This window comes from Trichosurus vulpecula, chromosome 1 (genome assembly GCF_011100635.1).
Source record: "Trichosurus vulpecula isolate mTriVul1 chromosome 1, mTriVul1.pri, whole genome shotgun sequence".
Classification (NCBI taxonomy): Eukaryota; Metazoa; Chordata; class Mammalia; order Diprotodontia; family Phalangeridae; genus Trichosurus; species Trichosurus vulpecula.
Genome location: NC_050573.1, coordinates 335,782,985 through 335,855,073, shown reverse-complemented (window position 1 = coordinate 335,855,073; position 72,089 = coordinate 335,782,985). Strand labels below are relative to the sequence as shown.

The window sequence follows — 72,089 nt, the reverse complement described above, 5'->3', positions numbered from 1 at the left end:
CAGCAGGATGAGAAGGTGTGGAGGGACTGCTGTCTTCACTGATGGAGGAAGTGCCCACATCCAGGAGAGCTAAATGATACTTATTCAGTTTCACCATGAAATCCTATTACTTTATTTGTGAAACAATAGCAGTTGTATGTTCTTTTTCATATTTTTCAACTTTTCATTTTGTCAACTTTTTTATTTTTCACCTAAAAACCTTCTAAGATGATGCGATATTTTTTGTACTCCGTACCCCTCTATCGATGATATAACAAAAGCACATTCTGCCGAGCCATCTTCCTGAAGGGTGTCTGAGTGCTTTGGGAGCAAAACCCACAGTGCTCTGGAATGATTCCTTGTTAGATGAATTCTTGTTGCTGTTCAACAGAAATAATTGTGAGTTCCTAGTTTTCTTTTAGTTTTTGTACAAGTCAATTGACAGGAACAAAAAAAATACTTTTCTAAGTGAAACAGGATAAAGTTGGTCAAGAAATAAAATTGCTTCCAGGTTTCTAAGACATTCTGGAGTGTAAAATAAATAGTTACATAAAAGACTTAATGTCGGATTTCCCTCACAAATCAATCTATGTCATGATGTTCCTATACTTTGGCTTTTAAAAAATGTTAAACTTGTATTTTGTAACCACTTTAAAGGTTGTTTGGGTTTTTTTTAAATGGAAATAAAATGCTCCATTTCGATACCTTAGAATGGCCAAAGAAGAAAACGTTGAAGGAGCAACATCTGCCCTTTCTCTGTGACTTGAAAAGATCATAATTTCTTTCCTGGTTATCTAGTAGCCAATTAGATAATTGCAAATCATCACAAATACATGTTCCTGAGAGGAAAACTGACCAGTTTCCCACTCACACTTTTATTCCTAGAATATCATATGATACAGTGGCTGGTATAATTATTAATATAAAGTCAGAGAAACGAGTGTCAAATCCCTACTCTGCTGCTTACTAGACGTTGGATCTTTTTTTACGTATTATATTTTTTTTGGAAGGGGGGAAAGCAGGGCAATTGGGGTTAAGTGACTTGCCCAAGGTCACACAGCTAGTAAGTGTGTCAAGTGTCTGAGGCCGGATTTGAACTCAGGTCCTCCTGATCTTAGACAACACCTCTTCTCTTTGGACCTCAGTTTTCCCATCTATAAAATGAGAGGGTTGTATTAAATGACCTCTAAGATCCCTTCCAGGCAGCTAGGTGGCAAAGTAGATTAAGTACCATTCCTGGAGTCAGGAAGATTTATTTTCCTAAGTTCAAAGCAGGCCTCAGACACTTACTAGTTGTGTGACCCTGGGCAAATCACTTAACCCTGTTTGCCTCGGTTTCTTCACCTGTAAAATAAGCTGGAGAAAGAAATAGCAAACCCCTCCAGTATCTTTGCCAAAAAAATTCCCAATGGGGTCACAAAGAGTTTGGACACGGCTGGAAATGACTCAACAACAACAAAGATCCATTCCGGCTTCAAATCTAGGATTCCATGATAATATCCCAAGAGCAGATGATTATTTAAGCTTGTAATCACGGACTGAGAGCTGTTCTAGTGCCTGACATATAATTTAGTCCAGAGTCTCAGAGAAGTCAATTGGTTTGGCTTAGGTTTGACAGCTAGTAAGTGGCAGAGTCAGCCAGCCTATTCATAAACCAATGGATTTCTTAGAAGTTAAAAATCAAATCTGTGATTGATCTTGTAGTTAAAAATATGGAATCTTTTTTAAATAGCTAATATTGAAAGTGCCTTTTTTAGTTATTCAGTCATCTCAGTCTGTCAGAATTCTTGGCAGAGATACTAGTGTAGTTTGCCGTTTCCTTCCCCAGCTCTTTTTACAGATGAGGAACTGAGGCAAACAGGGTTAAGTGACTTGCCCCAGGTCACACAGCTTGGAAGTGTCTGAGGCAAAATTTGAACTCAGTAAAATGAGTCTTCCTTACTTCAGGCCCAGCACTCTACCCACTTCACCACCTAGTTACCCACCGAAAGTGCCTAGATGACATCTAATCAGAAAATGCCCACTTCATCATCATCCTTCTATCCTTAATTTTGAAATACTTTCTGCTTCCTTGATGACCTTTTTTGGCCATACTAATTGAAATGAAGATTTGAAAAAAATTAAGAAAGAATCTAGTAGGAGAATCAAAATCTAAACTAGACTAGAAGGTCCAGTAATTTTGCAGGAAGCCAAGGTAAGATAATTTAAAAGAGGAGCCCAGGTGTTTATCCATACTAACAATGACAGCCAACTGCCATTAAATAGGGCCCTGCTATTCTATAACATTGAATAGATCACTAAATGGTTTCCCTTGTTTTATTTTTATCTTTTAAGCTGTTGAAAATAAAAATAGGAAACAACTTTTGAATTTATGTTTACAAGTTTGTCCCAAAGGCAATTAAGAGATAGAGGGTAAGTAGGTATGTGGGTAGATAGATGGATAGATAGATGGATGGATGGATAGATAGATGATAGATAGATAGATAGATTGACAGACAGACAGATAGATAGAGAGAGAGATAGATAATCACAAATAAATTTTCTCAGAGGGAAACAAAGCTGGAAATTGCATACTGTGGAGGGCATGATTTTTGTTTGATGATGATTGAAAGTGATAGGGATGGTGAAGGAAACCTCTAAATTATTTGATATCATGCTACATAAATTATTAAGTTTTAAGTGTTCAAGTATTGAACTTATAGTCAGGGAAATAAATTCAAACACCACCTCTGACATCAGTTCTATGACCATGGGCAAGTCACATCACTTCTCTGAGACTCATTTTCTGCCTTTGTAAAATGAGGTTAATAATACTTATAGTATCTAGCTTCACAAATATTTTGTATGATTTAAACAAGATAGTGTATTCAACTAGTTTTATAAATTTTAAATTACTATACAAATGAGTAATAGTTGTAATAATTTCTTTCAATGCTCCCCTACAATGGCATGTTCCACAAAATCATTATTATTTGGCCTTGAACTTCTTCCCTAGAAGAAGCATGAACTAAGTTATAAGAACATAAAGCAAGAATACTTTACAAGAAGTACAGTCCAGGATTAGAGGTATGGCTTTGTATCCTCTGCTATTTTGGTAACCACCAGTCACCCACCCAAGGAGACCATTAGAAGGCATGTTCATGTTAATTGATGTTGGCAGACAATGGCTCTTCTCAGCCAGAATCCTAACATTGCCCTATGCTCTCCCTAGAGGTAAGGATGGACTAGAGTATTCTCAGGGTACTCCCTATAAAGATAGCCACCATGAAGCACCAATCAGGACCTCAGCCAGTTTCAAGAAATTGAAGCAATCTGAGGAAACAAATAGACAATATTTACAATAGCCTCATTCCCTTTTAGCTTTTCTTGTCTCTCTTTGATGAAACCATCTTCTCTATACAATTTGCTCATTTGTTTTCCTAAGTAGTTTTATTTGACAAAAGAATAATACAAAAGGGGAAATTAGCAGTAGAGAATTTAAAAGTCAATGGACAAATAACTCAAAGAATGATAGTGGTCTTATTTATTTACTCTGAAGAAAGTCTAATTACTTGTTGACCTTTTAAACACTCTAAGTTTAATGAAGATTTTGTTATTTGAATATTAAATTAATGAAATGCAGTACTTTTTACTATAAACTGAAAACAGATAAAGTATCTATTTGCTAGAATGTAAATTCAATATTCTACCATATACTGCATTTGAAAAGATTCAAACGTTGGATTTTTTAAGAAATCTACTAGGGAGGAAATGAGCACTTAAGCATTACTTGACAATTTAAAATGGAAAATAATTAGGGATCCATTTAAGTATGCTGAAAAGAGGCTGAAAATTGCAGATTGTAGTCCTGTATGTAAAAATATATTTGCTGCTTCTTTTGTAGAGATCCTTTATTGCTGGTTCATTTCCTTAGCTTTGAAAAGCTATCAGTGAGCTCTCAAGAATATGGTATGTAAAGAGCTATCTGTCTTCTTTGCACAACTGTCAAGACAAGGCAAGTTCTGCTGATCACAAGTGATGGATGAATCAGTGCAGAACAAATAAAAGTGTCGACTTCTTTTTAGGTAACTGGACTTGAAGTGATCTTAATGGATCTGTAAAATATGTTTCAATATATTTATAGTCACTTTTCACTTATCTGTGCTACAGCAGGTAAGCGCTAGTATGGACAATATGGATAACTCCAAACAGCATATACACCCCAAACAAACACACACACATACATACACATATCCTATACCTACACATATACATATGACTCTGTATGTGTATGTGTGTGTGTTTATGCATGTAGATAGATATAATTTGAAATGTATTATGTCAGTTAGTTTGCTGAAGATTTTCTTTTGTGTTTATCTTTTGTTTAGGGCAATATTAAATCTACTTCACAGTACCTAATTAGTTGTGGATAATTCAGAGAGCCAATAATAAAGTTGAATAGAAAAGTTCATCTTTTCATCAACCCGATTCATCTGTTTCCTCCAAGAATTTCCTATAGCATTTCTAGCTTGGAGCAAAAGTAGAAGAAATATAAGGAATACCAGTAAAATATTTCTTCTGAAGATTCAAGGACAAACAATATCATACGCTGACGTTTCAATGAGTCAAACTTCCCCTTATAAAAGGATTTACCGTTGGCAATAGGTAAAGGACCTCATTAGGACACTATTTTAACTGTAACATGGTCCATAGCTTGAACAAGGCTTTAGTTGCATACTATGTATTTTGCCCAACCCCCGGAACTATCTCAATAAAACCAAAATTGTAAGTTATCTGCCCCTCTTCCCCTGACATTTTGCTGTTAGAGAAACCAAAATATTGTTAGGTCCCTTTTTGTTGTTGTTCACTCATTTCAGTCATGTCTGACCTTCGTGACCCCATTTGGGGTTTTTTGACAAAAATATTGGAGTGGTTTGCCATTTTTTTTCTCCAGCTCATTTTACAGACAAAGGACTGAGGTAAACAGGGTTAAGCAATTTATCCAGGGTCATACAGCTAGTAAGTGTCTGAGGCCAGATTTGAATTCAGGAAAATGATTCTTCCTGACCTCAGGCCCAGCACTCAATCTGTTTTTTCCATAAAACAAACTAGTAAGAGAGAACTTTTATTTTTCCTCATTTTCCTCATTTCCTTACACACTGATTTTTTGGATATTTCTGCTTAAGCACAGATTCTAAGACACTCAAGAACATGGGAAATTAAATTAGCATGAAAGGAACACCAGACTTTTGTAGATAGCTATGTCCCAAGGTATGTACAGGGTACTCTGACAAGGTGCAGAATGACTTCCTAGAGAAGTCAAAAGACACACCTGTTCAGATACCAAGGACCTATTTAGGAACTAGGTTGTAGACATAAGTCACATGGAGCTGATGTTGACATTTCTGGGTTCTTTGCATCTTTCTCAAACTTATTTTGACCAAATGCCCAATTTCAGTAGTATGATCCAGATAAGAACTCACTCTAACTACAGTTAATCCAGAGTCACTGCTGAGGGGACAATTTCAGCACTTCATCTGGATAAGGAGATTAAGGACAGGAATCTAGGTCAAAGATAAGGCAAACCCTTGCAGTGAAATCAACAAAATCCATTAGTACCTACTATGACATTATTTTGGAGGCCATGTCACGGCACTGTCTAATAGGTAATATCAACTTATCACATTAAGTTTCTTTCAGTCCTTCAATAGCTAAACCCTTCCTGATAGAGTCCAATCTGGACCTGCCTTATATCAATTTCTGCTTCAAAGCAGACAGTGTTACAAGAAGGTTTTAGTGTACTTACATTATCTGAAACCAGTTTCAGAAAAAATACTTGAAATAAAACAGGAGCCAAAAAGATTCCTGAAAATGTATTTTCCTCTACAAATAAGCCTTTATAGTTGTGTTTAAAAAAAATAAAAGCTCATATTTTAGCTAAGAAAAGAAACTTTACTTTTTATGGCAACAGTTCTCTGCCTAGAGGAGCTATAATGGAAAGCATCTTGTACAAAAGCTTTAGTAATCAGAGAGCAAAAATGCAGAGTTGCTTTGTAAATTCTGACTTGGGAAGGTCACTCTAATGTAAATATGCCTTCCCAGACTGTAAACAGCAGTGGTTTGAAAACAAGAGCTTGTATAAAATAGCCAGTTATCTTGTTGGGGAAAAAATGTGTTTAAATGAGCATGTGTGCACGAAACTTCCAGTTTGGAATAGAAAATATTGAGTCCATACTGTAATTACTAGAGATTTAGAATTTCCAGAAAAGTTGAAGCCTGAGAAAAGTTCTGTTTCTTACCTCAACTCAACCCTTCTACACCCAAAGGAGGCAGGGGGAAAATTTTGGAAAAATTGAAGTGTTTGTAATAGTATTTTGACCTCCATGCATATAAATAAAATCACTTTGTTAGTTTTAGGGACATTAAAAATGTTTTACGTATCTTAACTTGATTTGTTAATGAGATCTCTGCATCAACTTAATATTTGAAAATGGTTTATAACTCCCTAAGTACTTTCACATATGTTGCATTTCATTCTCATAGATTTATCAATAAGGTAAGTGGGGCAGGAGTTATTATTCCTGTTTATAACTGAGGAAACTAATATTCAGCCAGGTTATGAATTACGAAAGATCACATGTCTCATAAGTGACAGAACTTGTGAATAAATAAATGCTAGGTCTGACATCTAGGTCATGGGGTTCCGTGCCAGAGTCTCAGAGTTTCAAAGTAGAAAGGGACCAATTTTGATTATGTTTTATGTTATAAATTTGAAAGTATAGTTTATTCATATAAACAATTTACTAATAAAAATCTTTTTTCAAATCCAGCCTCAGATACTTACTAGCTGTGTGACTGTGAGCAAGTCACTTAACCCTCATTGCCTCCAAAAAAAATCTACTTTTAATTTTTGTTTAAAACTGAGTTAGAAATTCCTGAATGCTAAGAAATCTCAGTCTCCCTTGGGTTCAACTAGCTAGGATAAGTAGGCAAACACATGGAAACAGAAGTTATCCAAAGACTAAAATTATAGTGAAAGAAAAAAAATTATTGCACTTTTTAGACTTAACCCCCTCCAGAGTGTCAAGGAGATACAATTATCAGTTCTTCAAGGAGTTGAGGGAAAAGTTCCTAAAACTAGTAAAATAGAACTTCTTTTGCCAGTAGGAACTCCATCTGATTAGTCACTTTCTGAGTAGTCACTATTTGCAGGATGCCTATACTTAGTAAAATTCCAAACTACATTTCTGGGCCAAACATGTGAAGATGTTCCGTCCTTCACAACATTTCAAAGAACTATTCCAGTGTTAAATCCTAGGTATGCTGCTTCTTTGTAGTCCAATCATTTCAGATTCGAGAGATTTTCTACAGAGTGGACTGACTGGCAAGAAATTCTTCCCATTTTTTGAATGAAGTTTCCCTTCATTTCCTTCTTTACTTGTAAGCAAAAATGCATTTAGATTCTCAAAAAGTATCCATTTTTATCTGTGCCATTTGATTAAAAAATTTAGGTAGAAAACATACTATACATATTCCAATGTAATAATAATTATTATTGAAGAAATTGACTATAAAATTTTCAGAGAATTCTTTAGCTAACCCCAGAATAACACTCATCAAGTAGAAGATTCTTATATTTCTGTTTACTGTAAAATTCTCAGTTATCATTATGTCTTGAAGGACTTTGCTTTGCTTTTTGGGATTCACACAGAGATCATTCCTCCTATATTCCCCTTGAATTTCACTACAGTTTGTGTTACTGGTTTTTTTTTTCATTCTTTTCTTCTTGCTGCTTCTTGAAGACAGCAGCTGTAATATGAGAAACTTTTCCATGTTTTATAACTTTCATTCTCCTCTAGATGTTTTGGAGAGGGTCCAACTTCGTGATATCACTAAGAAGCAACTTTAGGCCTCCAACAGTGACATATGGATATTTATCCATTCCGATGTCCCATGCTGCTTTCGTATTACTTGCACTGTCAGCCAGCAAAGCAAATAATTTATCATTCCCTCTCTTTCACATATTTTACAGCTGTAATACCTTGCCATGTGGCTGTTCTCTCCTGTTTTAATTCTATGAAAACTGGTTTAAATGTTTTTATGAAATTCATAAAAAAACATACATTTGAATTAGCTATCACCTGGCCCAGGAGTTCTTAGCCTTTTTATGCATTACGGACCCCTCTGGCATTTCAGTGAAACTTACGGACTCCTCAGGATAATGTTTTAAAATTCCTAAAACAAAAAAATATATAATTTCAAAGGACACCCAACTATATTAAAATTAAAATTTGTTGTTGTTCAGTTGTTTTCAGTCTTGTCCAACCCTTCATGACCCTATTTGGGGTTTTCTTGGCAGAAATACTGGAATGGTTTGCCATTTCCTTCTCCAGCTCATTTTACAGATAAGGAGACTGAGGTAAACAGGGTTAAGTGACTTGACCAGGGTCACACAGCTTTAATATCTGAGGTCAAATTTGAACTGAGGAAGATGAGTCTTCCTGACCTCAGAGCCGGCACTCTAACCACTGTGTCACCTAGCTGCCCCTTTCTATTAAAATGTAGTTATATAAATATGAAAAAGATAAGTTCACAACCCCAGATTACGAATTACTGGTCTAACCCAAATCAAGGATTTCATCAACAAAGAAACTTGAGAATCACAAGGGCTAAAAGACTCGCCAGGGGTCACACTGGCAGGGCTAGCATTTTAATCCAGAGCCTCTGGCACCAAATCCAATTCTCTTTTCACTGGACCATCCTCCCTTGCCTTCTTGCCTACACATTGGTTCATACCAAAAGCATTCTAAGACATACTACTTCACCTCTTCTTCCTTGAACAGACTATCTAACACTAGAAAAGCCATATTCTAATGAACATTTGGCAAAATGTTATTATATCAAAAGATCCATGATGTCCTCATAGTGTATACTGCCTCCACCAAAACAGATCACAATCCATCACTGCTTCAGTAGATGATCTTCATGAGTTGTTGTGGCCAACAATAACATCATCGCCACCACCTTCATCACTGCCATCATCATCATCATCATCATCATTAACAACAACAGACAACAACAAATAAGTATCTACTATGTGCCAGTCACTGTGCTAAACACCAGATAGAAAACAAAAGGCAAAAACATGTTCTATGTTGTCGAGGAGTTCACAGTCTAATGGAAGAAACAACATGGAAGATATGTAAAGTGTAAATGGCAGCTAATCTCAGAGATAAAACACTGAAAATGTAGAAGGGGATCTTGAAAATAGAAGGGAGGATTTGAACTACAAATTGAAAGAATCCAGAGGAGCCAGGGACTGAAAGCAAGAAGGTAGAACATTCTAGGAACGGCGGAGAGTCAATAAAAAAGCCCAGGGTCAGAAGATGGAGTATCTTCTAAGGAATGGCAAAAAGGACAGCATGGTTAAACCATAGAGCAAGGGCAAGTCACTTAATGGCTGTCTGCCTCAGTTTCCTCAAAAGTAAAAGATGTAATAATAGCACCTACTTCACCAAGTTGTCATGGGGATAAAATGAGATACCATTTGTAAAACACTTATCAGTGCCTGGCACACAGTAGGCACTTAAATGCTTCCTCCCTTCTTCTTGCCCTCCCCTATTAGGACGATTCCAATAAGGCAAAAGCAGTAATAGAAGGATGATGCCTTTTGGACAGAAAATACTGAAAAGAATTACTTTACACCTTCATCATGGGCCTTACTAAAGGACTTTTTTTCATTTCTGCACAACCCTTTATACATGCCAGTATTTTCTTTATCATCCTAAAAATATTTGTAGATACATATTCCATTTGATGTAAGGATACAATGACTTTTTTTCAAAATAATTTTCAGAGTGAAAATTTTTCATATATGAAAATTGGTCTCATTTCTCTAAAGGAGGAAAATAAAACTGCAGTGTAAAAGCTACCTTAAAGAAACACACATATAGTAATAGTTTGTGTAAATTTAGTAATAATGTTCCTTCAGAGTGAATGGTCAACAATTTTTCTAGCCCTCTACTCACGGATTAGGTTGTGTAGCAGATTTTGCCACAAAACATCGTTAGAAAGAATTTAATTGTGTTTTGCATGTTATAAAAATATATAAATATCAACAAAATATATATTTTGTATTCTAAATTATATTCTCTACTAAGGTGGGAGACTATTGGAGTTATATAAATGGAAAGAGATGAAATTATTTTAGCTCTTTTGAAACATTCTAAATTCAGATAAATTTATATTTTTACCCCTTAATAATGAAATATACTACACTTGACTCCTTTGTAGATCTCAAGGTCATCTTTCTAATTTAAAAAGCTTTTACACTTGCTCTTGGTGATTTTTGCTCTGAGCCTTTCACATGAGCAGTCCACCGGATCAGCTACTGGTTTTTAAGCTCCAGAGCAAAGTTTCTTCACCTCGTTTATGTCATAGACCCTCTCTGGCAGTCTGATGAAGCCTATGGACCCCTTCTCAACATAATAGGAATTGCTAAATATTAATTAGAAGTTAATGAAAATTGAAATCCTAATTTTTCCCCATCCAAGGTCGCAGACCTCCAAAAATTTCTCCAGGGGCCAGGGGATTCCAGATTAAGAACCTTTGTTCTACAAGATGAAATTGATAGTACCCGCCACTTCTTGCATTCTTATGTCCATCTTACATTCAATATTTTCAGTTCAGGAATGTACCCCAATAGAAGTCATGAAGTAGAAATTTTCATTCCTTGTCTATACACTTGTATGAGGGCAGTACCCACTAGAGGCAGACATATAAAATTGGGGCAACATGGTATAAATGACAGAGTTTGACTGAACATCTTGCCTTCGCCAGGATAAGCTGATCACCTGAAACCTCGTTACCATACAGACTGATTCTGATTTTGATACTCAACGCTTCCTCAGTTCCCTCAGTTTCCTCTCCCCTCTGATGGAAGGGCTGGAGGACGGGGCAACAGATATGCCCCTCCCAAAACCTTCCTTAATAGAGGGACCAGCACTTTTGAGGTAACTCTTCATTGTCCGGAAGTGGCTGCTTGCTTTGAACTCTATGAAGATCATGCCCACCCCAATCCCCTCCTTCCCCCCTACACAAGCACACACATTTTAGCTTCCTTTACTATATTTTCTTCCCATTATTTTCTTAGCTGCTTGAGGGCAAGGATCATCATTCTTTTTCTTGTGTATCCCCAGCACTTGGAACAGTGGCTGTCCCATAGTAGGTGCTTAATAACTTAATAAATAAACATTTATTAAGTTCTTACGATGTGCCTAGAACTATGCTGAGAGGTTGCAATACAAATACAAAATACAAAAAGGTTTTTTGTTTGTTTTTTGGAGGGGGGAAGGCAGGGCAATTGGAGTTAAGTGACTTGCCCAAGGTCACACAGCTAGTAAGTGTGTCAAGTGTCTGAGGCCAGATTTGAACTCAGGTCCTCCTGACTCCAGGGCACATGTTCTACTCACTGTGCCACTTAGCTGCCCTGGTGCTTAATAAATGGTGATTGAATTGAATTGAAAAAGAGAGAGCCGGACTTGGACTCAAGAGGCCTTAGATTCGGCTCCAACCTCAGAAACTAGCTAGTTGTGTGACCCTGGGAGAGTCATTTTACCTTTCTGAGCCTCAGTTTACTCATCCTCAAAATGAGGACATTGTACTTATCTCTAAGGTCTCTTTCTGCACTAAACATATGAAGCTTGAGAGTTGCCCTCAGTGGACAGGAATCATAAGAATCAGATGCATAGATGGTTTTGGATCATTATTTTTAAACTTAATGGAGTTTTTAGAAAACAAATGGACAGCAAGGCAATATAGGAATGCTTTATTATTCTAAAAATCATATTCTAAGATGTTTCAATTTTCCCAATTAAGTAAAAAAAAATCATCAGAAAAACTAGAAGAAAACAATAATTTCTGGGCATTTTCTAAGCTAGTGACTTCTAGTAATATTCTTTAGTATCTGTGTAGCCTGGAGCAAATCACTTAACTTCTCAGACCTTTACTTTCTCATCTCAAAAATGGGCAAAGCTATGCTTGCCCTGCCTATTTCACTCCACTGTTGTGAGGAGAAAATGTATGTGAAAGTCAATTGCCCCTCAGGACCCTTCTAGCTCTGAATCTATGAACCTATGAAAATACTTGGAAAACTATGAAGCGTTATAGTCATGCTACTTCTTTTTAAACATCTGTCCTATGTATTACTTTTGTCTTTGCTTACAATCATTTCTGAAGGTAAAAAACAAACCATAATATGACCCTTCTATATGATTGAACCCTGTTTGTAAACCAAGAAATACAATTAACCAAAAATACCCAATTAAGTGACCCTAGTAATCACCCACTAGTCTGCCATGAGAGGTATGTTTTGTTGTCAGTTTTCCAGGGCCTTCATGGTTTTTAATCATTCAGAGATTGAATTCTTTGAGAGATCTTTTCATTTACATTGTTTTAGTCACTGTATGTATTGTTCTTTTGTTTCTGTTTATTTCACTCTGCTTTATTTAGCTCATTAAAAAAAAAACTATCCTAACGTATTTCTGAATTCTTCATTTTGTCATTTCTTGCTCCATAATGCTATTCCATTACATCTAATTGCCCTGAGGTTTTCCCCCCAGCTATTTCTAAATTGAAGGACAACCAATGGATAAACATTTATTAATTTCTTACAATGTGCCTAGAACTGTGCTGAGAGGTTGCAATACAAATACAAAAGTACCTGCCCTCAAGGAGCTTACTTAAACCTGCTTGATTTCCATTATTTTGCTACCACTAAGAGTTTGTTACTTCTGCACTATTTCAAATGAGCCAGGATGTCCTCAATACAGGAATGTTCTCCATCAACTCAGGATCTTCATAAGGTGCTGTGACCAAAAAAAATGATTGCCTGGTGGCTAATCTTCAGGCAGTGAGCCTCTCAGAATAGCTAGGCAGATTATCCAACAGCTGAAACAGATGTGTCTTCAGAACTCTACTCAAAGCCTTGACGAGATTTGCTAGAAGGCACACTTCACCGGCTCTTTCCACATCACTATATGGAATGTCAATAGGCATTTAGTGGTTGGTAAGCTATTATGGTCATAATTCTTTCTGTCACTATTATTATTAATTACATGATAACATTGAGTTCTTTCAAACAAGTACCGATCTCTTCAAAATGCCATACCCCGAAACCATTCTTCTACGCACCAAAGACTGTAGAATGAGAAACCAGAGACTTGAGATTTTTGCTATAGCTGGTGAAGCACTTCAGATTTACTGGCCCAAGTCCCTAGGTCTCACCTGCTTTCTCTCCACTCCTGTGTGTATTGAGAAGTGATATTGAAAGACTGCTGTGAATTCTGCCGCAGAGCCCCTGCCAGAAGAATTCCAAACCCCAGGCACGAAAGCCAAGAGGGCTGTTACGGAGCTACCGAATTTGTAACAGAACGTTCCCCACAATCATACAATAGCATGATCTCATTCAGAATACGAATCCCGTTGCTGTGTATGTTATAAAAACCGGGGGAAAGGAAACCCATCTGAAGATGGAGCTGCACTGCGTTCTCTGGATGTACTTATGTTCTCCCCATCACTGCTCCAAGAAAGAACGTAGGAAGGAGAATCATTCCCTTGACACGAGGCTTAGAAATCTAAATCCCACACACAGTAAATATATTTCTTTCCTCAGTGGCCCTGTTCAACGTGTGCAGGTCCCTAAAGGGCATTGTTAAGTGTTCTCTTTTTCAAGATGAATTGAGCACAAGCAGGCAAGCGAGGGGTTTCAGAAACTTAACAGCTGTTAAAATGTCAAACCTAAGAGTCTAGGCTTGCTGGGCTCTCCCGAGATTGCCATGAGTTGTCTCACCTGCCTAAGAAAAACATGACTTCAAATGCAATTCTCTTCAGCAAACACAAGTGGGAATTAGGGTACTCGAGGTCTTACAACAGTAGTGTCTGAATATGGGGTTGGTTAAAGATTTAGTTTTCATTTTGCCCAAGTACAAGGAGAGAGTAAACAACTTTCTTTTTATATAGTAATTAAAAATGTATTGTGTATACCCAGAGAGATAAGAGAAGTATATGCCAGACCATGGATCATGAATGACTAAATATTCTGCACAAAAGAATGTTTACTCTGTTTATTAAATTTGAGAGTTATGCTGGAAAATAGGGAAATTTTATAGGAAATAGTATAACTAAAATGAAGAATCACCATTTTAGAAGTAGGTCAAGAATATTACACAGTAAGGCTTTAGCAGATACAGGCAACTTTATTTGAAACCTAGAGAATAAACTGACTGCAGAGATCATTAAAAGAAAAACACATCAGAAACAAGGCAGGTCATTAAGAGCCAATTTATATCCTGAGAAAGATCTATGAGTAAGAGCTAGTCTATTTATCTCATTTCCCCTCCAATAGAATTGAAGTTCCTTGAGAGTAGGAGTAATTTCATTTGTTCCTCTTTATCCTCGATGCCTTGAACATAGTAGAGCTTAATCAATTGTTTTTAATTTGTGGAATTGTAACAGGATCACAATTAGACAAATGTATTGAGACTTTTCCTAAGTGACTTCGTGTCTGCTGTGTTAATTGGATGGATCGGTTTTTGTTGTTGTTGCAGGACTGCCTTACAAGTCTCTCTTTTGTTGATTAGGCTCCATTTTAAATAAGTTGTTTTGGACTGCAACAGGAGTTCTTTTGCTGTTTTGAAAATAGTATCGTGTTATTCCTCCTGATTTCACATAGCTAGAAAGTAATCATGGGTTAGTTAAGATGCTGTTCCTTCATGAGAGAAGTCCTTTCTCCTGGCTGCTCGTAAAATTTGTTGTTTGGCATTGAAATTCTGAAATTTAAGCACTATATAACTAGGAGTTTTAAAATGGGTCTTTTTTTCTGATAGGAATCTATAGATTTAATCAGTCAGTACTTTATAATCTCTGTTCAAAAGTTCTGGGCAATTTCCTTGTGTCATTCTCTGTAGTATGTTAACCAAATGTTTTGTTTCTTTTTAATTTATACTATTTTTTCTATGATACTTAATTTATCTCTGTGTTTGCTGATTTTAAGATCAATCATTTTGACTTACATAGCTGTAATGGTAAGAAGGGTGTGACTTTTTTTTACTGTTTACTCTTTTGGAATGCTAAGGTATTCAAGTACCTTTGAGTCTTGCCTTTCAAATATAATGGCAAACAAAGTGGGACTTTTGCTGTTTTTTGTTTGAGTGCTTCTCAGTACTGAGATGCCTTTGATGAGTCTTGCCTTTGTTTCTTAGATTGAATCAAGTCTTTGTTGACCTGCTTAAGAAACAAGAAAGCCTAGTTCACATGGATTTGAGTCTCATGTTTGTGACCCCAAGAAGGGTATATAAGATCTGAGGCTGGTGTTTTGTTTTGAGGCTATCACTCACTGGAAGAGTGTTGTGTGATTTGACCAGACGAGACTCTGGGTAGCTGTCATGGAGCACCCCCACCCCCACCAGCTTTGAAAACCCAGATGTTGGTGCTTCTCTCTCTGTTAACTGTTTATGTATTGCTTGGACAGACAGCTAGAAGCCTATCTGTTGATTTGTGTTATTTCGCTCTGTTTATGTAATTTCTGTTTGTATTTGCTCTGAAGTTCAGGATGCTGACTTTTCCCCCTGAACTAAGTGAAAGGTATATGTATTTTAATTAAAGTGAGATTGTTAACCCCTTGAAGTTGCTTTCCTTAGAAAAGCAGATCAAAGAACCTGTGCTAGCAGCCCTCCTGTGTGCTCTTGTGTTGGTCTTTTACGTCCCAGTAGCTGCTAGCAACATTGTTGTTATAATAGCACATGCATATTGTTTCAAAACTATCTATTGTTTTCATTCTTTCAACTTTTTTCCATTTCTTTTTTTTTGAATACCAACTCTGTCAGCCGCTTTAGTGTCTCTGCTACTTTGGGGAAATTTTCCTTTTAGTGTTCTAGGTTGTCTACACTGTTATTGTTCACCATTGTTTCTGCTTTGTGAACTGATTTCTGTCTGAATATCCATCCTAATATCTTTTAAAAGTATTATTTCCCTTTTGAACCATTCTGATGCTTCCTACTGTCTTTTCCTTACTTCTAAGGAATCTACAGAGTTCTCTTTTTCACTGGAGGTTGAAGTTCATTCTTCTTCATCGTATAATTAACTTGCTCAGTGTTATGCTCTTTTGTAAACTCATTTTTCTGTTTTGTGAACTTCACTGTGATTTTATCTGCTTGGGTGCTAGGCTTATACTAAGTTGTTCTCTTGGATTTATTTTTGCCTTTGATCTTTTTTTTTCTTGGATTCATATTAACTTATCCCTGGCTCCTGTCCAAATTCTCCCCTCCCCAACCCTCTTCCTTCCCTACTGTGGCATGTTCTTTTTTCTCCTAAACAAAGACTTGAAGCTGAGCATCCTCAGGATCCTTGATGTGAGGTAGTGTGGCTCATTAATATCCCAGGATAAATCCCATGGAGTAGGTTCCCTTTTCCCTTAGGCTCAGAAGTTACTTCCTCTCTGGAAAGCCATACACAACTGCCTTTTCCAGCACTACAGACTACAAAGTTGCACTCCCTTTCCATCATGTGACTAGGAAGAATCAATGTTGCCTTTCCCACCCTTGAGGATGGGGCTCAGTCTAAGTTTCAGCTGTGGGAGAATCATACAGGAGGCACTTCAGTTAGACCCTGAGACAATGCCTGTGAGGGTGAAATGAGGGTGGGAAAGATAAGTGGGAACTCTTAGGTTCATAAAATCGTAAATCTGTAGCTGGAATGGACCCTGGGGCCTCATTTTGTTGATAATAAAACTGAAGCTCATGAAAGTCAAGGTAAAGGGTAGGCTTGTGGTCTATCCACCTATACAGGTGACTTAAATTGAGTTAAAGGCCAAATCCCAATAAATGCCAATGTCCTGGGAGGTTGTTTTAAGAGATTTAGATTAGGTATACATAACTTGAGAAATATTAGACATGATTGAAAGGTTACATTTGGGAAGCAAAAGCATTTTCCCCACATCATAGACCGATTAATTTCAAGAAGAAAAGGACTTGGAAGTTACCTAGTCCATTCTCCTCATTTTATATGAGAAAACTAAGATCCAAAGGCTAGAGAAGGAAATGGCAAACCACTCCATTCTCTCTGCCAAGAAAACCCTCAAAGGGGTCACAAAGAGTCAGACATGACTGAAATAACTGAACAACAAGAAGATCCAAAGGCTTCCCCCCTAAAGAGGTAGAAGTGACAAGATTTGAACCTGACACAAAACCCATTGCTCTTTATATTACAGACTTCCTCTAAAACTATCAGACTTCTACTTGGGTGCCTCATCATGGAGTGAAGGCAACCCTTCCCAACAGAATTCAAGTTCTAGCAGGTCTCATCAAGACAGAAAGGTTTCAGAGATGGGCCTGGCAATGTTAATGATATTTGGCTGTAAAGTGTATGCCTGTAGTCCAAAAAAAAAAGCGCAGATTAGCTCAGTTCAAAATTTCATCACCAGAAGGAGTTTTAAGTCTATGATGTTATTTCATGATGATTTTACCTTATTCGTTGCTTTTGTCTTCTAATATAATGGATCCAGCATAGTCATTATAGATTTGGTCATATTTCCTTCTTTCGAGATTTTTAGATGGACAGATCAAGCAGAAAATAACTATTCTGCTATTTATTGATCTCTCTCCCCCCTCCCCACCACCCCACATTGGTTGGAGAGACAACAATGTTCTTTTACTTTTGGCAATTTGGCCTTATATCCTGAATTGTCAAGTTTTGGGTGGTAGCCTATGTCAATGTTGGAAATGGGAAGAAGAACAGATTGGCCAAAAAACATAATTTGGACCAACTAGGGTTTATGGAGCTTTCCAGCAGAAGGGTCTCATCCAAAAAGGCAAAAACTCCTGGAATGAACACTACACACAGTTTATATAAGTTTTAGGAAATGAGGAACAGGGTAAAGGATGGAGCAAAAATTGATTGGTCAAGGTCCCAGTTGAACAGGTTGCACAACAAGACACTTCGGCATGTCCTCATTTGGGTTACTTCCATTGTAAACACTAAAGGGAAAGTACAGACATCTATGTGTGAACAAAATGAAGAGATTCTCAAAATGGAGTAGCTCTGGATCAACATCTGCTCTTATTATGCTGATTTAAAATGAAGAACATCCAGTCACCTAATTAACCAGTATTAGGTGGATCAGAGGCCAACTCTTCCCTCTTTGTTACAAGGAGAAGAATTTTCTTTTCAAGCTAATAAAATAAATTAAGGGTTTTTATTTGTCATTTAGTGAAAGGATGTCAGTGGTAGTGATCTCTTTAAAAAATCATTTTAAGGTTCTTCTTTCAAATACCTAAAATAGATATGCATGTGAAAGTTCCTACAAAACGAGATGATGCTATAAAAATGTTAACTATTGTTGAATATCTACAATGCATCCTTGTTAGGGATTTAAAGTGAAGAGACTTCTAGGTTTTCCTGGCCCCACCAGTATAGAAATTATTGACCAATCCACAAGTGATTTGGCTGTAATGTACTTAAATCTGGGTTCAAGGAAGGCATAGATTCCTGATCTGCCACTGGTTCTGCAGCTGGGTTTATAGCAGCATAATTGAAGTGCTGGTTTGTTTATTTTTAAACCAAAGACTAAGTGCATATGTTTCATGGAACAAAATCACTATAGGATTTAATACAATTTCCACTTTGAAAGGGGTCTTAAGATTTTTATTTTCTTTAAGGTAACAGAGTCCTATTATTTGCCTTCATTCATGAGGAAATTGCATAGATATAGAATGGTTATGATAATACCGTGGTTGGCTTCCTAAGCGCTTCCTTTAGAAACAGGAGAATTAATAGTTACAGAGCACACTTCCAAGATTACAGCCAATCCATATTCCTGCTCAGAAGTCTAAACCTTTTGAATATCCATCAATTCTGCATTCTTAGTAATATTTCCTCATACATGTATTATTTTTCAAAAACTCAGGTTGACCTTCTTTACAGAATCAAAAAATATTTTTTCTTTCTTTGATTATCTAGGAAAGCAGATTGTCATAATACTCAAGAATTATCTCTCTGACTACCTTGCAATTTGCAAGTATATCTCATTTAATTCAATAGAAACATTCTTGAATGATGCATGTGATTTTATTTTAATCAAATGAATGAAGATTCTTATTTAAAAGAACCCCATGGTTATTTTGTTGTTAATAAATATTTTAAAAATTAGTATTTTCATTGAATTTAAATATTTATATTTTTAAACTAAGAAATACTTTAGTAAATCTGTCAATATCCTCATTATTCTTCCTTCATATGCCTCACAGAATTGATTGTTTAGCAAACCATCACTGGAGAACTTGCCCTCTGAGTTACTTGTTCCATTTTCTTGACAGAACTGAGGAAAGAAGGAAATAAGAAATACCTTATTCTCTAATCCTTGTCCTCCATTGCCTATTATTTAAACCACAATCCTATTATGTTTGTCCCTCTAGTATGGCACATTGCTCACTTGCAGTTCCTGCTAATTCATAACTATATAAATACATGTATATATCAACAATACCCTATGTCACATTACCATGACCAGCATCATTTCACAATGTCATTAGTACCTTATAACTAAACCCCATTACAACATCACAAAACCCTTCTGTGTATCATTCAGCAAATTTTACCATTTTAACATCATTCTTATGTGACTAAAGACCCCCTCATAACATTGTTTTACCTCACATTATGTTTTTAAGGAACTATATAATAACATAATTTCTTTGGTAGCATTTCCTTATCCAGAAATTACCTATGTTAATGAAATCACAAGTCAAATCCCTATCCCTTAATACCAATGTTGTTGTTCAGTTGTTTCAGTCACGTCTGACTCTTTGTGACTCCATTTGGTGTTTTCTTGACAAAGATACTGGAGTGGTTTGCCGTTTTCTTCTCCAGCTCGTTTTACAGATGAAGAACTGAGACAAACAGGGTTAAGTGACTTGCCCAGGGTCACATAGCTAGTAAGTGTCTGGGGCCAGATTTGAACTTGTTAAGACAAGTCTTCCTGACTCCAGACCTGGCTCTCTATCCATTGTGCCACCTAATTGCCTAGTAACAATATAAGTTGGGGAATATTTAGAATGGATATATGTTTTCAAATTATAATTAATTCAAAATCTGGAATTTCATTATCCTAAATATTCCCTTCACTAATACAGATTTCAGTCCCTCCCTGACTTAGTAGATGTCTTCCTAAGCATCAGTGCCTTTCAAAAAAAATTACCTAATGGCCAGGCTTCTGGTGATGGGCCTTTCTGAACTAGACTGATCCTCAGATAACAGGTATAGTCCATTACCAGGGTCTAGCTTGCAACAGTGAAAAGAACTCTGGTTATTTGTTTCTGGAGGCAATCAGGGTTAAGTGACTTACCCAGGGTCACACAACTAGTAAGTATCTGTGGCCAAATTTGAACTCAAGTCCTCCTGACTCCAGGGCCAGAGCTCTATCCACTGTACCACCTAGCTGTCCCTTAGCATTGGCTATTTGAAAGAGTCAGATCACCTGGGTTCAACTTTTGCCTCTGTCACCTACTACCTGTGTGACTTTAAACAAGTCACAACTTCTCTTAGTCTCGGGTTCCTCATCTATAGAATGACAGGGTGGGACTCGGTGTCCTCTAAGGCTTACTCCCTCTGTAAATCTAGAAACCACAATCCTATGCAGCTGATACTCAAAGCCTTTCCAGTTTGGTAGGACTAGCTAGAGCTTCAGACCTACGAGCATAGCTTTTGAGAAACCCTGGTCTCTTCCACAATACAATGAGGCATTAACGTTGGACTTTTCACAGAGGTCCTGAAATATCCTACCTTGACTGACAGGCTGCGGGTTCTTAAATGAGTGAAATTGGGCGATTATCTCCCTATATTTCAGCCTCACAATGATATAGCAGTAAATTAAATGCAAGATGCATCAGCTGGAAAGAAAAATTACAAGTTGAAAAAGTAGATCTGTCACTAACTAATAAGCAAACATTCAACTGAGATGATGAAGCTGGGAGAATGGCTTGGTTCTCAGTGTTACCTCAGCTGCCTCGTTCTTTTAAAGGTAAACTCAATGGTAATTGTTAGCCTACTAGGGGAAGAGGCAGACTCATGATAGGGGATCCTTGCTGTTGCTATTGTTCAATTGTGTCTGTGTCTTTGGGACTGTGGACCATACTATACTATCCTTTGGATTTTCTTGGCAAAGATACTGGAGTGGTTTGCCATTTTCTTCTCCAGCTCATTTTACAGATGAGGAAACTGAGGCAAAGAGGGTTAAGTGACTTGCCCAGGATCATACAGCTAGTAAGTGTCTAAGGCCAGAACTGAACTCAAAAAGAGGAGTCTTTCTGACTCCAGGCCCAATCCAACAAGACACTTAGCTGCCTCCAAGAGAATCATTGGTTACTTTTTGTTTTGTTTCCTTTTAATTTGTTACCTTTTAATTTTTATTGTTACTTTTTATTGTTTTCACCTGAAGCATTTCCCTTTCACCTCCTTAATGACAAAGAAAAACATTTAAGCAAAACAGCATCTGACGGAATGGATTGTATTCCCTATCTACAGTACCCCATCTCTACAGAAGGGTGAGAGATATAACCAGTTCTCTGGGACTAAGTCTGAGCATTACAATGTTTCAAATTCAACTAACTTCTAGCATTACATTAATTTTGTACCTTATCCTCTAGCTCTACTTTCTCAGTCTTCATCCTTACTGACTTCCCTAGATCATTTAACACTTCTGACCACCACCTCTTCTGGATTCTCTCTCCTCCTTGAGTTGTCTCTTCGTTGGTCCTTACTGATTCTCTTCCCACTGTTTGGCCCCTCCTGCTTAGGCTCCTTTATCAGATCATCATCCCCGTCTTGCATTCTCTGCCTGGGCCACTCTAGGGCTCTGGCCTGAGTTCCTTCCTCTTTTCTCTTCAACACTCTGGAGGACTTCATTAGCATTTCTGTGCAGATGACTCTTAGATTTACATTTGCAGCTCAAGTCCCTTTCCTTAGCTCCAGCTCCAAATAACCAACCTCTTATTGGACATTTCCAACTAAATGTCCTACAAGCATTTCATATTTAGCATGTCTAAAACTGAATTCACTTTCTTTTTCAGAAAAATCTTTTCCTCTTAACTAAGGCTTTTTTTAAACAATCTTCAACTGTTCCGTGTTTATTGTCTATTTTCCTGTTACCTACAAATATGACCATGTCTCCGCCAATCCTATATCTCTCCTTTTTATGGCTAAACCCTCTGAGAGGGCTGTTGCCAATAAGTACCTACATTTCCTTTCCTCTCATTCTCTTCTTAACTCTTTGCAATCTGTGTTTGAATATCATCATTCGACTAGAAGCATTCTCCCCAAAGTTAGTAATGATCTCTTAATTGCCAAATGTAATGGTTGTTTCTTATTCTTCATCCTTCTTAACCTGTCTTTCCTTGACAATCTTTTTTCTCTAGGTTTTCATCACTGCTCTCTCCTGGTTCCCCTCCTACCTGTCTACCACACTTTATTTGAATCCCTTGCTGTGTCTTCATCTAAGTGATGCCTACTAACGGTGGTGAATTCCCAAGACTTTCTCCTGGGCCCTTGTCTCTTCTCCCTGTACTCTGTTTCACTTGGTGATCTCATTAGCTCCCATGGTTTCAAGTATCAGCTCTATGCAAAGAACTCTTAGATCTGCTTGTCCAGTTCAAACTTCTCTCCTAACCTGCAGTCCCACATCTCCAACTGTCTATTGGACACCGTGAACTGGATGTCTCAGACGTTGTAAACTCAACATGTTGAAAACCAAACTCGTTATCTCCCTCCCACTAATACTCTCCTCTCTTAACTTCACCATTATTGCCATGGATACCACCATCCTCCCAGTCGCCCAGGTTTGCAACCCCAATGTCATTCTTGATTCCTTACTTTCTCTCAATCCCAACATCTAATCTGTTGTTAAGTCCTGCCATTTTTATCTTGGTAACATTTTCTTGATTATACCCTCTTCTCTTCTCTGACACTAAAATTTCTCTGGTGCAAGCCCTCATCACCTCACACCTGGACTATTGCAGTAGCTTTCTGATTGGTCTCCTTGCCTCAAGTCTCTCCCCACTTAAGCTGTCAAACTGACCTTCCTAAATCAAAGGTATGACATCACCCCCATTCCACAAACCCCAGTAGCTCCCTATTACCTATAGAATCAAATATAATATCCTCTGGCTTTTTAAAACCCAACCTTTCCCTTCTTTTCCAGTCTTCCTAAACCTTATTACCCTCCATGCACTCTGTGATTCAGTGACTCTGACCTTTTTTTCTGTTCTTCACACATGACATTCCATCTATGTGCATTTTCACTAGCTATTTCTTAGGCTTGGGATGTTCTCCCTACTCCTCTCTACTTCCTTCGTAGCTTCTCTGGCTTCCTCAAGTCTCAGATAAAGTTCTACCTTCTGCAAGAAGCTTTTCTCATACCTCCTTAATCTTAGTGCCTTCCTACTGATACTACCCCCCAATTTATCCTGAATAGATATATTACATATATATGTGTTATATGTGCACACATGTTTATATGTATATGTACATATAGATAAATATATGGAGAGAAATGAAAGAGAGCGATAGCATGCAAAATAACTGTGTACATAGTTGTTTGCATGCTATCTCTCCCATTAGACTATGCATGCCTTAAGAACAGGCACTGGTTTTGTTGTTGTTGTTGTTGGGTTGGTTTTTTTGCCTTTCTTTTTATCCCAACACTTAGCATAAATCTTGGCACATAGTAGTCACTTAATAAATGCCAGTTGACCATTGACTATTCTGTTGAGGATCCCACCATTCTCCCTGTCACCCAGGTTCACGGTCTTAGAGTCATTCTTGATGTTTCTCTTTCTTTTACTCTTCATTTCTAAGGAGGTGCTAGGTCTGATCAACACTAGCTCCAAAACATCTTCTCTCCACTCCCACAGCCACCATCCGCACTCAGATCACTTCCCCCACCTCCAATCTTTGGCCTCTCTCCAATCCATACTCCACTTAAATGTCTTCCCAAATTGTTGAATCCATTCACAGCTCTCTCAATGGGGTAATACTGTACCAGTTTCCCCCACAGTGCTTTCAACATTGATTTTTTTCTGTATTTACCATTTTGCCACTTTGAGACATAGGAGGTAATAAGTACCAAATACTGAATCTGGAGTCTGGCCTTGAGTTTGAATGCCAGCTCTGTTTCTTACTATCTGTGTTACCCTTGACAAGCAATGAATCAACATGCATTAAGCACCTATGTGGTAAGCACAGTGCTCTGTGATGAGTTTATTAAGTTGTTAACCTTTTGGGGTTTCATCTTCTCATCTACAAAATGGGGAAGTTGGACTAGACCCAGAGGTGTAAAACTCCAGCAGTCCACATGGGTTCCACTGGGGCCTAAACCAGATTAAAATGTAATTGGGAAATGTGTAATAAAATAAATAAAAATACAATACAACATAGATAATATTAATTTGTAGTTTTCTAAATCAGTATGTGACTGTAGGGATCAATTTCTATTTGAGTTTGATATCACTGGATTAGATTACCATCACTAATTTCCTTTCTGGCTACAAATATGTAGTCTATGTGTTTTGATTAGATGGTGGTCTTTAAAGTAAAAATATGTAAATGGCAGATGGAGCCTTAAAGAATAAGTATCACATTGTGTTGTAGATAAACTAAAGCTTTATCCACTATCACTCTCCATTACTCACTATCACTTTTCCCTAATCATATTACCTTTTTAAGAACAGCCACACTTTTTCACAGCTACCATGTAATCTTCAGCCATTCTGAATCTCTAGTGAAAAAAGGTCAGTTTCACTTTATGATGGCATCTCAGTCATGTCCTATGCTCCCGTCTCCATGGAAGATTAAACTTGTATGAAATCACAAAATTTCACTGCATACCAATTCCCTTATAAGAAACGATTCATTTTAAATTATTATCCTTTACTACGCTTAAGACTTTGACTTTATAGCAGATATCAAATGATTTTCATGTATTACACATATTCACTCTAATACAGTTCTCTTCAATGCAATTCCTTTTTAACAGCATGCAAATTATATAATCTGCGTATCACCCGCTCAAAGGCGCAATTAAACTGATTTTACCTGGTTGCAGCTAACTTTTGAGCTATCTCCCTGTTCCATTGTACATGAATTTTTAACATCAGCTTACCCAAAATATAAATAAACCTACTGCAAAAAAGCAGGATGTTTTACCAAAATAATGACGGTAGCTGACATTTATATGGCACTGTAGTCTACAGACTGTTTTTGTAATCTAGTGCAAGTAATACTCCTGACAACCTTTGAGGAAGCAGGCAGGCACTATTTCTACTTCACAGATGAGTCAGGCTTACAGAGAGCTAGTATCTTACCCAATAGCCATAGGTGAAGGAGTTTCAACTCCAGAGCTTCTGACTTCAGTCTAGTGTTCTGTTCCTGATAGCACAACTGTATTCTTAAATACATTCACTAATCTATAGCACTCCTTTCATTATCCATTAGTATCATTCAAAAGAATAGTTATTTTGTGGAATAGTCATTCAACAAATATTTATTAAACATTTACTATATGTTCAGTGCCATCATACGTGGTGGGAAGACAAAGAAAGACAAAATAAATGAGCTTATGTTTTATTTCTCATTATCATGATACATTGAATATGCATCAACCTAAGAGCGAACAATGACATATGTTGATCCATTCTTTGTGACTCTATGTATTGAATCCTTTAGGTGCCTAACATTTGGACCAATGGCTTAATACTTAAAGAAACATGTGTCCTCCTCACAACTCTCAGCTACCCCTCTCGTCTGATGGCTGTTTCATGTTCTTTTTCAGATTCCGACCTGAGCATGCGCACGCTCAGCACCCCCAGTCCAGCCCTAATCTGTCCACAGAACTTGCAAGGCTTTCAGAATGGAAGAGGTTCATCCACCTCCTCTTCTTCCATCACGGGGGAGACAGTGGCCATGGTCCACTCTCCCCCTCCAACCCGCCTCACCCATCCTCTCATCCGGCTAGCTTCCAAACAGCAAAAAGAACAGGCCCACATCGACCGCCTCCCAGACCACTCGATGATCCAGATATTTTCCTTCCTGCCCACCAACCAGCTGTGCCGCTGTGCTCGTGTATGCCGTAGGTGGTACAACCTTGCTTGGGACCCCCGGCTCTGGAGGACTATTCGTTTGACTGGTGAGACCATCAATGTGGACCGGGCCCTCAAAGTATTAACCCGAAGGCTTTGTCAAGACACTCCTAATGTATGTCTCATGTTGGAGACGGTAACTGTTAGTGGCTGCAGGCGGCTCACAGACAGAGGACTTTATACCATTGCCCAGTGCTGCCCAGAACTGAGGCGACTAGAAGTTTCAGGCTGTTACAACATCTCCAACGAAGCTGTTTTTGATGTGGTGTCCCTCTGTCCCAACCTGGAGCACCTGGATGTGTCAGGTAACTGAAAATAACACTAACACTTCATTGGTGACATAGAAGGTGCTCAGAAAGACCTTCCTAAATATACCTATATGCTCCAGATACTACAACCACCCTGGGGCTGCTTGGAAGGGAAAGGTGGGTGGAGAATGAGGCTTACTTTCTTAGACAGTCAGCCTAAGATAGCAGTGGAATGCAGAATGGAACATCTCTGACAACTGAGACTGCTCACTTTTTTTAAAAATTTTGTATCTCCATTCCACACCCCTGTCACAGACCTGGCATATAGTGGGACTTTTAAAATGGTTGTTGGTTGATTGATAGACATCTACAGAAGCATTCCCTTTTTCACTAACTTCTTAAGGAAGAGATTATAATTCACTTTTATTATTTATTTCCCCTCAATAAATTTCCCTCTCCCCAATTCTTTCCAAATTGTTATAGGTACAGCTGATAGAAACCCACTGATAACTACCAAGGACCATTATTTTCAATAAGAAAACTTTCCCTTTATTCCCTGATGCCTAAACCATACTACCTGACCACAGACCCTCAGAGAACATATTTCCTATAAAATGTTATTTTCTACTAAAGTGTGAAAAGTGATATCATTAAAATGTGCATATTCAGCTGGTCCTTGAACAGAGCATTAAAGGTGATTAAAAATTTAGCCTATTTAAAACAGGTCTGAATATTTCTTTATTTGAGTTTTATATGCAAAAAGGTATTCAGTAATAAAGATGTCTAAATCAGTGAACTTGTGGCTAGATCCCAGAGCAAGTATTCCAATTAGAGACACTGTCCAGACAAACAATTTCTTTAAGACTCTGGCGTTCTAGTGGGGCTTTGAAAGACTGTGAAGATGCTACATATTAAGGTAGGTGGGAGAATTGGAAGGAAGTTTGGCAAGCAGGGCGTGAACGCTCAGAAGCAAGGCAAATGAAGAAGACACAGCTTTTAGCAGAGACGTCCAGCACCAAGTGAGGATTTAGCTAAATCACGAAGAATATGTCCTTGAAAACAGCCTTGGCATTGCTACCATGGGAGCAGAACTCGAAACAACAGTCATAGGTTATGAAGAGGGATCCATTTTTGTTCAACAATTAGAGCGAGCCTAAAATGAGCTGCCTTCCAAAAAGGAAAACAGCGAGCACTCCATCACTGAGGTTTTTAAGTACACAGTTTCTTAGAGATGACATTTATAGATCAGAAGATCATAGGATCGTAGACTCAAAGTTGGAAAGGACCTTAGAAGCCTTCTAGTCCAGATCCTCTAATTTGCAAATGACAAACTGTGGTTTAGAGAAGTCAGATGGCTTGCCCAGGTTCACACAGCCAGCATATATCAAAGGTACAGCTTGAACCTAGATCTTTATACCAACAAGGCCAGCTCTCTATCCCGTGTGCCATGCTTATTGGGGTTCATTATTTTTGAGTAAGGGTTAGACTAAGACAGACCCTTCTAATTCTAATATGCTATGTGCAGAAACCAATAGGCAGCTAGGTTGAATGGTGGATAGAGCCTTGGACCTGGAGTCAAGAAGATCTGAGTTCAAATTCAGCCTCAGACTCTTACTTGCTATGTGGCTCTGGGCAAATAATTCCCTTAATCTCTGTTCACCTTTGCTCATCTGTAAAATGGGATTAATGATTGCACTGATCTCCCGGGGTTGCTATGAGGATCAAATAAGATAACGTCTTTAAAGATCTTTGCAAACCTCAAAGTCATGTCTGAGGCCACATTTGAACTCAAGTCTTTCTGACTCCAGGCCGTAGGGCTCTATCCATTGTACCACCTAGCTGCTGTAGTAGTTGTAGTCTTGGTCCTTGTCATTGTCGTCATCATCGTCATCATACCAAGAGTGTTATGAGGCTCTTACTCCTGGTATGTAATAAGCATTGTATAAGTGGTAGTTAATATACGACTACTACTACGTTATTACTACCAAACTATCACTACTACGCTATTACTACTGCTGTTGCTACACAGTTCCACCGTTGTTTAAATGGACACATAAACTCGCATAGGGCTTAAGCTGAGGGTGCTGGCAAGCCTGAGACTCTTTGCCCTTGCCCCTTCCTTTGAGAGAAAAGAAGTAGTAAACTGTACTTACTACTAAGGGAAAGGGGAAGGGCCAATGGTGATCTGAGGCACGGGGTGCAGCCCATAGTCTTGGCATTACTGTACATTCGCTATTTCTCTTCCATTCACACTTGTCCCACTATTAGCAGTGAAACACTCCATCATATCACCTTCTCTAAGATCACTTCCGATCTAAAATATTATGAACTGATACCTCTAAGATGTTGCTGTACATTTTGAGTGTCTGGGGGATACCCACAAAACCACGAGGACAGACTTAAACCTCACCAGCCATGTAAATTTTACATGTATTGCTGATTCATTTCAAAGTCTCTCTGGAGATGAAGTTTAAAGCCCAGAGGACCTCCTGGGCAGCAGAGGCTAATCCTTCAGGACTGACTCAGGCTTTTCTTCATCTCATTCCCATCCTAGGCTAAGGATGAATGCTTAAGAGGCTGATATCAGCAAGATATGTTAAGGATTTTATTGTAATTGAAAAGTATAGGTACTACCTTGGAGGGACTTAAGAGGCAGAGAGAATAAAGACAAAAACCATTTTGATTGGTAAATAAACATAGCTGGGGGCTTGCTAGTGTGTTATGTGACTGATACCACTGACAAAATCTGAGACAGTATCTGACTTCCTCAGTTTGCTCTTTCCTTAGATGTAATGCATCTGCACCTTTTTTTAACCCATAATAACGACAGGCCATTCTTTTACTCAGATTCTTTCCCTGTCTCCTGAGCACTAGTCACTCTCCTGGCTCATCTGGCTTCATGGCAGGGCCACATCAGCTGCGTTTTTGTCTGAGTACTGAATGTTCAGTTAGTCATGATTGGGAAGAAGCCATTGGCATTGACCAGAGTAGCAACATAAATACCTGTGAGGGTTTCTCTGAGAAGCTCTGGAAGAAGAAAAGCTCTGGAAATAGAGGCAAGATGATTCGGTGGGATGGATATTATGCTGTTGAGGACCTGGGTTTTAGTACCATTTCTACTGCTACAAATGCTAATTTTGAACAAGTCATTTAACTTCTCTGAGCCTTTTGCTTCATTTGTTGGAGGGCTGGATGGATGGTCTCTGGGTCCCTTTCAGTTTGAAAGTTCCCTGATTCTCCATGTTGTTGTCTCTACAGTTTTTATATGCATGTCTGTATGTGTGTATATGCATGCGTGTATATACACACATACTCAAATATGTATATAAACGTATGTGTTTGTGTGTATATATGTATGTATATGTGTGTATACATATGATATACATGTATATGTGTGTATGTATGTATGTGTGTATATATGTATATATATATATATATATATATATATATATATATATATATATATATATATATATATATATATATGTACATATAATAGACATTCATCCCGAGAGTCCTGCCTCTACTTAAAGATGCTCCTAAACCCAGCAAAATTGAAGATGCATAAGGGGAGGGGGGAGGCTTTAAAATTCTGGCACAGAGTACCGACGCTGGATGTGCTGGGGAAAGCACATTCCTGGCTCTTCTGGGTTGCTGGCTAATTATTTCTTGGCAACTCTGCCACCAGACGCTTAAACCATTACCTGGCAGCCTCCTCAAGGCCTCTAAAGGCTGCTAGTGGTGGCTCCACTTCATATATTGTCCATTCTGGAGGGATCTGGAAACTCAATAAAAGTATACCAGAGAGGAAGAGAAAAATCAGAGAGGCTTCTCTAGCCTGCTGGTGCCCATAAAGTTTGGAGTCAGTGCTCTGCAGAGGTGGCCCTTCCAAACTCAGCTTATGATGAGACATCTGATTTGGGTTCACTCAGTCTTCTTCCCCATCATCAGCATTATCCTCATTGAGGTGTAAAAATGCTTATTAACTTGATGAATAAACACACATTAAATACTTACTATGTGTCAGGTACTGTGCTAAATGCTGGGGATACAAAAAGAGGCAAAAGATAGTCCCTGCCCTCATGGAACTTACAGTCTAATGGAGGAGACAACACACAAATACATACAAAGCAAACTCTATACTAGATATAAAGGAAATAATTAATAGAAAGAACTCACTAGATAACGACTAGATTGTACTTTGACCTATTTTAAAGACAGATCATGAAAATACCAGCTAAAACTTCCACAGCTAAAGATTGGAATAGTAGAGAGAATACAGGATGTGTTCAAATCTTGCATCAGATGCTTACTAGCTGTATGACCCTGAGCAAGTCACTTAACTGCTCACAGCCTCAATTTCCCCATCTGTAAAATGAGGATGATAATAGTAACCGTTTCACAGGGTGATTATGAGAATCAAATAAAATAATATATGTGGAATGCTTTGCAAATCTTGAAATGCTATAAAAATGCTGGCTATCATTCTATCTGAAGATGCAAATTCTCATTGGTGTGGGTACTCCTTCCTCTTAGACAGACTATAATTCCTCTTTGCCTTTTTATTTTTATTTTTCTAAGGGGGGAAGGCAGGGCAGTTGGGGTTAAGTGACTTGCCCAAGGTCACGCAGCTAGTAAGTGTGTCAAGTGTCAGAGACAGGATTTGAACTCAGGTCCTCCTGACTCCAGGGCTGGTGCTCTACTCACTGGGCCACCTAGCTGCCCCGCTCTTTGCCTTTTTAAATTGTAGGCCTGGGGGTAGGGGGCAAGTCACCTGATGGTTGACCCTTTCATGCTGAGCCTCCTTAAACTCATCTGGACTTTGCCAAGAAGACACGCAGTCTGGTACTGACCACATTGAGATCTTTCCCACTTGGTAGAATCGCCAGAGCTTTCATTTTGTCCACATAACTTTAGTAAACAAAGGTATAGCCCTACGGCTAGATTAATAATGATAACAATAAATGTAGCATTTATCTAGCACCTACAATTGCTAGATATGCTAAGAGCTTCACAAGTATTATCTCATTTGATCCTTACAACAACCCTGGGAGGAAGGTGCTAGTATTTTCCCCACTTTACAGCTTAGGAAAATGAGGCAGACAGAAGAAGTTCAGTGGCTTGCCCAGAGTCACATAGCTAGCAAGTGTTTGAGGCCAGATTTTAATTCCAGTCTTCCTGATTCCCTGTCCAGCGCCCTATCTACCTCACCCCCCCCCCCCAGATACCTCTAAATAAGATAAAGCAGGACCTTAGTGGAGGGTTTTACTGTTTGATACACACTATCAATACTTCTGAGAGGAAGTCTGGTCTCAAAATCAGGGGGAACTGAGTTCAAGTCTCACTGGTGATACATAATGGCTGTCGGATCCTGTAGCCACAACCCCCGGCATGGCGCTTGGCACATAATCAGTGCATAGTAAACATTTGTTGGTGGATTGATTGATTGGACGAGTCACTTAAATATGAGACAAAGCAGGTGCTGCCCTGCATTGACAAAGGTAGTTTCCTCACTGGGAGTTCCCCTAGGCTAATGAAAGCACAACCGTGGTTAAAAAAAAAAAGTTTTAGTAATGATTATTCTGTGTTGGTGATATGCATCTAATTCCTCCAATGAGATGATCTTTATACGCATAAAAAATTAAGTGCTATCTTAGAATTAATAAAGGCTCAACTCTGAGTCCTGCCTCAGATGTTTACTGCCTGGGAAGACAAAGAGCAAGCTGTTCAGTCCCTCTGAGCTTTAGCTTCCTCATCTGTAAAATGGTAGTAGTACAGCCTTCATCAGATTGTTGTGACATTCAAGTAAAATAATACATGTAAAATGCTTTGCAAATCTTAAGGCCATGTAGAAATAGCAGCTGACTGTTAATTGTTTTGTCTAGATCTGTGATTTCTTTGGTGTGGAGAACTCCTGGTATGGAAATGCCCTGCGCTGATCCAAATGGAAAAATTATCTGTGGCTCAGAGAGAGTCTCCTACAACACTGGGAAGTTCAAACATATCATGGTCATACTACCAATACAGAGGCAGAATCTGAACCCTTGACATCCTGACTCCACTAATAATAGCTAGCATTTATATGGTGCTTTAAGGTTGGTTCTTATTATCTCCATTTTATAGTTGGAGAAATCAAGGCAGATGGAGTCAGTGACTTGCCTAGAGTCATAGACCTAGTAAGTGTCTGAGGCCAGATTTGACCTAAGGGCTTCCTAACTCTAGGTCCAGGGCTCTATCATATAAACTGCCCTCCATTGTACAAGCTCTCACCTTATTATCATTATTATTTTTTTTTGTCAATTCAAGCCAATTTAAAATAAGCACTTGTTTTACTTAGATTTGACATCCACTTTGATAGTCTCAAACCACAGTGTTATGGTCCTATTCAGGAAACGGGATCTCTAAAACAGAAACTGGAATGCAGCCCCATTGGTGAAAGATACAGGCACACACTCCATGATGGAGGTAGCCAGGTGGTACTGTAGAGAGAGTGCCAGGCCCAGATTTAGGATGACTTGACTTCAAATCTGACCTCACACGCTTGTAAGCTGGAGCAAGTCACTTAACTTCTGTCTGCCTCAGTTTCTTCATCTGTAAAATAAGGATGATAATAGCACCTACTCTGCAGGGTTATGGTGAGTATCAAATGAGAAAATAATTATAAAGCACTTAGCACAGTGCCTGGCATATAGTAAATATATAAAAGTGAGGAGGAGGAGGAGGAGGATGATGATGATACCCTTAAAGCCATTAGCCAGACTTTGCGGAGAGATCCTTTTTGCATTCTTAAGAAGCAGGAAATGGGTTCCCGCTAATGAGGGGAAGCTGAATTTAATAGTATTTTAGCAGCAACTTTAACAGAAATAAACCATGAATCAATAATGAGCATAAACCTCACTAATTTGTGCAACCTAAATATAAGTATTACTTTCCCTCCTTCCTCTCCAGCAGCCGTGAATCTAAGCTGATTTGTTCTGTTTTGTTTCTAAATGGATACCTACTGAGTCCGTTTGAGCCAGAACTGAACCCTATCTCTTTTTCTCAAGCTATCACACAGGAATAAATCCAGAATATCGTTGTGTTCACTGAACTCAGTGAATATCTCATTCACTTTGAGCTCTTCTTTTTCCCATCGAGTGTAGGTTTCCCCCCACCAAACGCTGCGGCCTTCCTGAAGTGTAGCAGATTGATATTTGCCGCAGATAGGACTAGTAGAACCCAAAATAAAGAAAGTCAAAGCTCATATTGAAAGCTGAGGGGCCAAAACCCTTGGATAATACAGAGAGATGGGCAGTCCTTGCCTCATTTCTAGCATAGACTGGAAGCCTCTATTTCAATAGATTGTATGCTCCATACCCATTCCAACCTTCCAGGCCCCACCCCAAGCTTCCAGTAGGTGTTGTACAAAGCCTAAAGGAGAAACGAAAGACAAGATTTCAAGGTGTGCTCCTCCCTCTCCAAACACAGAAATGATACTGGATCATTAGAACACTCCTAGGAGCCTTTAATGTGTTAAATATCTCTATTCTCCCAGGCTGGGTGGTTTGTTCCCTCCCTGTAACCTCCTGACATGGATGACTAGTTTTTTGACCTCCTTACTCCTAGGTAGGAGAAAGTCCTGTGATAACCTTCTGAGCAGTCAGTCCCCCAGGAAGTGGGAGGAAACCCATTCAGAGTGTTCACACTGCTCAGAAACTCTGGAGGCTATGCTGTGTTGCGTGGCCCTGACCTTGGGGGCCTGCACAGAGGCAGAAGAGATGAGCGTATCCAAGAGAACTGCATGGTAACAGAGAGGAATAAATGTAGCAACCAATGCTTGCAACCAGAGAGACTATCAAACTGAAGAGGCAAGGAAGAAATAAAGATTTTTGAAGGGTTTGGGTTTTGTTTTTTTTTTGTTGTTGTTTGGATTTTTTTTTTTTTTGGTTTAGATTTTTTTTGGGGGGGAAGGAGAAATGAGCTGGAAATGAAAGATACTGGTTGCTAAGAAAAATGTTTAACGTTTTAGGTACATACTAATTTTAAACTGTTCACTGTTTGGGTTCTCAAAATATTACAGCATAAAATAGAGGAGGATAAAAACAAGACTTCTTTTTACTTGCTCGAAGCAAGATTCTATCCTTATTTATCCCCTCTGTAATATTAGTATGGGATGGAGCTGTGATTTCGTCAGCGCAGAGAACTCCTGCTGTGGAAATTCTCTCTACCAATGCTGATCCCAACCACATACATAACAACACCTTCCATCCATAGTGCCTTAAGGTTTGCAATTGATGTGCATCATCTCCTTTGATTCTTACAACAACACTGCGAGGAAGGGATATCATACCCATTTTTTTTTATCTGAAGAAACTGAGGCTCAGAAATGTTAAAGGACTTGTCCTAATAAGTGTCAGAAGCCGTGTTTGAATTCAGGTCTTCACTCAGAGCAGAGCGCAGTACTCGTACCAGCCTCTGATAGTCCCATGTAATACTCTGCTCCCTACATAGCCCAGATGTTTGTTTTTTCCTTAACAGAGGGAGTCAGATAGAGAACTACTCCTATTCTCCTTATCTGTGCACTAGATTGGTATTTTGTTTTCACCCTTCTCTGAGGTGCAGTGACCAAGGAAATTGGACTTGGATTTAGAAAGACCTAGGTTCAAGTCTTGCCTTAGATATTTACTAGCTGTGTAAGTGTGACCCTGAGTATATCACTTAACCTTTCTGCGCCTCATTTTCCTCATCCGTAAAACAAGTGTATTGGACTTGAGTCCCTTTAAGATTCCTTCCAGCTCTAAGTCTATGAGTCTCTGATCTGAGGTACCCATAAATGTATGCCAACTATGATGTATCTACTATTGTATGAAATGTACTAATCATAATTACATAGGACATGGGTCTCTTATAATCAATCAGGTGGGTCAAGGTGACTATGAATATAGTAAATGCTTCTTCTGCCTCCATCCCCTGAATTAAAAATTAGGACCATAAAGAAGACTATAATTGGCATTTGTAGGAGTCTTGGTGGTCAAAGGGAAGAGGTGGACATCCCCTCATTCCCCCCAAGGCACCCCACCACCACCACTAGACTACCAATGATAGAACTGGGAGAAATATCATGTCAGTTTGATGTTATAGAATTTTTTTTCTCTCTGAATAGGATGCTCTAAAGTCACTTGCATCAGTCTGACACGGGAAGCCTCTATCAAGCTGTCCCCTCTACATGGCAAACAGATTTCCATCCGCTACTTGGATATGACAGACTGCTTTGTCCTGGAGGATGAAGGTCTGCACACAATCGCCGCCCATTGCACCCAACTGACCCATCTGTACCTGCGACGCTGTGTCCGCATCACTGACGAGGGCCTCCGCTACCTGATGATCTACTGTGGCTCCATCAAGGAGCTGAGTGTAAGTGACTGCCGTTTTGTCAGTGACTTTGGCCTGAGGGAGATTGCCAAGCTGGAATCTCGTCTGCGGTATCTCAGCATTGCCCACTGCGGCCGGGTCACAGATGTGGGCATCCGTTATATCGCCAAGTACTGCAGCAAACTGCGTTACCTCAATGCGCGGGGCTGTGAGGGCATCACGGACCATGGTGTGGAATACCTGGCCAAAAATTGCACAAAACTCAAGTCTCTGGACATTGGAAAGTGCCCTTTGGTTTCAGACACTGGCCTGGAATGCCTGGCCCTTAACTGCTTCAATCTGAAGCGCCTGAGCCTAAAGTCCTGTGAGAGCATCACAGGGCAGGGCCTACAGATCGTAGCCGCCAACTGCTTTGACCTGCAGATGCTGAATGTGCAGGACTGTGAGGTGTCCGTGGAGGCTTTACGGTTTGTGAAACGCCATTGTAAGCGCTGTATTATAGAGCACACCAACCCTGCCTTCTTTTGAGTGGACAGCCTCTATCTATGATCTCTTTTTATAAAAATCAAAAAGAAAGCAAAACAAACAACAAAAATTTTTGTTTTTTTTTTTAACCAAAAAAATGTTAAAGACAGTATATGTAAGCACATGCCACTCTCATTTGCAATAGCTGTTTGTTCTTTGGGGGTTTTTTATGCTTTGAAGCTCTTAGGAATCAGCTTTTGATTATTGGTTATGATCTACATGAGGTCAAAGAAAACAAAAATATGCCTGTTTCTATTGTAGCTGTTACCTTCTTGTTTCTGTCTGGGTTATTGTAGTAGCTTCCTTCAGAGGGCCTCAGCAGGCCAGTCATAATGCTACTGGGAATCCCCAAGAAAGCACTAACCTGATGTTCCCAAGAGTGCCTCCATTTGGCCCAAAGGTCCAAACTCCACATTTGTTTTGAATGAAATTTGTTCCTCAGTCCTACAAACTAATGTGAACAGCAAACAGTCTTGGGAAATGGATCCGCAGCACTTTACGAAGTGCTTCCCAAACTTTTCTTTGCAGATTAATCACTCCTCACAAACACCCTAGCGTCCTGGGTCTCTATGCTCATGCCCGTTTTAGAATAGTGGAAATGAGAAAATTGTGGTTTCATTGTTGTTGTTTTAATCCTAATGTTATTTTCCCTGAGTCACCCCAGAAATCTTCCTCCTCTGAATGTCTCACCTCTTCCTTATGCACTAAGCCATTCTATCAGGCTACTCGAGGAAGGATATTCCAAGGTGCTGATCTCACTGTCACAGTTTCCTAATTGTCTCTTTCCCTCATCTGAGCGATCCCAGTGTGTGCTGCTGGAATCTATTTCATATCATGCCCGTGCTCTATGGTTTGTAATGCTCTCTGAGCATGATTAACAGGCAGCACTAACAGAGAGGGTCTATCTATCTGAGGGTGAGAGTAGAGAAATCAGTTCCTGACAGATGCCGAGCTGAGATCCTTTGGTCTCTCCTTGATATAAAAAAAGTCATCTTTCCTGGGCCTTTGCTAAGAGAGGGAAATACCCTTGCAATTTTTAATTAAGAAGTGATGCCCAAATGGGCACACCCTTTCACTCCACAAAGTATTTTTTTCCTTTGCCTCAGTCCACATGTGTCAGGCACATCTGTACTCCAGCTGTGAGAGGACTAACCAGATTTCCCTTTTGTCGTTCAGACTTCTGTTTTTCTTTTTCATTTATTTGCTCCTTTACGCACCCAGATTTCATTATATGTATGAAGTCTTTTGGAGTTGGGCTCTTAAGTGTTTAATTGCTCACAATGTCACCTTGTGTGCATGTTTCCATAGCTATGTGTATATTTCCCTTCAAAGGATGGGTAGCCAACTTCCACATTTGTAATGGTGCGATCTATGAAAATGGCATACCATCAATAAGGTTTAGACTCTGGCCCACCAACCATGTCAACCATTCTCTGAAAATAAATGCATACCTATGCACACATGATTGCTGAACAGGAAGTTACAACTTTGTAGTGGAGTGGGTGTTTGCCAGTTCCATTTGCATAAAATCAATACGCCCTGGGGGAAAAATTTCCATTGCCTTTCCATTTGAAGTTTATTCTCTGATTCCAACTAGCACATGAGCTTCCAAATGCTCCCTCATAGCTCCCCACCCTTAATCATTCACTTCTGAAAACTCTTCTTCTACTTCCACCCAAAAGGTCTGGCATCCAAATCCAGGGCCTCTAGACCTCCAAGCCAAGCATGCTGAATATGTTTTCAGAGTAGGCCTATACCATGATTGACAACGGCTTCGATTCAGAGGCCCCGGTACTGTGCATGTGTTGGGAAGAAGGAGCTGAAGTAGGGAATCATCTGCCTGGTCTGGTTCTCATAATGAAACAGTAGCTTGCTTTCCAGACAACATCATTAGCATCACTGATGTAGCATTCAAAGCCATGTACTAAGAGGGGAAAAATGCATCATCTGGCTGGAAATAACACTAAGAAACATTCACACAGCTTATAAATGTGTGCAAGACCTGAGGCAGCATTCTACTTGCAATTCATGTCCCTTGACTAAGGTTTACTTGTGAGTCATGGAGGATGTTCATTCTGGGTAATGTGGTCTCCCAAGTGAGCTTCTTAAGATTCCCTTACTTGAATGAGTGAAAGCATGAAAGAAGGGAGTAGACCCTCATGTGCCAGAGACCATTGGCTACTCTGTGGCTCACATGATTAAAAACCTATGTTCTTGCCATTTAATAGTGTCAAATCTACTGCTTTCTGCGTATCCGACAAGGCCAACTCTTCACAATGAGTATACAACATATCTCTGCTTCATCCAGTTTCTAACTTCTCCCCCAGACTTCTCTTCATGATGTTCCATAGGGAGTTCAAGGAGTTAGTTTGGATGTTTGGAGGAGGTAACTGGAAACTGGGTTCAGCAAGTTTTCAAGAGACCAAACAAAAGGCCTCTTTAACAAATTTGACTGTTTAAAAATGTTGCTTCCTTCCTGGCTATGCTAAATTGAATGCTCTTCTTTAAAAATCCTAATGTTGGAATCATTGTGTGCTGTATGATTCTCTAGAAAGCCATTGATTTACTACCATCAAGAAATAAAGCAATATGTCAGTAATCATCTCAGCCTTACTTTTTGCCATCCTAACTACAGAAGGGCACTGCAGTGGGAACAGGGAAAGGGAATCAATCAAAGTGGCCTCTCAAACTGAGCACAGCCTGAGTCAGTTCCATGATGGGAGCCAGGAATAGGGATGGTCCCTCTGATGCCTGCAGCGTATGGTTTTGTCATTTCACTTGGCTCACTGATGTTGGCTTCAAATTAGCAGGTAAATGGAAAAGCATTCACTTCACAGGTAGTGAATTCATGCCTTCCTATTTGTTCCAGCCTTTAACGGAACCTTCAGAATTGTTATGCTTAGTGCTGGTTGCTATAAATAAAGATAGAGGGTCTCAGACCATGAGGACCTATAGGGTACTATAGAAACAAAATCAAATAGGAATAGTTACTAAGAGTTAGAAAAAAACTGGAAAAACCTAAAGTGGCAACTTTTTTAAGTCACAAAGCTCCATGAGACACAAGAAATCAATTCTGGAGGAGGAAAATGTAATATTTGAGTAGCAAACTTGATCTTAAACAAGCACAAAAGGTACCTTTTAGATGTCCTTCACCTCCTTTTCAACCAATAAACTGTTGAAAAAAATCTCCAAAAGACCAGTAATATTACTTGTCTCACACTATTAATTTGACTTCTCCCTCAATTTCTGCCTGGATCCCAAAAAGATAAAGAGGTAAAGCAAAAAATGATCACAGGTCCACACATTCATACTCAGACCGGCATTCGAAACTTTAAAGGAACCTTCAAAAAGGTTTTTGTCCAAAAAACACCCTGCGTGATACCCAGTATAAAGCCACTACCTTCCTTTCTTGTTTATTACTTGAAACGATTGTGCATTTTGACAGGGGGGAAATGCAGTGGAGCAGAACCACTCACCTTCCTTTGATTAGCATCCAAATCCCCATGTTAAAGCCAAACTGAGGTATTCTCCCAATAAGTGGCAATCGTGATTAGTGAGGGGAAAGAAATGAAACTACTGATTTGGAAAAATGCTGAACAGGCAAAATGAGAAGAAAGGAGACTAGAAGAGTTTTAAGAATCAGGAGAAAATTCCAGTGAAAATAGTCATACAGAAAATAAATGAGATTTAAAAAGCCTTGTGTTGATTGCCATCTCCAACCAATACTCCTTCCCCATCCATGTTTCTCCAAGTGCACTGTCTGATAGATCTCAGCATCCAACCTTTGGTCCAGGTAAGAGGTTTTTTTTGTTTCATTTTGACTGAAAACTTCTTTTACCCAATTAGCACACAAGGGTTAACTAACTAGACCATTCAGGCCAACCACCTGCCTACTACTACTCTTAAATCGTGTTCATAATTAATCATTCCATCAAATGCATGGAGACCTCACTCACTTAGCTTTCTGATCACTTGATCAACTCTTGAAAAAAAATGTAGATATCCCTGCACTAGATAAATTTCTTTACTACCTTACCATTACCAGATCAGCCTACACATATCCAACTATCTCAATGTCATAGGAAACTGTTCAAAGTAACAAACACAATAGAACCATACTGGGTGCCTTGTGCACTTGCTCAGAAAATTTATCACTGCTTCTTCTACCATAGTTGCATAAAGGCTGTATCCAGAACCTCAATACTTTTGATTCAATTTAATTCTAACACCCCACCTGTTCAAAACAATCTTTCCTTCTAATGGGAATGAATTTCCAGAACAAGGAAACATTCTAAGATGATAAACTCTCACTGGAATTCCCAAAAACAAAGTTTCTTTGTAAAACTTTCCAAATTGTTGTGGTTCAGTTGTTTCAGTCATGTCTGACTATTTGTGAACCTATTTGGCTGTTTGTTTATTTGTTTTGGAGAAGATACCAAAGTGGTTTGCCATTACCTTCTTCATCTCACTTTACAGATGAAGAAACTGAGGCAAACAGGGTTAAGTGACTTGCCCAGGGTCATTTAAGCTAGCAAGTGTCTAAAGTCTGTTTGGAACTCAAGAAGAAGAGTCTTCCTGACTCAAGGCCTGGCACTCTATCCACTGTGCCACCTAGCTGCCCTAAAAATTTCCAAATTACTCATTTAAAAAACAAATAAATAAATAAATAGATAAAGAAAGAAAGACTGGTTCTTCCCATGTCACCTAGGTTGGAAGTGTAGTGGCAACTCACCAGCCCAGTTAGCTTGGGTCCCAAGCAACCCATCCACTAATAGGGGCTCACCACCTTAATGCTGAATTTGGTGACAGCCAGCATATCCTACTACAGCTCAGAAATCCAGAGAAGCTCAAGAGATCCTCCAGCCTTAGCCTCCCATTAGCTGAAATTACAGAAGTGCAACCCCATGCCCAGACAAATTACTCTCGAGCAGCAGTTTGTTTCCATATAGTGTTGGTAATAATGACCGTAAACAAATTCTAAAGCTGAGCTACTTGAAATCACAACTCAAGGTCAAAGCTTCTGTTCACACAGGTTTAATGTGATGAGCCCTAAACAAACAAAACCAATGGTAACATAAATCAAGACTGATGTTCAGTGTTTTGGTGTTTAATAAATGCACATTAGTTTATTTCTGAAATCATTCATCTCTGGACTTACTAAGAGGTGGCTGTTTGGGGTGTTTGAACATACAGACTCTAGACATTGATTTCATTGGCTTATATAAACCTTAGGGAAAGATACTGGATGTGCCTCATAAGATTGACTGAAATGGTGTGATGAACTAGTGAAGAATGTGAGATTTGGAGGCAGTGACTTGGGTTTGAATCTTTACCCTGTTAATTTATAACCCGTGTGACCCTGGTCTGATGCATGTCACTTTACTTCCTCAGTTTCCTTGTCACTAAAATGAGGGGTTAGAATAGATGAGCTCTAAAGTTGTATCTAAATAGATTTATAAGCGAGAAAGAGAGAGAGAAGGAGGAGGAGGAGGAGGAGGAAAAAGAACAAGAAGATAGAAAGGAAGAAAGGAAAAACAAAGAGAAGGAAGGAAGGAAGGAAGGAAGGAAATTGCCTAATGAGTGGATTCAGTGGGAGGTCTATTAGGGATACAAATGTGAATTTATCTGTTGGTCTTGATAAACTTAGGAAACAAACAATGAAACCCTTTAATGGTTATTTGAAACTGCTGTGATAACCTAAGTGAGAAGGTCTGAAAGATTAATTCCCGCTTGGTTAAACTTTTCAAATTAGGCCACCAATCCTAATCTTGCTTAAACCAAAGCAATTTCTAATGGTTTAGATTAGCCATAAATTGGTATACTACCTCCCCCAACCCCTCTTCCCTTCCTTCCAAAAGATGTTAGGTGCTAAATAATTTCAATAAATTGTAGATTTTAAATTCTAGTTTTTTCTTTGAGGGTATTTAACTTTCAATTTTAAACAAACACGTCATGGCCTTTTTAGTTTTGGAGAAAGCAGATAAAGGGACAAAGTTACTGAGGCTGATAAACGGCCTTACCAATTTTATCACAAAGGCTTTTTCCTTTGGAGATGGGAACCAAAGTAGAAATAATTACCTTTATGCAATTTTACATTTTTCATAGTTTCAGTACAACTCAAAAAAGGCCTTGGCTCTTCAACTGTAGAAGGCCTCATTTTGACTCCCTGCCCACCCTACCCCCACCCCCAAGCCCAAGAAATATCGGCTTTTTGGCTCCCTGGACACCCTACTATGCAGCCTCTGAGAACTGTTCAAGCTAAACAGGCCCCCTGTCTTCTTTGTACAGTTCAAGAAACTGCAGGCTCTTTCCCGTGTTCTCCACATAATCAAACAGCCATATCTTTGATTTATAATCTATTTTATCTCTATTAGTGGAGCTCATTCAATAAAGATTTTCCATTAGCTAGTCTGAGGGTGAGGTTCCAGTTGGCTCCACTTTCTCCAAATTCAGCCATCTCAAACACCAAAGCAGCTGAGAGTTGCTGACCTAGAGGGGTCCTGTTTTAAAAAAAAAATCGCTTTTCAATAATGACCTCTCACTCTCATAATGGAAAACAGAAATTCAGGCCCAGGATTTCCAAGCTGGCATTGTTCCTTCCTTGCATAGTTGCCTCAAGGCTCACTGTGTATTTCTTTTAAAAACAGCACCCACTCGCAGGGGATGGGCAAAGTAAACACTGGCACAGAAGGGGGTACAGGCTTCCCTCTTTTTATAAGTGTGCTTAATCTCAAGCCCATGTGGCCAAATGCGTGCAGTAGCCAAAGAACCTTGAAAGGTGCTCTGGGAATGCCAGCACTGTTTTTTTCAGCTTTCCTACATTCTTGACCGTTGAGCTTCTCTGTTTGTCTATGTTCTCCAGTGTTCCTTGTGTACCTACAACAACATCAGCGCTCCAATCCTTGAATTGCATTGGCACAGCTGTCCTAGAGTTGGGGGCCTCTCACTTCACAGCCAATAACTTATCCTGGCCAAGTGGCAAAGCAACTTTTCTTATCTGATTTTCTCAAATGTGCATCACATCTGAGAGGCAGCAGCAGCTCAATCTTAAAATTCCCCTAGAGGACTTTGCTACTAAATGCTTAAGTTTGGGGGTAGCTAGAATCAGAGGACAGGCAGTCAGAGACTCAGAGTGAAAGTTTATTGGTGGAATGTACAGATAACTAACTCAAAGATATTGCCAAAACAAAAATAATTTTATTAGGATTTCTTGAGTTTTTAATTATTCAATTAGTAAACATTTATAAGTAGCTACTATATACCAGGCCAGAGTTACAAAATTGAAAATGAACAGTATCCGCTCTCAAAGAACATACATTCTATTGAGGTATATAATATTTACATATATAAGTATAAGCAATTGATTGCAAAGTAAATATAAGGAAAATGAAAGGGACAGACACCCCTAGTAAGTGGAGAGATCAGGAAAGGCCTCATGAAGATGGTGTTTGAGTTGAGCTTTTTCTTTTAATTTATTTTTTATTTTTAGTTTACAACACTCAGTTCCACAAGTTTTTGAGTTCCTTTTTCAGATCATGATGCAATAAAATTTATTTGAAATAAAGGACCATGGAAAGATAGACTAAAAAATTAATTGGGAACTAAATAATCTAATCCTAAAGAATGAGTGGGCCAAAGAATAAATCATAGAAACAATGAATAACTCCATTCAAGAGAATGACAATAATGAGACAATGTACCAAAACTTATGGGATGCAGCAAAAGCAGTTCTTAGGGGAAGTTTTAAATCTCTGAATGCTTACATGAATAAAATAGAGGAAAAGGAGAAAAATGAATTGGGTATCAACTGAAAAAGTTGGAAAAAGAACAAACTGAAAATCCCCAATTAAATACTAAATTAGAAATACTGAAAACCAAAGGAGTGAATAATAAAATTGAAATCAAGAAAACTATTGAGCTAATAAATAAAACTAAGAGCTGGTTTTATGAAAAAACCAATAAAATTGATAAGAGGATTTTAAGAAACAGAGATGAGAAGGAAATACATTCCAAGAATGGGGGACAGCAGAGATGAGAGATGAGAGATGGAATCAATTTTAAAGAGGTAAAATGTTTGGGTGTGGGTGTGGGAGAGTGGGGGAGTGGGAGAGTGGGGGGATTGGGAGGGGGCGGTGTGGGGGGGGAGGTGTGGGTGTATGTGGGTGTGTATAGGTATGTGTGTGAAGTGCTTTCCAAACTAAGGTGCCTCCTGCCTTTAGAAAAGTCTTCCACTTGTCCTGTTTCTTTCTACTCACCACACCATGTTGTCTTCCTAATTGCTCTTGAAATATGTAAAGAGAGAGACAGAATACTCAGAGCTGGACAGAACAGGGAAGACTATAGAGTAGGTAGTACTTGACCTAGGCCTAGAAAGAAGAAATATTAAACTAACTTTTCAAAAAATGTGGGTAGGCTTGCTCAAGGTTACAGACAATAGAATTAAGCATTAATAGACTGACTATTACTGGTTCTGGGACAGCTAGGTGGCACAGTGGGTCGGGCCTAAAGTCAGGAAGACTCATCTTCGTAAGTTCAAATCTGGTCCCAAATACTTACTAGCCATGTGACCCTGGGCAAGTCATAACCCTGTTTGCCTCAGTTTCCTCTTGTATAAAACGAGCTGGAGAAGGAAACAGCAAACCGTTCCAAGTATCTTTGCCAAGAAAACTCCAAATGGGGTCATGAAGAGTTGGACACTACTGAAACATCTAAACAACAAAAACAATGAATTTCTACTTAATACTGAGCAAATTACTTCACTTCTCCAGTAGAAGCAAAGAGAGGTAGCTGTATGAATATGAGACGCAATTTCCTCATGTCTAACAGAGATACACAACCCTATGCACAAGAGTTACACAAGCTCACAGGATTTTAGTAAGAAAAGTGCTTTATAAATCTTAGAATGCCATAAGAAGGTGAGCTCATCGTGAGCTCTATGGGATTAAAGGGTCTTATCAGTATTATTCATGTTGTTGGGGGTTTTTGCCAGTATGAGGAAATGACCCTCCTCTCACTTTCTTAATTATTGCTGTAGGTATAAAGGATTTTTCTTAATTTAAACTTCTAGTGAATGAGGTTCTAGAAAACTCTTTCCCTTGTGTCACAGAGAGAAGAAAGTGACAAGCTGGTCTATGGAACTTGATAGAAATGGAGGAAGGGAATGGGATGGTGTTAAATAATGCACCATGAACTTTCACCAGTCATGTGATCTGTCTGCCATCTCAGGTCTGCCAACGAGCTAGAAACTAGAGGGATCCCAGAAATAAAAACTTAGTAGGATGTCTAACATGGGAACATGACCTTTGAAAGAGGAGGGAAGAGTCAGCCCATGAGAGACCCCTGCAGAAAGCAAACATAGGGAAACCAAGTTCTTTGGGGTTAGAATTGAGGACACAGTAGTAACTTCCACAGAGACACGTGTCGAGTTGAACAAATGGCCTCTGGGAAAAACTAGGTGTTTGACCCAGACCTCTCACACTCAAATCTGAAGCACACTTCCCTCAGGCTTTTCTCATTCTTTCTGGACTCTGAGCTGGCTTTCAGCTGACCTCTTCTGTGGGATCGGCAGTGGGAACAGGCACTCTTCAGTCTTCAGGTCTCAGTGGAGTCTCTTGACCTGCACCAGCTCTGGGAGCCACACTCCCCATTTTCCAAAACTCTTTAGGACCCGCACACTTAAGGAAGGTAAGAGGCTGGTGCAAGATCCTGAAGTCATCCTCACCTAGTCAGTAGTCATTCACACCCTCCATTCTCAGGCAAAGATGCTTACACACTTCCCTCACTCTCTACAACTCACCACAACTCACTTCCTTGGGAGCCCCCAGGGTAATCAGTGAAAGGGAACAGCTGTCTGAAAAGCTACTAGGACCACCCACAGTCCTCCCTCTATGGATTTTCAACCCTAACACAGACCTAAATATTTAATTATTTAATTTTAGAAGATTTAATAAAATTAGCCTAGAATGTAAAAAGTGAAGAATCTAGATTTCATCAAATGAGAAAAAGCCGTGACAAGAACTGGCTGGGAAATTTGCTTCAGGAAAGCCACTGAGGATAGAGAGGACCTTATCCAAGGACAAGTTAGGAGCTCCTGGGACTGGAGCCAGCAAAACCTTCAGGAAAGCTGACAAGGCTTCTGAAAGGCTAATAAAGAGAGGCCTGAAGGCTGGGAGATGATTCTTTGGAAAACAAATAGGGATGATTTTTGCAAATCCAGGAAACCAGGGCAAGGGTAAGGTTTCAAAAGGGATTAGAGACGTCAAGACTTTCAGAGGGCGTAAAGAAAACATCTACAAGATCCCTGCAAGATGACCTGAAACCCAGGCGAATAATCTTTGGTGAAGGCAGAAGTGTCGACCTTTGCATCAGACACTAATACCAGTACCTCAGGTTGGGAAGCCTCTAGAAGGATGAAGAAATTTGCAAGGAGAATGTTAGTCTCCTTAGGAATTTAGATAAACAATCCAGTCAGATTGGAGGTGTGTAACTTCAGGGGACAACATCTGGAAGGAATGGGGAGTTGGGAGGGGGGAATGGACGGAAGCTAAGAAAATCCTAGGCCAACCTCTCCCTATTCTAACAGATAAGGCAAGGGTCAAGAATTAGGACTTTGGTAATTCTATCACTTTGCAATTTCCTCATTTATGAGTTTAAACTTCAGTGCTCATTAACAGGGGCAACTAAGTGGCACAGTGGATAGAGAGTCAGCCCTGGAGTCAGGAGGATGTGAGTTCAAATTTGGCTTCAGACACTTACTAGCTGTGTGACCCTACACAAATCACTTAACCCTGTTTGTCTCAGTTTCCTCCTAAGCTGGAGAAGGAAATGGCAAACCACTCCAGTATCTTTGCCAAGGAAAACCCCATGTGGAGGCCACAGAGAATTGAACATGACTGAAAAATAACTAAACTAGCTAAAAAAAAAAGGCTTTTAAAAAAAAATTCTTCCAAAGATTGTGTGTTGATTTCAGGGAGCTGGGTAGGTTGAAACTTATGTCTTTTTCTACTGAAAGTTGAGCAGCAAGGAATCCAGGATAGGTCTGGTTTAGGATTTTAAGGAACAGAAGCATTTACACCTACCTTTCAGCAAACTATAGAAGACATTACATTGATAGTGTGCAAATCACTAGTAGTAGATGCCTTGACACAAAAAAAAATAGCACAGGGAAACATGTGCTTCCATCCCCTTGAGTCTCAGACTTGGTCTGTCTCTTGGTCTTCTCCATACTGGCATGTGGATGCCCATCAGTTGGGGAATGGCTGAACAAGTTGTAGTATATGATCGTGAGGGAATACTACTGTGCTATAAGAAACAATGAACACAATGATCTTAGAAAAACATGGGAAGACTTGCATGAAATAATGAAGAGCAAAATGAGGAGAACCAGGAGAACACGCATACAGTAACAACAATATTGTTTTAAGAACGACTTTGAGTAAATAATTTATTTTGTCTGTCATAAATACCCAAATTAACTCTCAAGGACATATGAAGAAAGATGCTATCTGCATCCAGAGATAGAACCGATAACTAAATGTATAGAATAATTATATATTCATACATACATACATATATACATGTGTGTGCATATATATGTATATAGACATATGTATATACATACACATACACGTACACATATACATATACATATACATATACATATACATATACATATACATATACTTACCTATTTGTATCTAATGGTACATCTCTAGGGTGGGGAGAAGGGAGGGAAGAAAAAAGAAAAAGGGAAAAAAAGAAATTTATATGGTAATTTTGTATATTTGAAAGGAATAGTAGATTTACAGTTTCATATACAATCTTTTTATTGTACTATGTTACGGAGATGCTTGTTTTATTCCATAAATTTTTTAAAAAAACTATGCAAGTACCCAAGACCCAGGTTATTGGAATTATTCAAACATGGCCACTCTGAGTGGCAGTGAAGGACTGCCCAGGTTTACACTGAGATCAACAAAATCCTGTTACAAATGTGCCATTCTAAGACAAGCAGACCCCCTGCTGCTACCTTTGAATACATCAATCTTGAGCAAGTCAGAAAAGGGACATAAACCCTGGAGTGACAGAATCCCTTTTATGCCAGAGGCTGCACTTACTGACCTCAGGTCAGAGAGCTGTCTCTCTCTGCCTTTCCCCATCTCCTGCCTGCCTCCACCCTGCATACCCAGAAGATAAAAACTGCCAGCCAAGCTCTCTGATTTGCAGGTATGAGAGAGGACCAGGTGAGGTAGCAGGTCAATAGCTTCATAGATGACACTGATGACTTTGAGTATATAAAATATATATGATTATTAGGTCCTGGATACCATTCAACAAACTCTTCTTAGTGGTGTGGATGAAATGAGTCAATTTGGCACTTTATTTGACTTTACAAGACCATGGCAAGGCGCAAATTTCTTTGTGTAGAAGTTTTAATATTTGCAGGCACCTTCCTCTCCTACCAACCCTGTGAGGTCAGTAATGAAAATATGATTGTGCCCATTTTGTAAGGAAAGACACTGAAGCTGATGGAAGGTAAGATGTATCCAGGGTTTCACTGATAGTAAGTGCCGGGTCTTCTGATTTTCCAACACCACGTAGCCCTCTCTCTATTGCCCTGATACGCAAGCCAAAATGTGAAGAGAGAAGCATTTGGCCACATAGCTGAAGAACATATTGAGTATCATTTCTACTCTTGTTTTCACTTCAAATCCCCCCAAAATCCTCCCTGCCTGCCTGTCCAACTAAAGAAAGAAAAAGAATAGATATATTCTAGTGATACTGGAATAGAGACAAGAAAGAATTCCACTTGACTGGACCAATATGATTGAAGTGCCTTAAGAATATGCCAAAGGGGATAAACAACCCATCCAAAGGAGGGCAGGGCTTTAGTCTGTCTCTAATTGCTGTGATCTAAGATGAAGGCATTTATTTATGATATCAAAAAACCACCCACGTGCCAAACAAAATATTGTTTCTATGGTAGTCACAGTGAAATCTGTGTTTTGTACCAGTTTGAAAAATCCCAAGGCAACTTTGTTCTGGAACACAGAACCCATAAATCCTGAGTCCTAGATAACCAGGATAAGCCAGTATTCTAGGAAAGCAACGCCTGAGAGAACAGAAGAGAAATACAAATTGTGCTTCAACAATTCCTTTCTAGCTGAGCAGTAGAGCATGAGATGCAAGGCTGCAGTCACACTGGTGTATGCATTTGGGGATGTCTGGGCCCAGTTGGAAGCCCCCCTCCTCCACAAGTCACTTATGAGGCAGTACATTTTTATGTGCCCAATAACTTTAGGGGGGAGAGAGGATTTGTAACAAATCTTTGTCAATATTAAAGGTGTTAATAGTAATAATTCACATTTATATAGCACTTCAAAGTTTACTAAGTACATTTCCTCATGAAACTTTATGAGATAGCCAATAAAGTATTTTTATCCCATTTGGGACTGAAAAGTTTTCACAGAAGAATTGGATGAACCAGTTAAGGCTGAAAGCAATAGGCTTTTTTGTTTGGTATATTTAAAGGAAGGCTCTATGGCTTAACTGGAAATAATGAAACATAGAGGATGTGTCAGGGTAAACAAGGAAAGAATACTAAAGCAGCAGAAAAAAAGGCCCACTGCATCCAGGGCCATAGCCAGTGGTCCTGACCTATGTCTTACCACTGGATTCCAGCGACTCTGGGGGAAAGAATGAGGCTGATGACTTTGCACAGCTCTGCCCCACTTAAATCCACTTCACTTGCAAGTCAAGATGTCACCCTCCTGGTGTCATTGGTCCTCTTTAGAATGAAGGACAAACAACAACAACAATAAAGAAGCATCTACTCTCCCTCCTCTCTTCATTAGCAGCTGGCCCTCCACACTGGGACCAGAGCTGATGCATCCAAGGTGTGGGTGAGGAAGGGCAAGGTGTCATTACGAACAGGGATGTCACCAGAGAGCTTCAGGCATGATGGTCTTGTGATAGTATGCTTCTAGAATTTGGTGCATGGTTACACCAAGCTTTCACTGAGCCTCCCAGCTTCATCAGAGCAGTTTCAGGGTCAGAAGCACTCAAGTATTTCATAGGGAAAGAAAGAATCCTGCTCCCAGTATGTTCTAGATATGAAGAACCACAGAAAAGGGATGGAACAAGAGGGAAGGAGTTCTAGGCAGAAGGATAAGCCATAGCTAGGTCATAGACAGCTTGTGGAAGATGGAAGAATTAGACCTAAAAATTCAGTTAGTTTTGTCTTTTCTGTACACTAATAATATCCATTTGATAGATGAGGAAACTGGCAGGAGAAGGTGTAATTTTCCATTGTCACACAGACAGGTTCGGAGTCAGGAATCAAACAGAACTCCTTGGACTTCTAAACTGCAGTCAATGAAACAATTATGACAAACTCAATACGTTCAGGAGGATAAAGGCTTTTAAATTTTATTTATTTATTATGATATTTTGCCAAGGTTTTCAAGTTGCATAAACTTAGAGGGAATGAATAGACTGTAGCAAAATATGAAGGATGAACTGTATTTGTACAAGATGCCCACAAGATGCACAACCTGCAAAGGAAGTGGCCAGTCATGTAGACAAAGTGAGGGGACAGTAGATGGACAATGCATTGGTACCATCAAGAGAGCTAGAGGAAGGTTCACAGTACATTGAGTGAGTCCTCTAGTTATGGAGGACTTTCAGGAGGACATGGACAAAAGGCACACAGGATGAAATGGGTTCCTGAAGTGTTATGGGGCCATGTCATAAGAACATAGGAATCAGAGCTAGAAGGGACCTTAGCATGTGTCTAGTCCAAGGTTTCTTAACATCAGGTCTTATGAATTTGTTTTTAGGATAGATAGATAGATAGATAGATAGATAGACAGATAGAGACAGATGGACAGACAGACAGATAGATAGACAGACAAATAGAGATAGATAGATAGATAGATAGATAGATGAATGGATGGATAGATGAAGGGATGGATAGATGAATGGGTGGATAGACAGAGACGGACAGACAGATAGAGAGATAGACAGACAGATACATTTTGACTATTAAATAAGCAATTATTGGAGAGATTTAGAGTTTTTTCCTTTTAAGAAACCTCTGACCTAGCCCCAAAATTTAGCTCTCTTACATCATATCTAAGTGAAATTGTTGCCCTATCCACCTAGAGAACTTTACAAAGAATTGAATCTAAAGTGGATTCTGGCTCATTGTGGTCCATTCAGCCAGGTCTGAGCAGAAATTAACCTCCTTTTGTCCAGATTACCTAGGTAGATTACCTGAAGAGATAAATAAATCTCTTTGTTCAAGACTGAGTGATCAAAGTCAAGTCTCCCAGACTCTCATTAGAATGGGTCCACTTTTTGTTATAATGTTTATTCTTCTCATTAACTGTTAACCAATCAGAGTTGATTGCCACCCTCAGAAACGCCCACTCTTCCAAGGGCACATAAGTGTGGAGTGGTTTTCCTGAGGGGTCTTTGGCATTCAACAATGTCACTGACCCCTTTTGTTAATTATCCACTAGAATGATTAATAAAATGATTAATTACTCAGAAATTGTTTCCATCATAATATAATATGTTTTATTTTGTGCATTTTTTGATGCATTCTTCTGAGAAAGAAAGGGTCCTTAGGTTTTACTAGACCTCTGAAGAAGTCCATAACAGAAAATTAAGAACATATGTTCTATGAACCTATGACCGACCCTCAAATTTTGTAGATAGGGAAACTGAGGGTCTATTAATTTAGTTACTTGCCTAAGGTCACACAAGTATTAATTAGTGGAACTAGAATTTTGAATCCAAATGTCATGACTTTAAATTACATGTTCTTTACACCATATGTAACCCCCGGACTGGACTTATTTTCCCTACAAACCTAAAGTTGAAGCCTCCTTGTTCATATTTTTTTTTTGGAGTTTTCTTTTTTATTTTTTTTAATGCAATTTATTTATTTAACATATTTGGTTTTCAGCATTGATTTTCACAACATTTTGAATTACAACTTTTCTCCCCATTTCTACCCTCCCCCCCACTCCAAGATGGCTTATATTCTGGTTGCCCTGTTCCCCAGTCGGCCCTCCCCTCTATCACCCCCCTCCCCTCTCATCCCCTTTTCCCTTCCTTTCTTGTAGGGCAAGATAAATTTCTATGCCCCATTGCCTGTGTATCTTATTTTTTAGTTGCATACAAAAACTTTTTTTGTTTTTGAACATCTGATTTTAAAACTTTGAGTTCCTAATTCTCTCCCCTCTTCCCTTCCCACCCACCCTCCCTAAGAAGTTGAGCAATTCAACCTAGGCCACACATGTATTATTATGTATAACCCTTCCACAATACTCATGTTGTGAAAGGCTAACTACATTTTGCTCCTTCCCAACCCATCCCGCTTTATTGCATTTTCTCCCTTGACCCTGTCCCCTTTCCAAAGTGTTTGTTTTGATTACCTCCACCCCCATCTGCCCTCCCCTCCATCATCCCCACGCCTTTTATTTTTTTTTTTTATCTTCCTCCCTCTTCTTTCCTGTGGGGTACGATGATACCCAACTGAGTATGTATGGTATTCCCCCTCAGGCCAAATCTGATGAGAGCAAGGTTCACTCATTCCCCCCTCACCTGCCCTCTCCCCTTCTCCCATAGAACTGCTTCCTCTTACCACCTTTATGCGAGACAATCCACCCCATTCTATCTCTCGCTATCTCCCTCTCTCAGTATGTTACTCTCTCATCCCTTAATTTCATTTTATTTCTTTTAGATCTCTTCCCTTCATCTTCAACTCACCCTGTGTCTGCTCTCTCTCTTTTACATATATATATATATATACATATATATATAAACACATATATATACACATACATATACCCATAGATATATACATACATATTCACTTATACATACATATACATAAACATATACACATATATACATATATACACATATATATGCATATTCCCTTCAACTACCCTAATACTGAGGTCTCATGAATCATACTCATCATCTTTCCATGTAGGAATGTAAACAAAACAGTTCAACTTTAGTAAGTCCCTTGCAATTTCCGTTTCTTGATTACCTTTTCATGCTTCTCTTGATTCTTGTGTTTGAAAGTCAAATTTTCTATTCAGTTCTGGTCTTTTCATTGAGAAAGCTTGAAAGTCCTCTATTTTATTGAAACTCCATATTTTGCCTTGGAACATGATACTCAGTTTTGCTGGGTAGGTGATTCTTGGTTTTAATCCTAGCTCCATTGACCTCCGGAATATCGCATTCCAAGCCCTTCGATCTCTTAATGTAGAAGCTGCCAGATCTTGGGTTATTCTGATTGGGTTTCCACAATACTCAAATTGTTTCTTTCTGGCTGCTTGCAGTATTTTCTCCTTGATCTGGGAGCTCTGGAACTTGGCAACAATATTCCTAGGAGATTTCTTTTTGGGATCTATTTGAGGAGGCGATCGATGGATTCTTTCAATTTCTATTTTGCCCTGTGGCTCTAGAATATCAGGGCAGTTCTCCTTGATAATTTCCTGTAAGATGGTATCTAGGCTCTTTTTTTGATCATGGCTTTCAGGTAGTCCAATAATTTTTAAATTATCTCTCCTGGATCTATTTTCCAGGTCAGTGGTTTTTCCAAGGAGATATTTCACATTGTCTTCCATTTTTTCATGCCTCTGGTTCTGTTTTATAATATCCTGATTTCTCATAAAGTCACTAGCTTCCACTTGCTCCAATCTAATTTTTAAAGTAGTATTTTCTTCAGTGGTCTTTTGGACCTCCTTTTCCATTTGGCTAATTCTGCCTTTCAAGGAATTCTTCTCCTCATTGGCTTTTTGGAGCTCTTTTGCCATTTGAGTTAGTCTGTTTTTTAAGGTGTTGTTTTCTTCAGTGTATTTTTCAGTATTTTTTTGGGTCTCCTTTAGCAAGTCATTGACTTGTTTTTCATGGTTTTCTCGCATCCTTCTCATTTCTCTTCCCAATTTTTCCTCTACTTCTCTAACTTGCTTTTCCAAATCCTTTTTGAGTTCTTCTATGGCCTGGGGCCAGTTCATGTTTTTCTTGGAGGCTTTTGGTGTAGGCTCTTGCACTTTATTGACTTCTTTAGGCTGTATGTTTTGGTCTTCTTTGTCACCAAAGAAAGAATCCAAAGTCTGAGACTGAATCTGGGCGCGTTTTCGCGTCCTGGCCATATTCCCAAACAACTAACTTGACCCTTGAGTTTTTCAGTGGGGTATGACTGCTTGTAGATTACAGAGTTCTATGTTCTACGTTTGGGGGCGAGGTGCCAGCTCTGTCAGAGCCGCACTCCTCCTTCCCCAAGGACCCCCAGTCCAGACTGGGCTCAGATCTTCGGCAGGCTGTGCACCCCTGCTGTGATCCGCCACTTAATTCCTCCCACCAGGTGGGCCTGGAGCCGGAAGTAACAACAGCTGTAGCTGCCCCACCTCCGCTGCCCCCGGGGCTGGAAGCCGAACTGCGAACTCCTTCCACTCCTGCAGCTTTTCCCACTAACCTTCTCCGCAGTCTTTGGTGTTTGTGGGTCGAGGGGTCTGGTAACTGCCGCAGCTCACATATTCAGGGCGCTAGGGTCCCGTCTGCCCGGCTTCTGGTCTGGATCGTCCACGCCGCTCAGGCTGGGCTCTGCTCCACTCCGTTCCCAGCTCCCAGCTCCCAGCTCCGTGTGGAATAGACCTCACCCAGAGACCATCCAGGCTGTCCTGGGCTGGAGCCCTGCTTCCCTCTGCTGTTCTGTGGGTTCTGCCGTTCTAGAATTGGTTCAGAGCCATTTTTATAGGTTTTTGAAGGGACTCGGGTGCGGAGCTCACTCTAGTCTGTGCTTACCAGCCGCCATCTTGCCTCCTTGTTCATATTAAAAAAAATAGTGGAAATATCTAGTATAAGCCAAAGGTCAGGTGCCTAACTTTCCATCTGAGGATTTTTACTTTAATCTGTCCTTTATGTAGTTCCATTTTATGAAGAATTATATTTTCTGTGTCCTCTAAGCAATCCATTGTTATTCTTTAAGTTATTTTAGATTGCCAGACAGTAACATCAACTTTTATAGCTTTTAACTTTTTATTGTAGCATTAGACCTTGTTTAGCTGCTTCTTCTATCGTAATTCTCCTTTGGGAAAGTCATTTAACCTCTCTTGACCCTCACCTTCCTCATTTATAAAATGAGGTGGTTGGACTACATGGCCTCTGGAACCCCCTTAGCTCTTAAAACAGTTATTCTGAGATCCTTACTTACTTTTTGTTTTACTTTAAATTTTAACTTAAAAATTAAATGCTTTAAATTGCAAATGATGTTTTAATTTAACTTTCAATGTAAATGTTTGTTTAATTTAAATGTTTTGTTGTTTTTATGGGGAATATAAAAAGCATTGATAAGATAGGCCAGTAGATTTGTCCCAGGGGCCCTTAGGTGCTTCTCAATAAAAGACTTCTATTCCAAATCCAGATACTGTATTTCCACTGACCTCAACAAGGATCAAAGAATTTAAGACCTAGATAAAAACCTTAGAGATAATCTATCACAAGCACTTTATTTTAAATATTATAAATATAGAATGTAAGTTCCCTGAGTCAGGGACTATTTCATTCCCCCCCCCTCCCCAATGCCTACTGCTAAGCACAGTTCTTGCCACATAACAGGGATTCAATAAATACTTGTTTAATTGAATTGAAAAGTAAGGCCCAGAATTCTGCGGTCATATGACCAACAAAATAGAGGACTATTTTTTTTCATTTCCAGAAACTCTTAAACAACTCCAAAATAAGAATTATAGGCTAGATATAAAGCAATTTCATCTTTCTCCATGATCTAAGACACTAAGAATCCAAAGTAAAAACTCAGTGAATTAATGTAACAGGACAAGAATAATCCCTAACCCCTAAGGCATGTTTATAACTCAGTTCTCCTTCCCCACGACGCTCTAAGCTCCAGGCATTCTAGCTGTGCAAAATGGCCCACACACTTGAAACAGAATCCAACTCTATATCCTGATCCTGTCTCTTCCTCCTTTATCCCTCAGTGCAATAGCTTTTAAAAAAAGGTGGAAGTTTGCTCGAGCGGCCGCAGTAGTATGGCACTGCTCTCTGTACCACAACAGAAGTCAGACCAAGAGAGGAGGAACAGAGGGAACTAGCTTTTAACAGAATCAAACTGTACAACCTCCCTCACCCCACCTCCATACCTTCTCCTCTCAGTGCCACTGAGATCCAAACTCCAAAGGGCAGATTTATTACAGGTTATTAAAAGCAGCATGGCAATGCCCTGTACTGATGGAACAGAGAACTGAGGAAAGGAGAGCAGGGTATGTATTTGGGGGGTAGAGAGGAAAAAGAAGGCTGTTGGCAATCTACCTAACCTGAAGGAAAAAAAAAACAATATCCAGCTAGACTCAGGAGCCAGTTCTGTCCATACACACCCCTCTCCCCCACCCCAAATCACTTTGGGCAGAGAATAAAGTGTGTGAATTGCCCAGAGCAGGAGGAGGTTGAGACATCTTTGAGATTCAATTCTCAGGGAAACTGCCATCAAATGGGAGGGAGTCAGAAAGTGAGAAAAGGGGAAAATAAAGGTAGCAAGGGGCTGAAATCACCAAAGATCTCAGAAGGAAGAAAACTCAAAGACCTTTGGCCTAAACAAATAAACCAAGTTACTAATAACAGAAGAAAAATATGATTTCATGATCAAGTAAAAAGAGTTGAGGCATATATGGATAAACATTGTAAGACAAAGGAAAATAAATCAATACCCGATGAAGCAGAGGACTTGAGGGATTCCCAAGAGAGCATGAAACCAAAGCAAGATGCTCCTCAATGGTTTAAAAGAGAAATAGAAACCATGAAAGTAGAATTTATTGGTAGTACAGCAGAAATAATTGGCAGGTTAGAAAAATAAAAAAAATCTACACTGGCGAGTCTTACCAATGAAACAAAAGAAAGGATAACTTTTTGGGAATTCAAATACATGGCAGTAAAGGACAGTATGAAAAAAGAGAAGCAAAGAGCAATGGCATTAAAATAAAGCATGATCTCCATACAACCCAAACATATTGCTCTACTGGATTATAGGTCTCCCAGAAGACCATGAAAGGTCAAAAAAAAAAAAAAAGCTGAACACCATAATGCAAGAAATAATACAAGGAGCCAAGACGGCCGCATGAAGGCAGCGTCTTACCGGAGCTCTCTCACAAGGTCTGTCAGATTCCCGTAAAAAAAGTGAATTTGAGCAGATTTGAGAGAGTCAGAAACCGGGAGCAGTCTGCATGGGGCCAATTTCCAAGCCGGGAGAGTTTGAAAGGCTGAAGACACGATCCTGTAGGCTCGGAGAGTGCTCGGCTGCGGAGCTGCTCCAGACCAAAGCGGAAGTGGCCGGCAGGGAAATCTGAATGGGAGACAGACGGGGAGAAAGCTGGGCACCCAAAACCGGCAGAGATCCCCAGGACTCCCAACACAGGACGGCAGTCTGTGGGAGCCACAAGAGGCAGCGCAACGCCACCGGCCGTGAAAACACCCACTCCTGACGCTTGCAAAACCCAGGAACTCGGCTTCTTGAACTTCCGGAAGACTCAATGGCCAGCTAAAAGGCTCTAATCCCTCCCTCCCTCACCCAGAGAATTCCTCGGGAAAAAAAAAAAAGAGAACTGAAACAGAGGAGAAAGTAGTGGTGCCTCACAGGACAAATACTAGAAGCTCATTAGTCCCAGAGGGGCAGAGTGGGCAGGGGTCAACACCGGGAGCCCAGACGTAATCTTGCTCCCCCAGTGGAAGCGCCAGTCATCAGCTCAAACAACAAACAGCTGAGACCATTGCTGAAAAGCAAGTGCTGGAGAGCACCCATAGGGAGTGAGACGCCAGGGAGCCAGACCCCTTCCCCACACCTCAGGAAACTGAAGGTTATAATTCTAGACTCACAAGCCCCAGAATAAGAAAGCTGGGACAGAGAGCCCAAAGCTAGAAATTCGGGGTAAAGCCAGCAAAAGGCAAACCAACATGAAGAAGAACACAAAAAAACCGAGGACAATAGATTCTTTTTGTGGAGACAAGCAGGATCAAAATACCAATACAGAAGAGGATGGTAATGACACTATAGACGTGTCTGATACCTCAAAAGGTAATGTGAACTGGTCTCCAGCCCAAAAAGCATTGCTGGAAGAGCTAAAGGAGGATTTTAAAAACCAAATTAGGGAGGTAAAAGAAAACATGGAAAAAATGGAAAAGTCCCTAAAGAATAAGATTGGCGAAATGGCTATGGAGATACAGAATCTAAAGAGAGAAAATGATACCCTGAGAGGTAAAATCAACCAAATGGAAAAGGAGACTCAAAAACAAATTGAAAACACTAACTCATTAAAAATTAGAGTTGAGCAAGTGGAAGCTAATGAATCTATGAGGCACCAGGAAGTAGTAAAACAAAATGTAAAGAATGAAAAAATAGAAAATAATGTGAAATATCTGATTGGCAAAACAACGGACCTGGAAAACAGATCCAGGAGAGACAATTTGAGAGTTATTGGTCTACTGGAAATCCATGATGAAAAAAGGAGCCTTGACAGTATCTTCGAAGAAATTATCAAAGACAACTGCCCAGAGGTCCTAGAACCAGAGGGCAAAATAGTCATTGAAAGAATTCACCGATCACCCCCTGAAAGAGATCCCAAACTGAAAACACCAAGAAATATTATAGCCAAATTTCAGAGCTATAAACTGAAGGAGAAAATACTGCAAGCAGCCAAAAAGAAGCAATTCAAATATCGTGGAACTACAGTCAGGATCATGCAGGATCTCTCAGCTTCCACATTAAAAGACAGGAGAAATTGGAATATGATATTCCGAAGGGCAAAGGAGCTGGGACTACAACCAAGGATCAACTACCCAGCAAAACTAAGCATAATTTTTCAGGCAAGGTGATGGACATTCAATGAAATAAGGGAATTCCAGATCTTCCTGATGAAAAGGCCATAACTCAATGGAAAATTTGATCTCCAAATACAAAACTCAAGAGAGACATAAAAAGGTAACCTGGGGGAAAAACCCCACAAACCTTATTAACCAATAAGGCAGGTTGTTTACATCTTTATGTGGGATTATATCATCTTATGTGTGTTTTATATGTATGTGTGTGTGTATATATATATATATATGTGTGTGTGTGTATATATATGTGTATATGTGTATATATGTGTGTGTATATATATATACACGCATGTATGCGTGTGTATATATGTATATATATATATATATAAGTCAGTCTTGAGAATGGTACAGCTATTTTGACAATTGAAAGGGATATAAATAGGTTGTGAATGCCTGTATAAATTAACTGATGTAAAGATATAAAATATAAGTAAGAGATATAAAGGGAGGGCTATGAGACGAGCAGTAAGGAGGTAGTAGAAAAGGGTAAATTACACCAAAAGAAGTGGCACAAAAACATATTATAGTAGAGGGAAAGAAGGGAGGGAGAAGAGCAGTATTTTTGTTTTACAGTCATCTGATCTAGTTCAAGAAGGGAATAACATACCCTGATAAGTTTAGAAATCTAACTTGTCCTACGGGAAGTGGGAGGGGAAGGGGGGAAAAAGGGAGGGGGGTGGTCAGAAGGGAGAGGAGAAGTAGCAAGTGGGAAACGGTAAGATAAGGGAGGGGAATAAAGAGGGAGGGTAAACTGAGGAAGGCGGCGGTCAAAGGCAAAACTTTGTTGAGGAAGAGAAGGGGAAAGGGAGAAATAAAGGCATAAACAGGGGGAAATAGGATGGAGAAAAAGACACAGATAGAAATCATAACTCTGAACGTGCAAGGGATGAACATTCTCATAAAACAGAAGCAGATAGCAGAATGGATTAAAAACCATAATCCTACAATATGCTGTTTACAAGAAACGCATTTGAAACGGGGGGATACACATAGGGTAAAGGTAAAAGGCTGGAGTAAAATATATTGTGCCTCAGCTAAAGTAAAAAAAGCAGGTGTAGCAATCCTAATCTCAGACAAAGCAAAACTAAAGATAGATTTAATTAAAAGAGACAAGGAAGGACACTACATCCTCCTAAAAGGCACCATAAACAATGAAGCAATATCATTGCTTAACATATATGCACCAAGTGGTAAGGCATACAAATTCTTAGAGGAGAGGTTAAGGGAGTTACAGGAAGAAATAGACAGCAAAACTATAATATTGGGAAACCTCAACCTCCCTCTTTTTGAACTTGATAAATCTAACCTCAAAATAAATAAGAAAAAAGTTAAGGAGGTAAACAGAATTTTAGAAAAGGCACATATGATAGACCTCTGGTGAAAACTGAATGGGGATAAAAAGGAATATACTTTCTTCTCAAAAGTACATGGCACATACTCAAAAACTGACCATGTACTAGGGCATAAAAACCTCACAATCCAGTGCAGAAAAGAAGAAGTTGTTGAAGCATCCTTTTCAGATCATGATGCAATCAGAATCATTTTTAATAAAGAACCATGGAAAAATAAGCTAAAAACTAATTGGAAACAAAATAATTTAATTCTAAAGAATGAGTGGGCCAAAGAACAAATCAGAGAAACAATTAATAACTTCATTCAAGAGAATGACAATAATGAAACAACATACCAAAACTTATGGGATGCAGCAAAAGCAGTTCTCAGGGGAAGTTGTATATCCCTAAATGCCTACATGAATAAAATAGGGAAAAAAGAGATCAATGATCTGGGCATACAGCTGAAAAAGCTAGAAAAAGAGCAAATTGAAAACCCCCAATTAAATACCAAATTAGAAATACTGAAAATCAAAGGAGAGATTAATAAAATTGAAACCAAGGAAACTATTGAATTAATTAATAAAACAAAGAGCTGGTTTTATGAAAAAACCAATAAAATTGATAAACCTTTGGCCAATTTGATTAAAAAAAAGAAAAGAAAATCAAATTACTAGTATCAAAAATGAAAAAAATGAGGTCACCTCTAATGAAGAGGAAATCAAAACAACAATTAGGAATTATTTTGCCCAACTGTATGCCCATAAATTTGACAACCTTAGAGATATGGATGAATATCTACAAAAACATAAACTGCCCAGGCTAACAGAAAAGGAAGTAAAATTTCTTAATAACCCCATCTCAGAAAAAGAAATTGAGCATGCTATCAATGAACTCCTTAGGAAAAAATCTCCAGGGCCAGATGGTTTTACAGGTGAATTTTATCAAACATTTAAAGAACAACTAATTCCTATACTTTGTAGACAATTTGGGAAAATAGGTGAAGAAGGAGTCCTACCAAATTCTTTTTATGACACAAATATGGTACTAATACCCAAACCAGGTAGAGTCAAAACAGAGAAAGAAAATTATAGACCAATTTCTCTAATGAATATTGATGCAAAAATTTTAAATAAAATATTAGCAAAAAGATTGCAGCAAATCATCACGAGAATAATACACTATGACCAGGTAGGATTTATTCCAGGAATGCAAGGCTGGTTCAATATTAGGAAAACTATTAGCATAATTGACCATATCAACAACAAAACTAGCAGAAACCATATGATCATCTCAATAGATGCAGAAAAAGCCTTTGACAAAGTACAACACCCATTCCTATTAAAAACACTAGAAAGCATAGGAATAAGTGGAACCTTCCTTAAAATTATAAATAGTATCTACCTAAAACCATCGACAAGCATTATCTGTAATGGGGATAAGCTAGATGCATTCCCAATAAGATCAGGGGTGAAACAAGGATGTCCATTATCACCCCTATTATTCAATTTGGTACTAGAAACTTTAGCTGTAGCAATAAGAGGAGAAAAAGAAATTGAAGGAATTAGAATAGGAAAAGAAGAAACTAAATTATCACTTTTTGCAGATGATATGATGATTTATTTAGAGAATCCTAGAGAATCAAGTAAAAAACTACCTGAAATAATAAACAACTTTAGCAAAGTTGCAGGATATAAAATAAACCCACATAAATCCTCAGCATTCCTATACATTACTGACAAATCCCAACAGCAAGAGATAGAGAAATTCCATTCAATGTTACTATAGACACTATAAAATATTTGGGAGTCTATTTGCCAAGACAAACCCAGGGCCTATATGAACATAACTATGACACACTTTTCACGCGAGTAAAATCAGATCTAAATAAATGGAAAAATATCAGTTGCTCATGGTTAGGCTGAGCTAATATAATAAAAATGACAATTTTACCTAAATTAATCTATCTATTCAGTGCCATACCAATCGAACTACCAAAAATTATTTTACTGAGCTGGACAAAATAATAACAAAATTCATCTGGAAAAACAAGAGGTCTAGAATATCTAGGGTATTAATGAAAAGAAATGCTAGAGAAGGTGGCCTAGCCATACCAGATATTAAACTGTACTACAGAGCAGCAGTTATCAAAACTGCCTGGTACTGGTTAAGAAATAGGGGTGTGGATCAGTGGAATAGGATAGGCACACAAGTAGGAGAAATCAACAAGTTTAGCAATCTACTCTTTGATAAACCTAAAGAGGCCAGCTTCTGGGCTAATAATTCACTATTTCACAAAAACTGTTGGGAAAATTGGAAAATGGTAGGGCAGAAACTGGGCATAGACCAATATCTCACACCATACACCAAAATAAAGTCAAAATGGGTTCATGATCTAGGAGTAAAATCTGATAGTATAAGTAATTTGGGAAAGCAAGGAATAGTTTACTTATCAGATTTATGGAAAAGTAAAGAATTCATGACCCAACAAGAGACAGAGAGCATTACAAAATGCAAAATAGATAATTTTGATTATGTTAAATTGAAAGGTTTTTGTACAAAAAAAGCCAATGCAACAAGAATTAGGAGGGAAGCAGAAAATTGGGAGAAAATCTTTGCAACTAGTTTCTCTGATAAAGGCCTCATTTCTAAAATATACAGGGAACTGAGCCAAATATATAGGAATACAAGCCATTCCCCAATTGAGAAATGGTCAAAGGATATGAACAGACAGTTTTCAGAGGAAGAAATTAAAGCTATCTATAGGCATATGAAAAAATGCTCTGGATCACTACTGATTAGAGAAATGCAAATCAAAACAACTCTTAGATACCACATCTCTCCTGTCAGATTGGCTAAAATAACAAAACAAGAGGATAACAAATGCTGGAGAGGATGTGGGAAAATTGGAACATTGCTACATTGCTGGTGGAGTTGTGAGCTGATCCAGCCATTTTGGAGAGCAATTTGGAACTATGCCCAAAGGGCTGTAGATATGTTCATACCCTTTGACCCAGCAATACCACTTCTAGGGTTGTATCCCAAAGAAATCACACAAGCGGGAAAAGGACCCATATGTACAAGGATATTTATAGCAGCTCTTTTTGTGATACCCAAGAAATGGAAATCAAAGGGATGCCCATCAATTGGGGAATGGCTGAACAAGCTGTGGTATATGAAAGTAATGGAATACTATTGTGCCATAAGAAATGGGGATGATATGGACTTCGTAACAATCTGGAAAAACCTACACGATATAATGCTGAGTGAGCGGAGCAGAGCCGGGAGAACATTGTGCACAACCACAGATATATGGATTCTGTGAGGACCAACCCTGACATACTTCGCTCTTCTCAGCAACGTAAGGTGCAAGGACAACTCCAGGGGACTCACGATGGAGAATGCTATCTTCATCCAGAGAAAGAACTGTGAAGTTTGAATGCAGATTGAGGCACACTTCATTCTCGCCTTTTTTCTTCTCTTTTGTTTTTGTTTTTGGGTTTTTTTTTTTGGTTCTGTCTCTTCTTTCTCATGATTCACCCCATTGGTCATAATTCTTTTCCACAACTTGACTAGTGTATAAATTAATTCAATGCGAAGTTATACATGGTAGTTATATGAGATTCCATGCCGTCTTGGGGAGGGAGAGGGGAGGGAGGGGAGAAAATCTGGATCTCAAAATTATGTAGAACCGTGTGTTGTAAACTAAAAATAAAAAAAAAATAATAAAAAATTTAATTAAAAAATAAAAAAAAATTTAAAAAAATAAAAAAAAGAAATAAAAAAAATAAAAAAAGAAATAATACAAGAAAACTGTGCAGAAATTCTGAACACAGAAAATAAAGTTCCAATCTAAAGAATCTGCAGATCAGTTCTAGAAAAGGAAAAAAAAACCGTAGGCTACGAACTCAAAGAAAATAATGGTTAAATTTAACAATTCCACTGACAAACAACAATTTCCATAAACAAAAAGAGAGACCTTCAAAGGAAATTCAACTCGCATAAGACTATTCTGCACCCACCAGAAAACAAAAAAAGGGAATGGAATAATATGTTCCTAAGGGCAGTGGAGATCAAGATGCAGCACAAGGTGACCTACCCTACAAATTTGAGCCTAACCATAAATGAAAAAAATGAACTTTCAATTAAAAAATGAAGCCTTCAAAACATTCCTAGGAAGAAAACCAGACCTGAAGAGATCATTGTTATCAAACACCGCCCAAAAAAATTGAAATACAAGAAGAATAAATGAATTCAGCAACCAAGGACAACAGCAACAAAATGACAACAGAAACACCATTAAGAAATTTCTTTCTAAATGTACACAGTGAAATAAGAGGGAAGGAAGAGGCCAAATAGAAGTGATGGTGGAGAAATAAGTCTGAAACATCATGGAATAAATTTACAACATCCAACCTACAGGTGGGAAGAGTCCTACAATGGGACAACACACTCTCTCTATAACCTGAAGAATTTGATATTCTAAGAATGGGGGACAAGGAACAAGATCAGCAAGGCAATAACAGAAAATATTTAGAAGTACGATCTTAAAATAGGTAAGTCAAAAATTTTAATTTCATGAAGAATACAGAGACTAAAATAGGACTAAATAAATAAAAAGGCTATGGAAAAGGGTGATAAACTTCTAGAATAAACAGGAAAAGGAAGATAAACAACCTACAGAATAAGACAAAAATATATTTAAGGAAAAATTAAAAATGAATTTTTTTAAAACTAATGAACAAAGCAAGTTGAAGAGAAAGAGAGAAAAGGATACTCCATTTAACTTCTCAATCAAGAACAGAAGAGAAGAATGATTAAATAACTAGATAAAAGCAGAAAGAAAAAGGAATTAATAATCAAAACTACAAAACCAAAGAAAAGACTAACAAACAGGAGAGGAGTTGAGGTAGGTTCATAAGGAGGGAAAGAGAGGAGGTAGAAATAAAGTCACTTTAAGATGAATTAAGCTAAGGTATCTGAAGAGATAGAGGATTGCATTTTTAGCAGAAAATAAAAATCCTAATTTGGGGGGAAAACAGTATTAAAGAAAAATGGAAGAAAAAGTAGATCTAACTCTCATAACTTTAATGTGGGTGGATTAAATAACCCAATAAAACAAACAAATAAAAAAGAGTGATAGCTTGGATAAGAAAACAACATTCCACAGGCTGTTACTTACAAAGAAACACACTTTAAAAAACAGACACACACAGATAAAACTGAGAGACTAAAAAATTTTGCTATACATCCAGTGCATACCAAAAAGCAAGAGTTGCAATCATGCTCTCTAGCAAAGCAAAAACAATCAAAAAGAAATAAATAAGGAAAGAAACCACAGATAACAAACAAATATCAAAAGTAAACTTACAGGCTCTAAATGCCCTAGTATCTAAATTCATAAAAGAAACAGAACAAAAGCCATACCCCTACAAACATACATTAACAAAATAGAAAAAAGAGAATTAATGAACTAAATATGTATTTTTTAAAAATTAAAAAAATCTTTAAAAATTGCAAAAGAGAACATGTTAAAATTAGAAGAGAAATAAACTGAAAAAAAAAACTAGAGAAATGACAAATAACTCAAACAGCTTTTTCCCTGAAAAGACTGATAAAATTGTTAAACCTTTAATCAATCTGATTAAAAAGAAGGCAGAAAATCAAATTTAAAAGTAGCAAATGAAGAAGGTGATGGAGTATCCTGTTTGTGGAACAGCCAGCAGGTCAGTGTCACTGGATCAAATAGTACATGTGGAGGAATAAGATGTTGAGAGACTAGAAAGGCAGGAGGAGGCTAGGTTATGAAGGACTCTAAATGCCAAAGAGAGCATTTTTGTATTTGCTCCTGGAAGGAATAAGAAAGCCACTGGAGTTTAACAAGTAAGGGGATGACTTGATAAGATATGAATTTTAGGAAAATCTCTTTAGTGGCTGAATGGACAATGGTAGATGTGGCTCTAGTACTAGATGGTAGCTGTGTTTTCTTTTAATGACACAGTTACCACCTTAGTTCAGGTCCTCATCACCTTTTGTCTAGATTACTACAACAGCTTCCTAACTGGCTTCTCTGTCTCAGGGCTGTCCTCCCTCTAGTTTATCCTCCACAGCCACCAAAATAATTTTCCTTAAGCACAGAGTGGGCCATGTCATTGTCCTACTTAACAAATTTCGGTAATTTCCCTTTGCCTCTAGAATAAAATATAAACTCTCCCGTTTAGCTTTTTCATCCTTTCACCATCTTGACCTCAACCTATCTTCATTGTACATTACAATGCTTGCCAGGGTTTGTGATCCAACCAAACTGGCCTTCTCTCTGTTTCTCACACATGCACTCTATCTTCAATCTCCTTGCATTTGTATTGGCTATCACATGTCTGAAATACCCTCTCTCCTCACCTCTCCCTCATAGCATCCTTCTCTTCCTTCAAGACATAGCACTCCTTCTCAAAATACCTCGTATTTAATTACATTTATTCTATATTCCTATATATGTCCCTGTTGTCTCCTCTTTAGGTTAGAACCTAAGTTTCTTGTGAGAGGGGATTGTTTCATTCATCGCTTTCCATTCCTCAGTGGCTAACAGTGCCAGGAACATAGCAGGCAATTAGTAAGTCCTTGTTGATTGATCCAGGTGGAGAAATCCATCAAGCAGTTGGAAGTGTGGGCTTGGAACTCTCTGAGAAGAAATTGGAGGAGGACGTATACATTTGGGAGGCATCTACAAAGAGGTACATTAAAGGAAATAATCAAGGGAGAACATAGAGAAGTGAATGGGGCCTAGGTAAGAACCACGTTTAAGAAGCAGGAGGAGAATGAAAAGGCAGTATAAAAGACAGACAGGAAAAAAGGCAGTAGAAGTGAAGTGGAAACAATAAAAATGCAACATAATAGAAGCCATGGGAGGAGAAGATGATGTGTAGTAAAGAGTGTTCCACGATGTCAGAGAGAGGTCAAGTGGAATAACATCGAGTAGGATAAGACAACTGTATTCAGTGATAAAGATGTCATTGGAAGAAATTTTTTTTCTAGTAGAGGAAGATGGAAACCAGATTGCAACGGACTGAGGGGAAAGCAGCGAAAAAATGGAAGCAAAGCATAGAATGGAAACAACTGATAGAATCACAGAATTGGAAGGTTCATTTAATACCAAGCAAAAGCACAAATGTCCAAATATCCTCCACCACATTCCCAATAGGAGGCCAAATGGCTTCCAGCAAATACCTCCTTTTGTGAGCAACTTAACACTTCTCTAGGTAGTCCATACCACTTATGGACAACTCTAATTTTAGGAAACTCTTTGTTCTATTGAGTCAAAATCAGTTTTCTCCAGTTGTTTCTAAGTGAGTACACTGGGGCCAAAACCTAATAACTTCACGGCAGGACCACTGGGTCGTGCCATCTGCCCTTATGTTATGCCCTTAGGGCGTTCTGTTTTGCAATTGAACTTTCTCTGATATGTTGTCTCCCCTAACTAGAAGGTAAGTTCCTTGAAAACAGGACTTTTTCTCACTTTTCTTACTTTTTCTATTTTTCCCCAGTGCTTAGAGCAGAACTTGGCACACAGTAAGCACTTAATAAATGCTTTTTTCCATTCATTTACTCTTCCATTACAACTCTTCAAATATTTGAAGACAGAAATCGTAGTTCTCACATTTTAGGAATCTGCCTGCTTGGCCATCCTTGACAATATGGTAACATTGGCACCATGTTACCTTCTAGCTATTTAGAATGAATGTGAAATAACTAATAATGATTCTATAATGACCATTCCCTCACTTGGTTATAGTCGAAGCAATAGATCTCAAGAGAACACATCACAAGTGTCCTGTGACTAGATTGAGAGGATAGTTTTCTCTTAGTAACAGTTTGAATTTCCTTGGTTCAAAACTGATCTGTCCCTCAGAAAATGATATCACTTTCACTGACCACCCTTGTTAGAACAAGGGGGGGGCCCAGTCAGTCATGTACTTGGATAGAAAAAATGTCTTTTGTTGTTAACAGGGAAGGACTTCATTTTCTTAAAACTGATTCTATGGGAACCTGGAGGAGAGCATAACTCCTGGCCTCCAAGTATGACTTAGGACTCAGAATGCACATGTGACATCCCCTGCAACCCTTAGGGGAAGAGACTGAACATGAACTAGTTTGTGATACAAATGCAATGGAAATAGTGAGTAGAATTTTAGGATAACTTTCAGAGTTTTCTGTCTTCCTCAGTCTCTTTTCCTAGTAGACAAAGGAGAAGAACCTTCTTGGATCTCCTCTCTTATTCTCAAGGAGGACAAAGCATTATATTTTACAATTAGTAAATTCTAAGTCAGATTTTTCTGGATAATTCATCTTCTGAATTTCAGAGGGGCATCTGAGTAATTGAATTTTTTACTTTCAAGTTTCTAGAAGATCATATAGTGTTTCTGTTGTGGTCCAATACCGGATGAGCAAATCCCAACCAGGAAACGACTTAGACTTTAGGAGCTGACCCTTAAGTGTCTTTATTCTAAAGGGGAGGGATATTAATGCTCAGAAAGATTAAATAACTCACCTAAAGTCACTTAGTCCACAACAGAAAATAAACTTCCAATCCAATATACTTTCTACCAACTTTATTAGTTAATCACCAAGTGATTTGTTAATAAGTCAATGAACCAATATTTCCTAAGAGGTTACTGTGTTCAGAGCATCATTTTATGTACTATAAAGAAACAACATACAGTTAGATCCCAACTAGGGCAAATAATGAACTCTTATAAGGTGATCACACATATTTGAAACAATATTATTCAAAGTTATAATTATGTAAAGTATGAGAATTTGTTCCAGCCCATTGAAAAAAAAATATGGCACGAATTTGAATAATGTGACCACTTGATGGGTTTCATTATTTGTACTAACTGGGACTTCATGATTTTAGAAGAATTTGTTGTTGTTGTCCAACTCTTTGTGACTCTATCTGGGGTTTTCTTGGCAAAGATACTAGAGTGGTTTGCCATTTACTTTTCATTTTACAGATGAGGAAACTGAAGAAATAGGGTTAAGTGACTCGCCAGTAGTCACACAGTAAGTATCTGAGGTCACATTTGAACTCAGGGCTTCCTGACTCTAAGCCCAGTGCTTTGTCCATTGCGCCATCTAGCTGCCCTTGGAAGAATCACTATTCCAGATAATCCAAAGAGCAATAAAAAATAAGTAAGCCACAGCATTTTACCAACAATGATTTGCTCAGAAAACAATTTAATAATAATAATAATTAGCACGCTACCAATGATAATTGACTCAGAAAATAATAATTAATCATAATAGCTAGCATTTATATTGTGCTTTTCATGTCTTACCTCATTTGATTATCACAAGGACCCTGTTAAGTGTTATTATCATCCCCATTTTTCAGATGACAAAATTGAAGCTGACAGAGGTTAAGTGACTTTCCTAAGGTCACACAACTACTAGGTGTCTGAGAAAGGACTTCAACTCAGGTCTTCCTGATGCCAGGTCTAGTACTCTACTCACTGCAAAACCTAACTGCCTACAAAAGCAGTAAGATCACTGGGACCAGGGGTGATTTATTAGGAATAGGAATCCTCAAAGTGTCTAGAGCACTCAGTAATTTAACTGCTTAACTGGTTTTGGACATCTGGCATAGGTTCCCTCTATGGCCTGCTCACCCAAGGGACTGAGGCTGGGGGAGAGAATTTCCTGTGTAGGCTACAAACTTAGGCCTCCACTTTGCTCTAACACCAAAATCTGTTTTCCTGTGGTGTGAGATACCCTGACAGGAGGCCAAATTATTTATAGATAAGCAAACTAAGTATATTCAGTTCTGTCATAGAGCTGTTGCATATTACTTAACACACATCTGGCTTTTTTTTCTGTTTCGACTTATTTTATATTATGGTCACCCATTGACCTGATGAAATCAGACAATTTCTAATCAGTTCCAGTTACAATTCCCAATTTCCAAGTCAAAACTGTCCTCAAACTCTGAGCTAGCTACATGTTCCTCTTAATTCCACAAAAAAGAATCTTTTCAAGTAGGTGATATTCCTAGGCCTTCTATCATGGCCACTACCAATAGGCTTTAAATTCCTCGTGGACTAGGATTATTTTCATTTTGGTCTCTGTATCCTCAGTGCCTCTAACATAGGATGTGCTTAATAAATGATTGCAGAATGGAATTGAATTGATGTGAATTACAAAATAGTACTGAGCAAAGGACTTTATCTAGATAAACCCCCACTCAAAACACAAATCCTGTCTACAGAATCACCCTCAAGTGGTTACCCAGCTTAAGCACCCTGTGAGAATTCACTGAGGCCTCTCTGAGGTCTGTAAGGACCACGGGGAAATGTCTGCATCTATTTAGAAGCTGAGTATACCCCATTTTCTGCTTAACATCCTATTTTCTAGAAATTTCTATATCCTGTGTTTGCACTGTGACATCAGGGACATCAACTAGGTTCATCTGAGCAAGGAGTCCTTCCTATGAAACTCATGATCTTTAGCAACTGATAGGAAATTTTTCCTTATACCAAGCTGAACCCCACCCCCACTCACTTCCCCACTCTCTCCAATCCCCTCCTAGTTCTGCTTCAAACACATGAAGATAGTTATCATGTCTTCCCTAAGTCTCTTCTCCCAGTTAAATTCTCATATGACATGGACTCCAGCACAGTTACTATACTGACATCCTTCCTCTGGATATGATTGATGTCAAAAATCCATCCTCAGATATGATATCCCAAACTCTACACCATTCCAGATTTGGTCTGACCAGGGCGAAGTACAGGAATACTTACCTTCCTTGCTCTACATGCAATGACTCTCATGCAATGAAGGGTGATACCATGTTGGTTCATTTGAGTGCAGTATTTTAATGTTAACTCATACTTTGAAGGACAAGGCTGATAAATGAGATTGCCCAAATCCCCCAGGAACATGTTCCTCAGTTTCTCCTGCTACACCTTTAATTATTAACATCCTCTCTCTGGCAAACTATTCAGCAAAGGCTTCAATATATATTGGGTTGGGTAGGAGGAGGAGTTTGCTGTTTTGCATCAGACAAATACCTCTTTCACCACTTATTCAATTCACTCAACACTCATGATTAGTACCCACAGCTGTGATCAGGTATTTATTAGAGGCAAAGGAAGACATGAAGGAAAGAGAAAACAGAGCTTAACCTTGAAAGAGTTTATGATCTATTTAGAATATTAGCAGGGGAGTTGGAAGTAGTAACGCAGTAAACTATTGTCAGACATCAGTGAACCATATGAACTCTCTATCTTCCGAGAGGTGAAGGAATGGAGGGAGAGCTATAGATGTTTATGCACAGAGGTAAATATTGACATCATGGAGCTATTGGTGAAAGTTAATGACTTGGTCCTTATGACTGTACTACAGCTGTGGAAGAATATATTGTTGGTTAGTCGTTTCAGTCATGTTTGACTCTTCATGACCCCATTTGGGTTTTTTTTTTCTTTTTTTTGGTTCCTCCATATTTTTATTATTTAATATTTTTAGTTTTCAACATTGACTTCCATGAGATCTTGAGTTACAAATTTTCTCCCCATTTCTACCCTCCC

The 72,089-nt window shown here is 38.8% G+C and overlaps 1 protein-coding gene across 1 annotated transcript; it reads left to right on the top strand.

The window, feature by feature from the left end:
* The first annotated feature begins 25,839 nt into the window (after positions 1-25,839).
* FBXL7 (F-box and leucine rich repeat protein 7) lies at positions 25,840-38,866 on the top strand. Its single transcript, XM_036734339.1, has 2 exons — positions 25,840-26,446; positions 35,532-38,866. The coding sequence occupies exons 1-2, from the start codon at positions 25,849-25,851 to the stop codon at positions 36,266-36,268; spliced, it is 1,335 nt and encodes a 444-aa protein (XP_036590234.1). The 5' UTR covers positions 25,840-25,848; the 3' UTR covers positions 36,269-38,866.
* The last annotated feature ends 33,223 nt before the right edge of the window (positions 38,867-72,089 follow it).

Coding starts and splice junctions, on each gene's coding strand:
- FBXL7 (XM_036734339.1), top strand. CDS start 25,849: ATGCGCACGCTCAGCACCCCCAGTCCAGCCCTAATCTGTCCACAGAAC. Junction 26,447..35,531: donor GGAGCACCTGGATGTGTCAG/GTAACTGAAAAT, acceptor CTCTCTGAATAG/GATGCTCTAAAGTCACTTGC.